Source organism: Nicotiana tomentosiformis, chromosome 10 (assembly GCF_000390325.3).
Source record: "Nicotiana tomentosiformis chromosome 10, ASM39032v3, whole genome shotgun sequence".
NCBI lineage: Eukaryota > Viridiplantae > Streptophyta > Magnoliopsida > Solanales > Solanaceae > Nicotiana > Nicotiana tomentosiformis.
Window position 1 is genome coordinate 55,626,781 of NC_090821.1, and position 72,089 is coordinate 55,698,869.

The following is a 72,089-nucleotide window of genomic DNA, read 5'->3' on the forward strand; positions in this document are numbered from 1 at the left end:
GGTCATCTTATGTTTTAGAACTCGAATTTGCACTCTTAAGTCTTAAAAATCTCATTTTTACCCTCCTCGATTTACGTGCGCAGTACGGGCAGGTTTCCAGAAAGCTTTTATGTTGAAAATTGATGAAAATAAAAATTTATGCCTTAAAAGTTGATTTTAGTTGACTTTGGTCAACATTTTTGTAAACGGTCCCGGATCCGTATTTTGGAGGTCCTGGTAGGTCCGTTTTGAATTATGGGACCTGAGCGTATGCCCGGAATTGAATTCGGAGGTCCGTAGCTTGAGTTATGAATTTTTGATGAAAATTAAAAGTCGGAAAATTATTTATTTTTAAAAATTGATTGAAATTTGGCATTGTTAGTATCGGGTCTGTATTTTGGTTTCGGAGCCTGGTATATGTTCATTATGATATTTAAGACTTGTCTGTGAAATTTGGTGAGAAACGGAGTTAATTTGATGTGATTCGGACGTCCAGTTGAGAAGATATGAATTTTAATGTGTTCACGAGAATTTTATTTGATTTGGTGCTAAATTCATAGTTCTAGGTGTTATTTTAGCGATTTGATCGTATGAGCAAGTTCGTATGATATTTTTAGACTTGCGTGCATATTTGGTTTGGAGCCCAGAGGGCTCGGATGAGTTTTGGGTAGGCTACGGAGTGATTTTGGAACTTAGAAATTTGCTGGTGTAACTGGTGTCGATAGCAGGCCTATGATTTCGCAATTGTGAGATCAGGCTTCGCAAACGCGAACCAAGCAGGTATGGCAATTGCGAGATTTTTATCGCAATTGCGAAGAAAGCCTAGGCCAGCAGTTCTCGCAATTGCGAGTTTATCTTCACAATTGCGAAGGGGGTGTGGGGAAGGGCATGTTCGCAAATGCGAACTTCTACCCGCAATTGCGATGGGCCAATTGTCGCAAATGCGACATACTCTTTGCATTTGCGAAGGCAGCGGAAATGTGAAGGTTCTCGCATTTGCGAGCTTCGCAATTGCGAAGCTCAGGTTGCAAATGCGACATCCGTAGGTGATAACTTTAGACTTATACGGGATTTTTCATTCATTCTTCAATTTTTCAAAACCCTAAACCTTAAGAGGCGATTATCTAAAGACCAAATCTTCCCCAAATCATAGGTAAGTGATTCCTAACTCTTTTCTTTCAATCTTTTACATCTTATAACAAAATTTCAATCTAGAATCTAGAATTTTTATGGTGAAATTAGAATTTTTGGGTAGAACTTAGGAATTTCGAAATTTGAGAATTTAGACCCTAATTTGAGGTCGGATTCCAAAATTAATTACATATTCGGTCTCGGGGGTGAATGGGTAAAAGAATTTTGATCCGAACCTCGGGTTTTGACTAAGTGGGCCCGTGGTCGATTTTTTGACTTTTTGGAGGAAAATTTGGGAAATTTAATTTATGAAATATAATTGATTCCTTTAGCAATATTTGATATTATTGAGTCATTTTTGAATAGATACTAGTGGTTTGGAGGTAAATTCCAAAGGAAAAGCTATGATTGAGAATTAAGTGTCCTTCGGAGCGAGGTAAGTGTTGTGTCTAACCCTGACTTGAGGGAATTAGGAACCTTAAATCACTTGATAAGTGAAATTCATGTGAGTGGCGTATATGGAGGTGACGAGTACTTATGCGCCACCAATTTACTTGTTTTCCATGTTTCTCTATTTTTCTTATATGGTCTCATTCCTGTACCAAATTGCTACGTGTTATACTAGTGTTGTTCAATTTATCATTCTTATTATGTTTACGGATTTTCTGGTGATAATTGAATTTTTATTTCAAAGTTGAGATTGATATTGTGGAACCAAATGTTGAAGTAAGGTTTGTACTTGTTATTCTATCTCCCTGTTGTTAATTATGCATCGCATTATGGTAAGGGAGAGTGTTAATGCACGAAGGGTGATGCCGTGCCATATTGTGAGTGTTAATGCACGAAGGCTGATGCCGTGCCATATTGTGAGTGTTAATGCACGAATGGTGATGTCGTGCCATGATATGAGAGTTAATGCACGAAGGGTGATGTCGTGCCATTTCTATTAATTTTATGGTGAGATTGAGAGTAAAAGCACGAAAGGTGATGCCGTGCATTTTTCCTTACTCTATTCACTATTTCTGTTCATTCCTGGTATATTGACTGCTCCGGTGATCATTCTGTTGTAGTTTTTTATCTTGTATTCCCCTCAGTATGTTTCCCTCCCGACATTTCCTATTTAGTTCTTCATTTCTGTTATTTGCATATACATTGTTAAATTATACAGATTGATTTTTAGGTGCCTTGCCTTAACCTCGTCACTACTTCGTTGAGGTTAGGCTCGACACTTACTAGTACATGGGGTCGGTTGTACTGATACTGCACTCTGCACTTTCTGTGCAGATTTTGATACCGGCGCGGGTTGATCGAGATTTTGCTATTGGTTTGCTGTCCGGAGACTCAAGGTAGATCTGTCGGCGTTCACAGACCTTGAAGTCCCCGTCTATCTTTTATGTTCTATTGTTTCTTTCATTCAGACAGTTGTATTTCTTTCAGACTATTACTTGTAGTAAATTCTAGAATGCTCGTGGATTGTGACTCTAGATTCGGGTGGTAGTAATGAATACAGTTTTTATGATATTCCGCACCTCTTACATTTCATCTTAGCTAATTATTGTTATTTACTGAATGGAAATAAGGAATTGGTTTAACAAATTTCTAATGCTGGCTTGCCTAGCAAGTGAAATGTTAGGCGCCATCACGGTCCCGTCGGTGGAAAATTTCGAATCGTGACACTTTGTTTCAACTGCTTTCAATAAGGACCATCCAGACGCGACTATACCACGAATGGTCCCCTTTGTAATAATATTATTGCTTAACTTTTAATATAATCGTTTCCTTATTAGCAAAACAAAAATGTACTTGATGGCATTGGCTTGTAAGAAAATACACCCTCCCAATTGTCAGTAAGGGGGGAAGATAATGATCATATGAGATGATGAAGATAATTGTCAGTAAGTGGGGGAAGATAATTTAATATTTATTTCTATATTTGTGTTATTCTTATTATTCTGCAAACTAAAACCTTTGTGGTTTTGTGTACTCCCGTTTTGGAGAGTAAAGCCTTCGTGGCGTTTTGTTAGAGATTAAAATCTACGTGATTTTTACTCCAGTTTGAAAACGTTTGTTTGTGTCATTCTTTTACAGAAAAAATGACGACTGAAAGCGAAAACCAAGCTGTTCCGATGGTGACTGCCAACGCATCGACAAGCCGAACACCGGCGTTGGCACCGGCAGAAAAACCCGGAAAATTTTTCGGGATTGATTTCAAGCGCTGGCAGCAGAAGATGTTCTTCTACTTAACTACGTTATGTCTACAGAAGTTCATCGAGGAAGATGTTCCTGATCTGCCAGATAAAACTCCAGAGAATGAACGCTTTGTCGTGATTGAAGCGTGGAAGCATTCTGATTTTTTATGCAAGAATTATATTCTTAGCGGACTAGATGATAATCTGTATAATGTGGCGTGGATATGTCAAAAGAATTGTGGAATGCGCTTGAAAAGAAATATAAAACTGAAGATGCCGGGATGAAGAAATTTGTTGCCGCAAAATTTTTGGACTACAAAATGGTAGATAGCAAGCCTGTTATTAACCAAGTCCAGGAATTGCAAGTGATTATTCATGATCTACTTGCTGAAGGTCTTGTCATCAATGAAGCATTCCAAGTAGCAGCAATGATTGAGAAGTTGCCTCCGTTGTGGAAGGACTTCAAAAATTATTTGAAACACAAACGAAAGGAAATGTCCCTTGAAGATCTCATTGTTCGATTGAGAATCGAAGAGGACAATAAAGCTGTTGAAAGGAGAGGCCGTGGAAATTCAACAATAATGGGAGCAAATATTGTTGAAGATAACAAAAATAGGAAGAAGGCTTCTGTTCCGAAATACAACCCAAGCAAGAAGCGGTTCAGTGAAAACTGCTACAACTGTGGAAAAATCGAATAAAAATCTACGGAGTGTCGTGCTCCGAAGAAAGACAAGAAAAGGGGTCAAGCAAACATGGTAGTAAAGCATGATGATGTTGATAACTTGTGTGCCATACTTTCTGAATGTAACTTGGTGGGAAATCCTAAACAATGGTGGTTTGATTCTGGAGCCACTCGCCATGTTTGTGGAGTTAGAGAAGCTTTTGCTACTTATGCTCCTGCTGGACCCGGAGAGACAGTTTATATGGGAAATGCTTCAACAGCAAAAGTTGAAGGATATGGGAAGATATTTCTGAAAATGACTTCTGGCAAGGTCATGACTTTGAACAATATCCTTCATGTTCCCGAAATGAGAAAGAATTTAGTCTCTACTGGACTTCTTGTTAAGCACGGTTTTAAGTGCATTTTTGTGTCCAACAAGGTTGTCATAAGTAAGAATAAAATATTTGTAGGAAAAGGTTACTTCACCGAGGGCCTTTTCAATCTAAATGTAATGGTTGTGGAAAACAATAATAATATTTCAGCTTCTTCTTACTTACTTGAGTCAAATGATTTATGGCATGTACGTTTGGGTCATGTCAATTATAAAACCTTGCGAAAAATGATTAACTTGGAAGTACGCCTAAGTTTGAATGCAAAAAATCAAAATGTCAAACATGTGTGGAATCTAAGTATGTTAAACATCCTTATAAGTCAGTTGAAAGGAATTCAAATCCTTTAGACTTAATTCACACAGATATTTGTGACATGAAGTCAATACCATCTCGCGGTGGAAAGAAGTATTTCATAACTTTTATTGACGATGGTACTCGATATTGCTATGTTTACTTACTGAATAGTAAAGATGAAGCAATAGACGCATTCAGGCAATACAAAAATGAAGTTGAAACGCAACTTAACAAGAAAGTAAAAATGATAAGAAGTGATAGGGGTGGTGAATATGAATCTCCTTTTGAAGAAATATGTTTAGAATATGGAATTATTCATCAAACAACAGCCCCTTACACGCCCCAATCTAATGGGATTGCGGAAAGAAAGAATCGCACATTAAAGGAGATGATGAACGCGTTGTTGATAAGTTCTGGTTTGCCACAGAACTTGTGGGGGGAAGCCATTCTTACGGCTAATCGAATATTAAATCGAGTACCTCATAGCAAAACACAATCCATTCCATATGAAAAATGAAAAGGAAGGAAGCCCAACTTGAATTATTTTAAAGTGTGGGTGTGTTTGGAAAAAGTGCAAGTTCCTAAACACAAAAGGGTAAAGATAGGACCGAAAACCGTTGATTGTGTTTTCATAGGATATGCGACAAATAGTAAAGCATATCAATTTCTGGTTCATAAATCAGAAAATCCCGACATTCATAATAATACGGTTATAGAATCAGATAATGCTGAGCTCTTTGAAAATATATATCCGTATAAAAAAGAATGTGAGTCGTTTGGTGAAGGATCTAAACGACCTCGGGAAGAAACAAAAGAAAGTATATGTAATCAGGAGGATCCAAGAGGTAGTAAACGTCAAAGAACGTCTACTTCATTTGGACCAGATTTTGTGACTTTCTTATTGGAGAATGAGCCTCAAACATTTAAAGAAGCTATGACTTCTTCCGAATCATTATTTTGGAAAGAGGCAGTCAATAGTGAAATAGAATCCATATTGAACAACCATACATGGGAATTGGTTGATCTTCCTCCTGGAAATAAACCTTTGGGTTCTAAATGGATTTTTAAGAGAAAAATCAAAGATGATGGCACTATTGATAAATTCAAGGCAAGACTCGTAGTCAAAGGGTATAGACAACGAGAAGGTCTAGACTACTTTGATACATACTCTCCAGTTACAAGAATTACGTCCATACGGATGTTAGTAGCATTAGCTGCAGTGTATGGTCTTGAAATTCATCAAATGGATGTTAAGACGGCCTTCTTAAATGGAGAGTTGGAGGAAGAAATTTACATGGAACAACCTGAAGGGTTTGTGGTTCCAGGTAAAGAAAAGAAGGTATGTAGACTTGTTAAGTCTCTTTACGGACTAAAACAAGCACCCAAACAATGGCATGCGAAATTTGACCAAACAATGTTGTCAAATGGTTTTAAGATAAATGAATGTGATAAATGTGTGTACATTAAAAATGTTCCAAATCACATAGTCATTGTTTGCCTATATGTGGATGATATGCTGATAATGAGTAATGACATTGCCAACATAAATGCTACTAAGCGTATGCTCAATAGCAAGTTTGATATGAAAGACTTGGGAGTTGCTGATTTAATTCTGGGAATTAAGATCCATAAGACTCCTCAAGGTCTGGCATTGTCATAATCTCATTATATTAAGACAGTACTTGAAAAATTCAAGAACTTGGGCTTTAAAGTTGCAAAGACTCCAATTGACGTGAATCTTGCATTAGCAAAGAATAAAGGCCAAAGCATATCACAATTGAATTATGCTCGTGTGTTGGGATGCTTAATGTATATCATGAATTGTACACGACCAGATATAGCTTGTGCTATAAGTAAACTGAGTCGATATACGAGCAATCCAGGCCAATCTCATTGGATGGCAATGAAACGAGTTTTGAGATATTTAGAATATACCCAGAACTTTGAGTTGCACTACAGTAAATTCCCTGCGGTGATTGAGGGATACTGTGATGCAAATTGGATCACCGGTTCAACTGATTCTAAGTCCACGAGTGGATATGTATTCACTATTGGTGGAGGAGCGGTATCTTGGAAGTCGTCCAAACAAACATGTATTGCCCGCTCTACAATGGAGGCTGAATTCATAGCCTTAGATAAAGCCGGTGAAGAAGCTGAATGGCTCCGAAATTTCTTGGAAGACATTCCATTTTGGCCCAAACCGTTGGCACCAATATGCATACATTGTGATAGTCAAGCGGCAATTGGAAGGGCTGGGAGCGTTATGTATAACGGTAAATCTCGTCATATACGACGAAGACATAAAACCGTTAGGCAATTACTCTCTAGAGGAATTATCACGATTGACTATGTAAAGTCAAGTGATAATGTGTCGGATCCACTTACAAAAGGCCTAACTAGAGAGGTAGTTGAGAAATCATCAAGGGGAATGGGGCTATGGCCGAGAACAAGTCATTGTGGCGGTAACTCTACCTAGAAGACTGGAGATCCCAAGATCTAGGTTCAAGGAGATCAAACAAAGTCATTAATGACGGTTCAACATTGTCAAATAAAATTTTAGTCTGTTCTCGTGATGAGACAATGTTCAGTACCAAGGATAAAGCATTAAGGCTTTTTAATGATTTCTAAATTTGATACGGGGTATATCAAATAGTGTATCTATAGGATGACACGTTTAGAAATCATCTATGTAAGAGTGAAGTGTTAGCCGCTTCAAGGAGAACTTTGTAAGGCCAGTTCTCTACGCACTTATGAAACCAGGCGGTGTTCATGGCTAAAACGAACACAACAATGAGAACCAAAGACGGTTAAGGGTTGATTGTGTGACTTATATTTGTCTAGGTATACACCAAAGATCGACGGTTCAAAGATATCAAATCTACCGATTGACCGAGTATATCCGACATAAGTTCACTATGGAAAGTTCAAAGGAAAACCTACTTATCCAGATGCGATTAATCCTTGCTTGCAAATCACACAGTTTTTTCATGCATACTTCCGTGATATAGCCATTCCCCATTCATGTGGGGGATTATTGAGGTTTTTGTTATTTAAGATGAAATAGTCTTAAAATGAGGGTGAATGGAAAATGGAGGAAAAAATAAAATTTTTGAGTAAAATTTTAAGTTTTTCCCTCTTGACAATGAGACATTGTCCCATATTGAAAGAGGAAAAGATTTTTGGTGGATATATATATAATTGCTCTTCTTGTAGCTCTTAAAGAGTTAAGAAGAAAGCAAGCCTCGCGCCGTCGTCGTCGTCGCTCGCTCTGCTCGGCTCAGCTTCGGCTTCGGCTTCGAATTCGGATTCAGATTCGGATTTGGATTTGGATTTAGTCAAATGATCGATTGATTGATTAATTTTTTGGACCAAATTTATTTGTTAATAGTAAATATTAATATAAGATTATCCGCATTTGTAACGAATATGTTCCAATCCGTGTATTGACCACCAACTGTAATAGCAGCCGCCTAATGCTCTTCCCACCATGGCCAAGTGCTTGCTCCACAAACAAGCTAGTGCATGCTCCACCATGGAGGGTGGAGGGTCATTCATCTTCAAAGCTGACTGCTATAAATATGTGCAGCAGCTGTTGAAGAAAGATACACCAAACTGAAAATGCTCAACTTTGGCTATACATTGCACTCCTTCCTCTCAGCATTTCCATACGATTTTCTGAGTTTCTACTCCTTTGTTCTGTATTGTTTTAATTTCAAACAAAGCAACTGTAAGTGTGATTTGCTACCGAACTTTGTGTTCGCTGAAACACTGGGGTTTGAAGTACCGCTATACCAGTGTGTGATTCGTTCTATTCTGGGAGGAAATAATCCATAACCTTGGGTACTAGGAGGGGATTAAATTCCTTAAGGAAACACTGTGAATTCAGTGGGCTCGAATTAATTACTGTTTCATTATGATAACTTATATTTTTCAGAATTATTATTTACAAATTCCCGCCTCCGGGCGGGGGTTCCCCGCGGGGCTATTACACGTATTCCCCCCGGGGGTATACAGCAATATTGGCGGTACTAACAACAAGAAATCATTGGTACAATGCGATCATAATGTTCAGAATATACCTGAGGTTTAAATATTGAATCTGGCCTCCATTGTTATCCAAGTGAAGGCTTGCATAAGACACTGTACATGTCCTAACACTAATTAAAGTATGGTCCTCCATTCTTTCTCGCCTTTTTCATCTCTCCCATCATTTTCAAAAGTTTACCAAGAAAAAGTTCAAGTTACATATATTTTTTGTGTAATTAAGGAATTCAATTTTTACATTATCATGTTATTTTCACTTGTGTAAAGATTCATTATACTGACGATGTTATAATTTTTATACGACTAACTTAGAACTCTCTTACAAGGCACAATGTAAACTACTGAGTCATCTAAATCTTCCAATCATATAGTGTAAGATCTTATACGAGACAATCTCATTATAAAAGATCAACTCCATCCATGCAAAAAACAAAAAGGCAGAGAGTTTGGATAAAAATAGTTAAAATATATAAACTTGTCGTGAGTTTCGGTGTGATACTTTAAATTTTTAAAACACATTGACTTAAAAATGTTTGAAAAAATCTTAGTCAAAGAAAAGTTTCTTTACTCTTATTTTCCATTCTTTTGACTCTTAAATAGTAGTAATAAAATTGTCATATAAAGTAGGAGAGAAAGAATACTTCACCTATATGGAGTACAAAATTTTTCTTTTAAAAGTTAAATCATATATAATTATAGGTATCGTAGAGTCATATTATTTGACTCATACTTAATTGTAAAGTCATGCTTTGGCAAGGAATTTCGGATGAAGCTTTCTTTACCTTTATCTTCTTTCTTATATGGAGGTAAAATAAAAGCTTGGGACATGAGATTAAAAATACCAAAGTTATAGTGAAAGACTACCAAGAATATGAAAAATCATAATAGTACTTATAGATGAAAAATGGAGCGGGATATATTGATCATTGTTTGTTAGTCGTCAAGGTGTTATCATCCCTTCCCGTAAAATATAACAGATGTATTATAAGATGATGAGTTCAATAGCACAGAATATTGAGTAATGAGGTAATTTCAGTTAGTTAAATTCAGCTCCTTCAGTTACTTCTACTACTCATGATTAAACGACATTATTTGTTTCGCCTTTAAAATAAAATATAGTCTAAAGTGTTAACTATCAGCATATTACACTATGCATTCATTTTAGCTCTTTTCATATTTTTGAGAAAATATACTTGTGTATAGGTTACTGACACTACAATCACTATTCATTAAAATGGGTCATTGGGTAGTGATTAAATGGGTCTAAAAAGTGGGTAATTAGTGAATTGAATTCTTTAATAATTAGTGTATACAATTTGTGTTTAAAACTGTTTATTATTTGGAAAAAAATGTGGCCGGGTTTATACTTTTCGTTATAAAAAGGTAGAGTTTAGTTTACTATTTCCTAGTTACTATCCATGAAAGTTATGTGACGCCCGCAAAGAAAGGTGAACCGCTGACAACGGGACAAGCAGGATTGGCAAGTTTCTAGAATTTAGGCTGCTAAGTATCAGAAGAAAGGGTACACAGTATATATTACTTAGGCGAATCCCATATCGAAATGAGAGGAAAAAGTAAAGAGCTTTATAAGACACATGGTACACATACTTTTGGGCTCGATGATGGCGTAGCCCACAAGACAAATTTGTGAGGTCTATCAGGTCAAAGCGAACAATACATATCATGGATCCGATCGTGATAACATGATATTTGAGCCTCATGACTCTCCCTCAATACGATGGTGGGCAAATCTCAGCGAGGACAATGAGTCCCCAGAGGGATGAATGTTGTCACGACCCAAAATTTCGCCACAGGCGTCGTGATGTCACTTAGTCTCTAAGACTAAGTAAGCCGATTATAATTACAATTCAAGCCAATTTATTTTTATATATATAAACCAACAGCGAAAATAATTACAAATATAATAACCTCCCAAGACTGGTAATACTGAGTCAGGAACTCTAACTAAATACATGGAATGATCTCAAGGATTGAATACTCAATACTGTTCGAATAATAATTAACAGTACAATAAAATAGAAAGACTCCAAGGAACTGCGACGACCAAGCCGCTCTATCTTGAATCCTTACGATCATACTTTAACTCTGTCCGAGTCCGATATCTCCAACACCTGGCTCTGCACAAAGATGTGCAGAAGTATAGTATGAGTACACCACAGTCGGTACCCAGTAACTATCAAGACTAACCTCAGTAGAGTAGTGACGAGGTACAGTCAAGACACTCACTAGTCTAATAACCTGTGCAATATAGCATACAAAAATAATAGAAAGCAAATAGCAGTGATAGCAATACCAATCAACTAGTGATTTAAACAGCAAGGCAGCAAGAACACCATAAATATTGCTCAAACGAATAATAAACACAAGTACAACCAGTTAATCAGGTCCTTCAAAATATACATCTTCTATCTATAAGTTTTTCAAATAAAAATCTTTAGAATGTAATCCGTACAATTAAGTTTATCCCGAATATACTTCATTCAAATAAATATCTTACGAATATAATTCTTTCAAATAAATATCTTTCAAATATAATTCTTTCGAGTAAATATCTTTCGAATATAATTCTTTCAAGTAAATACCTTTCGAATATAATTCTTTCAAGTAAAGTCACTATGTGACACCTTATTTAAATTTCCTGGTGTGAGAAATATATTAAACATATCACGTCAAGTGGCACGGCAATACCTTCGTGCACTTGTCTCATTCTCACCCAATATACATATGTAGATCAAATCAATTGGCACGGCAATACCCTTCATGCATTTTATCTCTTTCTCACCGAGCATACATATAACAATACCAACTAGGGGGGAGAAATACCAATAACAATAAAAGAAATAAAGTGGGAGGCACATAGGAAGCAACAATGACTACAAGTCACATAGAAAACATAGGTGCACAATAACATCCCATGATAAAGGCATGAATGTATACAAAATGAAAAGATATCACAATATAATGTATGTCTCTTGTCCTCGCCTGCACGGAAATACCCTTCGTTCCATGAACATATGATAATATAAAAATAATGGCACGACATCACCCTTCGTGCTTTTACTCTCATCCTCACGTGATAATATAATTGTAATGGCACGGCATCACCCTTCGTGCTTTACACTCTCAAATGACATGGCATCACCCTTCGTGCTTTACACTCTCAAATGGTACGGTATCACCCTTCGTGCTTTACACTCTCCCTCACATGATAATGTATATGAAATGGCACGACATCACCCTTCGTGCTTTACACTCTTCCTTACCAAGCACATATATATCATTAACAAGTAAGGTAGAAATCATAAATAACATCAAGGAAAGTGTTTAGACGACAACACAATATAACAATTCATATCACAATTTGCCCACCGACCACAACCAACTCCAAAGATACAATAAAAATCAATTAATTTCACAGAAAATAGTCCAAGTCTCCACACAACGTATATAAAACCTCAAAAATAACAAAAGAGATGGAAAAGTAACTAATCATAGTATAACACCTTCTTTAATCCAAATTTTTGATAAATATATAAACGCCTCTTTTTAAGCTTATTTAATTAATTATTTGCAAATGAAAAAATTCATAATGAAATTAAATTCCAAGAAATATCAAATCATCAAACTCACGGAATTCACATAAATATACAAGTAATAATCACATCAAATTGTCATATAAAAATAAATTCAACAAATGCAAATTGAGGAATGGCAAATAGATGATTTAATAAATGCTAAACGGTTATCCAATTTACTTTACAATATGCCTAAAACTTTAACCCAATATATTTTGCACATATAAGCCCAAGTACGTACTCGTCACCTCGCTTACACGGCTTTTCACATTTCACAAATGGCACATAAGACTCGATGCCTAAGGGGTAATTTCCCCACTCAAGGTTAGGCAAGATACTTACTTTTTTTGAATTTAGGTCGATATTCCAAAATAGTCTTGTTGCTTGAATTGACCTCCGGACAACTCAAATCTATCCAAATTAATTGTATAACTTCATTAAAATTCATCGAAAATAATTTCAGATAATAAAATACCAACTTAAAATTTTATTCTAAAAAGATAGCGCGGGGCCAGCCCCTCGAAACCCGACAAAATTTTTACGAAATCCGAACACCTATTTCGATACAAGTTCAACCATACTAAAATTATCAAATTATGATAACAGATCGCCCTTCAAATCATAAATTAAAGTCTAGAGGATTTCTACCATTTTAAAACCAGTTCACTAATTTAGTGATAAAAACAACAATAGATTCATGTAATTTAATCAAAATCAAGTTAGGAATTCTTACCCCCAATGTTTTTCTTTAAAAACTCTCGAAAAATCGCATCACCCGAGCTTCCTTGGTCCAAAATTAGAAGAATGAGACGAATTTGGACTTTATTCTGTTGCTCAGGGGTTTGTTCTTCGCGTTCGTGACACTCCCCTCGCGTTCGCGATGAACAAATTCTTCAATAGCCATTTTCAAACTCTTCTCAGACAGTCTCTAGTATAATGGTCATAACGTTTTGTACAAATCTCCAAATGATTAATGGTTTGACTTTATTAAAACTAGACTCCAAGAACTATAACTTTAATTTGTTTCTCATCTCCTAATTCCTTATAGATTGCTAGATATAAGCTTCCAAAGTCAGCCCTGTGCAACAGAGATTTTTAAACTCTTCCCAAATAGTCTATAGTATATCCATCATAACTTTTCGTACACAACTCCAAATGACAAACGTTTTACCTTTCTGAAAACTAGACACAAAGGCTACAACTTTTATTTTTGGATCATCTCCAAATTCCTTATAGATTGCGAGATTTGAGCCTCCGAAATCAGACGACGGACAATAAAATTTCCTTATTCGCGAACGCGAGAACCTCTTCATGAACGCGAGAACCTCTTCGCGAATGCGAAGAACAAAGTCCCAACAGCAAAATCCTTCTTCGCGAATACGATAGGCTCCACGCGAATGCGAAGAACAATACCAGAACCAGCCACCCGCAACATCAAAACACCCAAACTTGGTCCGAAACTACCCCGAATCAAACCCGAGGCCCCCGGGACCCCGTCCAATCGTACCAACCAGTGCCAATACATAATACGAACCGGCTCGAGGCCTCAAATCAAACCAAACAACATCAAAACCACGAATCATACCCCAATTCAAGCCTAATGAAACTAAGAAATTCCAACTTCTACATTCGATCCCGAAACCTATCAAATCAAGTCCGATTGACCTCAAATTTTGCACACAAGTCATAAATGGCATAACGGAGCTATTCTAATTTCCAGAATTGAATTTCGATCCCGATATCAAAAAGTCAACTCCCCGATCAAACTTCTAAACTTAACTTCCTATTTTCTTCATTTCAAGCCCAATCAGTTACGGACTTCCAAATAAATATCCGGACACACTCTTAAGTGCAAAATCACCATACGAAACTATTGACAACATCAAAATTCCATTCCGGAATCGTTTGCTCAAAAGTCAAACTCCGGTCAAACATTAGAAATTCAAGCTTTATAAAATTAGACCTTTTATTTCATTTTAGTTTTTCAAAACCTAACGGAAAACGTGCCTACGCACCTCGGAATAACTTCAAATTTTGTACATAAGTCATAAATATTGTTACGAAGCTGATCGAACTCTCGAAATCTAAATCGGGACCCGGTATCAATAAAAATCTAATTATGGCCAAATTTAAGAATTCTTTAAATCTTTAAATTTCTAGTTTCCGTCAAATGACGATAATTCCAGCTAGGGACTTCCAAATTTGATTTCGGGAATACGCCCAAGTCCCAAATCACGATACGGACCCACCGAAACCGTCCAAATACTGATTCAGATCTGTTTGCTCAAGACATTGACCGAAGTCAACTCAAATGAGTTTTAAAGGCAAAATTTCACATTTTCTTTATTTTTTCACATAAAATTTTCCGAAAAAAGATATGGATTGCGCACGCAAATCGAAAAAGGCTGAATGGAGCTATTCGAGGTCTCTTAATACATCAATGAATGTTAAAATTAAAAATGACCTATCGGATCATCACAAATGCGATGATGATGTAAACCATATAATAAATCTGTGAGATCGGTTGGGTCAAAGCGGATAATACATACAATTGATTGGGTCGTGATAATTTACCCTACGCTTAAAGTATGAAAATTTGTTACACTATCATATTTACTAAAAGGCAATACTTAGTTGTCTGACAAATAAGGCAAGTAACCATCATTTTCTGCTACATCATTATTTATCCATAATTATTTTATTTGTCTTGTAATTGTTTTTTTAGTCTTTACTAATTAATTTTTATACTCAGCATCATCCCGCCGCTAGCTCCAACCAACGCTTACTTACTTATAAGCAAAAAAACGTTTTCTAATAAGAAAACCCTTTGAATAAACGACGTTTCTGTGATAGAAAAATTTACATGCAACAACATTTCTAATTTCATGTATCCAGTTAAGGTTAAATTGAACTAATAGCGAAAATTAAAATTTCATCATAGTACTACCGGTGGATATAAGTTAAATGTATTTTCCGATGCCCTCTTTATTCAAGTATTTAGTTTTCCAAACATAGTCAAACGTGAGATTTACTCAAGATATATGGCCTTAGAAATTGCAAGTTTCAAATGAGAGAGAAAAATCGTATGGAAATGAATGGCTACAGCGTGTGCACTTAATTCAATTTGTTTTTTAGGATTTTACCAACTTTAGCTTCGAAAGTTTATGTATCAAGAGAAAAAAAGAAGACTAATAAATTGCTCTTAGGAACTTGACTAGTAATTATACTGACATCTAAAGACGATTCTTCTATATGTAAAACATTGTTTCGTTAAATAAAACTGAAAAAGAATTTCAATGCACATAACACTAGTATGGCCGTTAACCCAAAAACTTGACTTTCTTGACATTCTAGTGCTACAATATATTTTTGAGTAAAGTAATCAGTTTAACTGAAAATTGACTAAATTCCACTTGTTTATACTATGAGTATCAGTATACGGATAACAAGAGGTTATATCTCCAATTTAGTTGTTACAACTTCATTGTATAACCCAAAATGGTGTAGCGACCAATCTCATCAAAGGCATTTTTCACTTTTTGCCTCCTCTTCCCATTATTCACGAGTATAAAATATCATGAATTGGCTAGTTTTGTGCGGACTGATATAGCCTACCGCACGACATTCAAAAAATAGAATAGAAAAAGAAAGTAGTATAACTTAGTGGCATGTATATCCTAACCCATGATAATTCTACTTATCAACTATAGTAATCTATTCTACGTTGTTATGAAACTAGATATGACAAAGACATTTGACAGAGTAGACTGGAAGTATCTATGTCAAGTGTTGAGGCAGTTTGGTTTTTCAGAACTCTGGATAAACATGATTTGGAGGTTATTGGCTAACAACTGGTATTCTATAAATATCAATGGTGGCAGGCATGGGTTCTTCAAATCTGGAAGAGGCATTAAGCAGCGAGATCCTCTTTCCCCTTCACTATTGATTATTGGAGCAGAACTTTTGGCCAGATTAATGGAGCAGCTAAAGGAGTGTGGTTTCATTCCATACTCAGTTGACAAGAATTGTCCCATTATCACACATTTAAGTTATGCGGATGACACTATTCTCTTTTCTTCAGGGGATCCCTTGTCCCTCATTGCTATGATGAATAAGTTGTCAACTTATAAAAAATGTTCAGGTCAATTAGTTAACAAGAGCAAATCTTGCTTCTTAGTTGCACCTAGTACATCTCAGTCTGTGATTGATGATATCCAACAAGTTACTGGTTTCAACCATTCTAAATTTTCTTTTTCATATCTAGGGTGTCTTATTTATGTTGGAAGAAAGAAAGTGGTATATTTTGGGGATCTTGTTGACAAATTCTCCAAAAGGCTACAGGGCTGGCAAGGAAAAATGCTATCTTTTGGTGGCAGAGCAGTTTTAATCAAAGTTGTGCTCTTTACCTCTCCATGTTTTATCTGTGACTCAGATACCAAAAACTACCATTTCACAGATTGAAAAACTTATAGCTAATTTCTTTTGGAGTGAACTGGAGGGTAAAAGAAAGTTCCAATGGATTTCCTGGAAAAAACTTTATTTTCCTACAGATGAATGTGGTGCAGGGTTCAGATCTCTTCATGATGCTGGGAATGCTTTAAGTGCTAAAGTTTGGTGGAACTTTAGAACAAAGGATACATTGTGGAGACGATTTTTAGAAGGAAATTACTGCCCAAGGTCTCACCCTGTTTCCAAAAAATAGGTTGCAGGACAATCTCATACTTGGAAGAGAATTTTGGGGGTCAGAAAAGAATGTGAACAGTTTATTGTCTGGAAAATTGTTGCTGGAGATCTATCCTTTTGGTGGGACAATTGGGTGGGACTAGGCCCCCTAGCTCAATTCTTTCCTCATTCCTATAAATTCAAGAAAGTTAGAGTGGCTGAATTTATGGAGGATAGAACATGGAATTTGGCCAAACTACACGATCATCTTCCTGATCATCTAGTGTCAAAAATTCAAGGGATCACAATTCATGAAGAGTCAAACGACTTTCCAGTTTGGACACCTGACAAGCAAGGGCTTTTTTCTTGTAAATCAGCGTGGAAAACTTTGAGGAGGACCAAGAATGTCACTCTTTCTGCAACCAAAATATGGCATCACAAAGTTCCTTTCAAAGTTTTCTTTTTATGCTCAGATTATTATCCTATAAATTGCCTACTGATGATGTTTTGCTAAGGTTTAAAATCATTGGACCTTCTAAATGTCTTTGTTGTATGAATGGACATACAGAGAGTATTGATCATTTATTCAATAATGGGGACCTAGCCATTGCAATTTGGAAATTTTTCTTTGGAACTTGTGGGGTTAGCTTAAATCAAAGAAGCATTAGATCAACTCTGATGAAGTAGTGGCTCATGAAACCAAAAAATAAGGTACACTCTTTTTCTACTCCAATGCTTGCCTTCTGTCACGACCCGAAATTCTCACCTTCGGACCGTGATGGCGCCTAATATTTCACTTGCTAGGCAAGCCAACGTTAGAATAATATTAACCAATTTTTAAATAATTTTTAAATTTATTAATAACAAAGAACGATTGCGGAAGTAAAGTCTGAAAGATATTGAATAATTCATAAAAACAACGGTGTCTAAATACCATCCCAGAATTTAGTGTCACAAGTGCACGAGCTTCTAGAATAATACATATAAGAGCCCGAATAAAATAAAGTTGTCTGGAAATAAACACACAGCTAAAATAAAGTAGACAGGGACTTCAGAACTGCAGCAGTTATACCTCAAGTCTCCTCTGAGTAGCTGAAATCCGAGCAAGTATATGGTACACCGCTGGGACCAACTCCAAAATCTACACAAGAAGTGCAGAGTGTAGTATCAGTACAACCGACCACATGTACTGGTAAGTGCTGAGCCTAATCTCGACGAAGTAGTGACGAGGCTAGGGCGGGTCACTTACATTACTTGTACGCAATATTAGTACACAACAACAATAATAAAAATAAATCAGGTAACTCCTTTACAATAATTGAAGCCAATTCAACAATCATAACCAATTATTATTTCCATCAATTCTGTTGCAGCGTGCAACCCGCTTTCACAATACATTCACATTCAATTCTGTTGCAGCGTGCAACCCGCTCTCACAATATATTCATTTTTAATCCTCTCATATAATTATTTTTAATCAAGTATATATATTGACTTTTAAATATGTCTATTGCGGCGTGCAATCCGATCCCCCAAAAATTGACTTTTAATAAGTCTGTTGCGGCGTGCAACCCGATCCTCTAATATGGACTTTTTAATAAGTCTGTTGTGGCATGCAACCCGATCCTCCAATATATCCATTTCAATCAATTCTGTTGCGGCGTGCAACCCGATCCTCCAATATATCTATTTACCAATTCTTATAGAAGAAATTTCCCCAATAAATGCAACAATTAATATAAAATTTTAAGACAACAAGTATACAATAATTATGATTTAATTATGAAACAAACAATGACAAATAAAAAATTATTATGGAAATCGGGGAGAAAATAAGCAGTTTAATATTTAATATGCTAAAAGTCAAATAATAATTAAGACACATAATTCAAATAGCATGTAACAATTAATGCACGAATTCAAGAATTAATATTTGACAAAGAATATGAGAGAAATAATTATTATAATAATTAATTCATGATTTAAAATGATTTATGATTTTTCAAGTAATTATGCAAACAATTAATTTGACGACGTATAGATACTCGTCACCTCGCCTATACGTCGTTCACATGCATTTCACATAACAAATAGTTTAAGGGTTCTATTCCCTCAAGTCAAGGTTAACCATGACACTTACCTCGCGTTGCAAATTCCAATCAATTACTCGACCACGGCTTTTCCTTTTAAATTTTTCTCCAAAAGCTTCAAATCTATTCACAAACAATTCGATATACTTAATACGAATCATAAGAATTAATCCCATATGAATTTAATAATTTTCCGGATAAAAATTTGAAATTCATTAAAATATTCGACAATGGGACCCACGTCTCAAATATCGAAAAAAATTACGAAATCCGAACACCCGTTCCGATATGAGTCCAACCATTCAAAAATTATCAATTTCCGATGTCAAATGGACCATCAAATCGTAAATTTTCGTTTTTGGAAAATTTTATAAAAATCTGATTTTTCTTCCATAAATTCACGGATTCATGATATAAATGAGTATGAAATCATGAAATATAATCAATATAGGATAAGGAACACTTACCCCAATATTTTTTCGTGAAAATCGCCCAAGAATCGCCGTACCCGAGCTCAAAAATGAAAAAGAGTTGAAAATGAGTCGAAACCCCATTTCAAGAACTTACGTTCTGTTTCTGGGATTTTTACTCATCGCGATCGCGAAAATTCGTTCGCGATCGCGTAGAACAACTTTTGCCCAGGTTCATTTTACTATTCGCGATCGCGGGAATGGCTTCGCGATCGCGAAGCACATTTTGGCGGCCCAGACTTTTAACTCTACGCGATCGCGTAAATGCTCATGCGATCGCAGAGTACATTTTTCGAGCCTTACGCGATCGCGTACATACTTGTGCGATTGCGTAGCACAATTGACGTGCCTAGCCTCTGCCTTCCTTCCTTCCTTCTACGCGATCGCAGTTGGTCCCTTGCGTTCGCAGTGCACTGGGAGTTTACCTTCCGCGATCGCGTTCCTATCTTCGCGAACACGAAAGGTAAAACTCACTACTTACAATTTCCTCTTCGCGATCGCAGGAATGGCTTCGCGATCGCGAAGCACAATGCACCAGATGACAGCAGAAGCTTAAAAACTAGATTTTCTAAGTTCAAAATCATCCCGTAGCCTATCCGAAACTCACCCGAGCCTTCGGGGCTCCAAACCAAACATGCACACAAGTCCTAAAATATCATACGAACTTGCTCGCGTGATCAAATCGCCAAAATAACACCTAGAACTACGAATCGGACACTAAATCAAAGAAATTTTTCAAGAAAACTTTAAAACTTATATTTTTACAACCAGACATCCGAATCACGTCAAATCAACCCCGATTCTCATCAAATTCGGCAGACATGTCATAAATATTATAGTGGACCTATACCGGGCTCCGAAATCAAAATACGGACCCGAGGCCAATAAATCCAACATCAGTAATTTCTTAAAAATCATTAAGCTTTCAAGCTTTTAATTTTTCATCAAAATTCTATATCTCGGGCTAGGGACCTCGAAATTCAATTCCGGGCATACGCCCAAGTCCCAAATCACGATACGGACTTACGAAAATTGTCAAAACACTGATCCGGGTCCATCTGCTCAAAATGTTGACCAAAGTCAACCCAGTTGAGTTTTAAAACTCTATTTTATATTTTAATCCATTTTCCATATAAAACTTTCCGGAAAATTGTACGGACTATGCACGCAAGTTGAGGAATGATAAATGATATTTTTCGAGGTCTTAGAACACAGAATTACTTACTAAATTTAAAGATGACATTTTGGGTCATCACCCCTTCAGTCATGTGCTGGGAGTTGTGGAAAGCAAGGTGTAGCTCCAAATATGAGTATAGTCGATGTAACCGAGGAAGAATTATAAATCAAGTTATCTACTTAATGAAATTAATGATTTCTTCCTAATTTCCTTCACTTGTATTGGATGAGCAATGGCATGTTGCATGTGATCAAGTTGAAAAACTAAAGCCTAAGCTTGATATCCAGTGTTTGAAATGGATCAAACCCGATCCTCTGATGTATAAATTAAACACGGATGCGTGCAGTAAAGGCAACCCAGGCAGAGCAGGAGGTGGTGGTATTCTGAGAGATGATAAGGGTCAGCTAGTCATGGCATATGCAAATTATTTTGGGGTATGTTCCAACAATATGGCAGAGGCTCAAGCAGTGCTTATGGGAGTTCAATGGAGTATTAACATGGGTTACTTGAATGTTATAGTTGAATCTGACTCTCTATTCATTATTAGAATGATTAACGGGACACATGCTATACCATGGCAAGTCAAACATATCATCAGGAAGATTTTAGAGCTAAAAGTGCAAGGTAATTTTGTTTTCTAGCATTGTTACAGGGAAGTGAACTGTATAGCTGATTTTTTTAGCTAACTTTGGAGAGCACGCAATGCAAAGTTCATTCTTCACATATGATTTAACTCTCCCTTTGAAGGCTAAAAACTATTTGAAGAATGACATAAACGGCATACCAGTCCTTCGGATCAAGGCGCAAAGAAGAAACTACACTTTTGATTATGGGTAGTTACAATAATATATTTTTACGATTTTTAACCAACTTTTACCTAGAGTACAAAGTTCATAGTGTAAAGGAGGAGAGTTCCTTTACTTTGTTGTATTGTGAACACTTATGTACAAGAATGTTTAAAAACATTCTTCATTTTGTATTGAAGGCTAGGGTCTACATCCTCCTTCATGTACTCTTTTTATGTTATAATCCACAGGTCGGGGTGTCTGCCTAAACCCCCCCCCCCCCCCCCACCACCACCACCACAATGGTGGCTTTTGTTATTAAAAAAAAAGATCTTTATGATCCGATTTCTTAAAATTTAGCTAGATTCATATTTAATACTTTGATAACTAATTAAGAGTAGTTAGTTAAAATAAGGCAACAAATTAAAAATGAGACATAATAAAGCAACAAATTTTATAGTAAGTAGTTGTTAGGCCACATTACAACCATATATGAATTATAAGTGGAAGTTAGGCCAAAATACTATATATAGTACGTCTAATAGATGGATTTATCACTACAATTGAACAAAAAAAGGTTTAGAACTATAGTAGTGTCTAAAACCATAATGCAGGTTTATGTTTACCAAAACCCCAGATTTGGTTACCAACTTGAAAAACCCAGTCGCAGACCTGGTTTTGTCAATTCTTCTTTTGCACCAAAATTCATTCAAATCAACTTCTTTTGCACAACCTATCATAATTGGAACGTGAATCTAAGGCTACCACCAGACCCTGCAATGGTAGTAAAAAGCCCAAAAATCTCAACCAGTATGACCCTGGAAACCCATGATTTTGCTAACAAAGAAGAGACACGTGAAACCATTTTCAAGGTGCTAAAGATTTTTTATAAATTTTCCCTTTGGTTCAAAATGTATATACTCCGATCCCTATGATTTCATTTTATGTAGCACTATTTACTTATTAGTCCCTTTCATAAAGAATGCTATTTTTAAAATTTACAAATAATTTAATTTGAAATTCACGTTTTACAAGTAATATGTTTTTATAGCTATAGAAATCTCTCAGTATATTTTACACAAGTGTCAAAATTAATTCTGTTTTTCTTTCTTAATATAACTTTTTGCCTAATCAAACTATACCAGATACTAATAATACATAGATTTAGGGATAGTTAAGTCTAGTAATCTTTATACCTTATGACTCTTGTATAAATTATAGTACGTCACTACACAAAGGAAGGGAGGGATTTCAAAAAATGAAATATCGTGATTATATAATTAGCTAATATGTTCATATTTGCAGGTGCTAAAGAATTGGCATGCCTCAGATATTAACTGCAAAAAGATCTTCGATGAACTGAATGCGATGGCACAAAATTCTAGGGATTGCTTGGTGTTGGTCGATGGTCGACCTGTACTGCAATTAACTGTTAAAGTTATATTGCTTTATCGATACGCTCTGATGAAAAATAATAGCAATGGCGTTATCATATCAACTAATTCTAGTGAAGGGAATTGCTTGCTTTGCAAAAATGAGCTCGTTGGTAATTTGAAAGTTACAAGGATGTCATGTTCTCATATGTTTCATATCAATTGCATTAGAACGTGGCTTATGGAAAATAATGGTTGCCCATCTTGTTTTGCCAATGTTGATGGTCTAGCTGATTCCATGATATCCAGCATGCAATTTTAAAGTTTGGTGTATTAAACCTAGATTTTAGTAGTATTCATTGGAAGAACTACCGAATTGCTGAATAAAACTGAAAAAGTTAATTTGATATCCTTTTCTGGATTTATGTTTTCTTTTTATGTTATCCTTTTCTGGATTTATGTTCTTTTATGTTATCCTTTCCTGGATTATTATGTACTAGACTTTAAGGGACAAATTTCACCCTAGAAATGTCCCGAGTTGTATTGTGATCAGTAATATAGTAAAAGTTACTACTCTTTTGTAGCCAAAAAAAGAAGTGTTTCTTCTGCTTTTACGTAGTTTCGTGTTTATTAATTTCCAATTATAACTTTGTTATATTGTCGATCCAATTTCCACGGGCGGTTTCTTGGATAGAATTGGTCTTTCACATTTTGAACTTTATTTGGGTCATACCATTGTTTTAATCTTTAATTTAGATTTAGATAAACGAATGCTAGAAGAAAAGAAAAACTGAATATTTACACAGAGAAATAAATTTGTGTTTATACAAGTCATTAAGGTTTAAACACACACACAAAAAAAAAAAAAAAAATCCGTAATGTGGCTATCAACATGTAGTAAATAGTGGTGTGGAGACATGCGCAATGCTCAAAAGAAAGCTGAAATTTATCCTTGAATGCGACTAAGGTCTTGCCGAAAAATAAAAAGATAAATTACTGTACTTTGCTGCATTCTGATTTATGTGTTATGCTTTCGAAGGTAAAGGTTATCAACAATTATTCCTTCGCTTCTTCAATAACTCTATGATTGTCATCTATATATTACTTAGTAGCAGAGGCAGACGCACATGAAGAGTTGATGGGTCACCGGCACCCGGAAATTTCTATGACTTCCTAGGTGAATCTCATATCGAAAAAATACGGGAGACATGCTGGGTATATAAGTAAACAAACCTTAGACCCTAGTGACACATTTTTAAGTTGTGCGGGCCTAATCCTAAAGCGGACAATATCACTAATGGGTTAGACTGTTAAAACTTCGGCAAAAAGTCCATATATATTTGAAATGTCATCGAAAAACAGTCAGATATTAGTATAGGCCCTCGTACCAATCTTTATGAGCAGTGATAAATTTATATTGAATGTCATGGTGCACCAGCGACAGCAGAATCCTGGATCTGCCTCTGCTTTGTAGTATTTTGGTTCATCCCGGACCCTGCATCGGGCTGTATTTCTTCTTCTTTTTTCTTCTTCTTTTTTTAATTTCTTGGTTCATGTTTTCATTTTCCTTAACACAATAGCGAGCCTAGTTCCAGTTTCACTAATCATTAATTTTGGGATTCGATAATGGCTATCCTAGAATTTTAGCGCTTGACATCACGAGAAAAAGCCTTATCATAACTATATGGATACGTCAACCCATGTTAATTTGTTATTCGCAAATAATATATTAATGAGGTAAGCATACATAATAATTTATCATTGTTATAATACTTTACGTTTAAAAATGGTTCCTAAAATATTTACCCATATGCATTTATGGTATGCAATGGTAAGTTTTATATACTGATTATTACACCATCAGTGTAATTTTTTATTTTTTATTTTTATTTTTGGTAAGCTACTAAAGTTTATTCCATTAACCTCTTTTTCTTTGGAGGAAATGATAAAGATAATGACAGTAACAACAAAGATGTCAAACGTGTCCAAATCATGTTTTATTTAACAGAGAAAAGGCCCTCTTCTTCTTTCTTTTTTTCGGGATTTGTTTGACATAAATAAATATGCAACATACATCACAGGAGGATTTCTCCTGTTACAATTGAAAGCTTTCAAAAATAAGGGCTAAGTTCAATGCTTAGTACCACCAAAAGAACTCATTCAGCCGGGGTCGAATATGAAGGTGTTCTTTCGCACCCGAATTCTAAAGTTTGGACGACTCCTTGCATCATTCTCCAATATGGCTATAATCTTCCTTGGTAAGCTTATAGCATCATTGAAGAAAGCACTGATCTAATCATGTTCAGCAAGATTGGCTAGAAGGTCAGCTGGAATATTTTTTTCCCTGAATATGTGACTAAATTGGAAGGAACCATCAACTAACATAGAATGAATATCATCAATAACATCCTTGATCTCCCAGGAGGCGCATATGTCCCTTTTTATCATTTTGATCAAAATCAAAGAGTCAGATTCAATTTCTAGAGTATTTAAGCCATGATCGATGCACCATCTCAATCCCGTTTTAATAGCTTGTGCCTCTGCATAATTGTTGGTGGTAACACCTAGATAAGAAGAGAAAGCCATGATCAATTGGCTGAGGTGATCTCTTAGAATTCCCCCACACCCAGCACTACCGGGATTTCCTTTGGAACAACCATCCACATTGAGCTTGAAAACCCTATCAATTGGCTTATCCCAATGTATTAGAGTGATGACCAATTGAGGTTTGAGTCTTTCCACCAGATAATAAATACTAGGAAATGAAGAGCAAAAGTTTAGTGAAGGAAATTGGGTGGAGAGAATCAACTGCATTAGGTAGGTAATTTGATGAATGATGCTATTGGGAGATCTTCTGAAGCCTTCAAATTTATAGGTGCATCTATATTTTCAAATTTCCCAGCATATCACAGAAGGAAGACACCGCATGATCAGTTCATGAGCCTTGTTTGAAGATTTAAGAAGCCACCACCTCATGAGTTTTGTTCTGATATTGTCTGCATTAGGCATTGACAGTCCACGGGCATCTTGAAAATACTTTCATACTAACCCAATAGCTTGCCCTTGACTGAATAAGTGGTTAACATCTTCCTCTTTAGAATTATAGCAACAATAGCATTTTGATGGACCATGCACCCCAAATCTAGTTAGAGAATCATCTGTAGCCAGCTTGCCATTTAATAGTCTGAGCATGTGAAAAGACACTTTGAATGGTAATTTTTTGTGCCAAATCTTAGACAGTGTCATTGATGAGCCTTTGAATTTCCTGAGAGTACTCCAAGCTAACTTGGAAGAAAAAACTCTCGTGTGATCAGGAGTCCAAACAGGTTGGTCTTGCTTATCAGTAGAAAACTTAATGGAAAGAATGTGTGGAATCAGATTTACAGGCAGATTAGCATGTAGCTTATCCAAGTTTCACTGGCTATTAGAAAAGAATTCAAATACTCTTACTTTCTTAGACTTGTTCCTTTGATGAAGCATATTCGCTAAGGCACCTTTATTAGACCAGTTATCCCACCAAAAGGACAAGTTACCCTTTCCAACTTTCCATAAGATATGTTGTTCACATTCGTTTTTGGCATCCATAAGTCTTCTCCAAATGTGCGATTGATTGTAATTTTTCTTTTTTCGCAACTGAGTGAACTCTTTTACAATACTTAGCTTCCAAAAATACGTAGAGGAGAGACTTCTAGGTTCTAAAATTTTATCATGCTTTAGCAGCGAATGTAGTGCAAATGTCATGCAATGATCTAAACCCAACACCCCCTCATTTTTAGGAAAGCAAAGATTTTTCCAAGAAAACCAGTGATATTGCCTCTTGCCATCAGATGAACCCCAGAAGAAACTAGCAAGAGCTTTATCAATATGATTAAGAATAGTCTTAGGGAGATAGACCACAGAGACGATATGCAAAGGCATAGAATGCAAGACATACCTAATGAGAATAGTTTTTCCACCTACTGACAATAATTTTCCTAACTATCCCGAGTTCTATTGACTATCTTAGAAACCATGGAACCAAAATAACGCACTTTCTTTCTCCCAAGGAATATAGGACACCCTAACTACTTGAAGGGAAATAAGGAATGGGAAAAACCAGTGAGTGTTTTGATATCCTCAACAACATGAACATGAGTTTTAGTAGAAACCAAAAAGGTTGATTTCTTCTTGTTGACCACTTGACCAGAGTCTTGTTCATAAGTATCCAAGTTTTTCATCATCATAGCAATTGAGAGGAGATCTCCAGATGAAAAAAGAATAGTGTCATCGGCAAATGTGAGGTGATTAATAAGAGGACTTCCCATATGCATGGAATAAGGAATGAAATTATCCTGAAATAACTAGTCCATTAAGTTGGATAGTAATTCAGCCCCTATAACAAATAAGTAAGGTGACAAAGGGTCACCTTGCTTTATCCCCCCAGAGGATTTGAAAAAGTCGTGCCTAACTCCATTTATAATAATGAAATACCAGTTGTTGGAGACCACTCTAGCAATCATATCAATCCAAATCTCACAGAATCTCAATTGTCTCATAACCTGGCAAAGAAAGTTCCAAGGTACCCTGTCAAAGGCCTTGGCCATATCCAGTTTGAAGACCATATTGCCATTCACATTAGGCATGTTAATATCGTGAACCATCTCCTGAGTGAGCATAACATTGTCTGAAATAGATCTACCCTTGAGAAATCTCGTTTGATTAGGAGAAATAATCTTGTTCATGATAAGAGCTAACCAGTATTTTAAAAGGCGTGGGCGTAAGGCGGGGTGTTTTACATATGCCTCAGCGGGGCGTAAACCCCATAGGTATTTAATTTTTAATATTTTATAAAATAATATAATGACAATTAATATTTATAAACAGGTAAAATTGCATAAATATTGAAGAAAACTATATATATGTGTGCTTCATCAATTACATAAAAATTGAAGAAAAACTATATATATATGTGCTCCATCCCCACAAAAAACTAATCAAAACAATCTATTATACGTTACTTACAAGCACAAGTAATTTGAGTCTAAAAGAATAAAGTTTTCTATATGGAGGAACAAAAAGGATGATTAACCTGTAATTTGAACTTTGAATTTGCTGCTATGAAGAAAAATGTAGTTCTCTTTGTATTTGTAAAAAAAATGTAATATTCGTTTGCTTTTGGGAGATATTAGCAGACTAGCGGACAAGATACAAATTTAGAAAAACCATGAATTAGGGCTTAAATCAATAAAAAGGTCTTTACTTTTAAATTTAATACTTTTGTGTTCCTTTTTATACCTTTTGAGTAATTACCAAACTCACTTTTGAGAATTTGGGTATTATATGAAGGACTAATTAAATAAATTTTGTTTTAATTTGAAAAAGTCTCTGGGGTTTACTCCTTATTAAAACCACGCGCCCCGAACGCCCGGGCGTACGCCTCTTGAGATTTTCACCCCACACCATCGCCCCGGGATATTTTTCGTACGCCTCGCCCCGGGGCTCACCCCAAAAATATTTTTTAAAACATAGGAGCTAACCTACTATTAAGCAACTTAGAAACAATTTTCAATGTGAAATTGCTTAAACTAATAGGTCTAAAATCTGTGAATTCCTGTGGGTTGTCTATTTTGGGGATCAAGACTAGATTGGTGTGTGTAAAAGACCTAGGGAGCTGATTACCAGAAAAGAAATCCAGAATAACCATGTAAAGGCCAGATGAGATTATGTTCCAACACTGGTAAAAAAGCTTTCCAGATATACCATCTGGACCGGGGAAACTAGTACTACTCATGGAGAATACAATATGTTTGAGCTCCTCCATAGTAGGTATATCTCCTAGCATCCTGTTATCTTCCTCGTCAACCAATCTAGAAAGTCTTCTAAGAATTGAGAAATCCCTGCAAGTGATTTCTTAGGAGAACCGATGCTGAAAGAACTGTATAGCTTCAGTAGTTATATCCTCACTATTCTCCAGCCATGAGTCATCTTGCTTTCTAATTCTTTTAAATTGGAGTTTCTTCCTTCTGGAGTTAATTACTGAGTAGAAGAACTTGGTGTTGTTGTCTCCATCTGTGTACCACTTCAATCCGGCCTTTTGTCTCCGAAAAGATTCCTCATTGTTGATGTGCCTAATTAGCTAGGCATTCATTTTGTTATATTCCATTCTGTTAGACTCCGAGTTGTCAATCAAGCAATTTTGTTCTAACTCCTCAAGCTTAGACTGTAGCTCTTTGGTATTGTCAAAAATATTGCCAATAGTATTTTTAGACCAATAAGAGAGACTTTTGCAAATACTTTTAAGTTTGTGGGGAAATTTCCACATGGGACCTCCCTCCACTTGAATTTCCCAAGCATCTTCAACTACTTGCATGAATCCCTATTGTTCAGTCCAAAAATCCAGAAATCTGAAGTATTTTTTAGGTTCAGTTTGAGGATTAGAGGTGGAAATAAGCAATGGCGAATGGTCAGAGCCAATTCTAACAAGATGTTCAACAGAGGTCTATGCAAAATTTTGGATCCATTCAGAGTTGGCAAGAGCTCTGTCTAGTCTTGCCCAAATTCTCCTTCTAGGAGCCCATCCATTACACCATGTTAAAGGAGAGCCAGAATAGCCCAAATCAATTAGTCCACTGTCCAAGATGCAGTTGATAAATGTCATACTCTTGGATATGTTATGAGCAACACCTCCTTTTTTCTCCTCTGGGTCAGTAATGGAATTAAAATCCTCTACTACCATCCAAGGAGAGGTGTTCCCTTCAGCAAAGTTCTTAATACTATCCCATAACTCTTCCCTTAAATGAACGTGGCACTTAGCGTATATTATTGTAATGTACATGTTGTCCCCATTATTGTTGATTGAGCAAGTAACATGTTGATCCAGATCTTCAATAACAGTGCAATTAATAGCCATATCACTAAAGAGCCAGATTTTGTTATTAGAGTTGGCATGAGCAAAATCGAAACCCAACCTTCTTCTAAACTTGTCCAACTTAAATCTTCTACAAAAAGGTTCCATAACTGCAATGAAGCTGAGGTTGTGAGCTCTTTTGAGTTGCATTAATCTGTCAAAGGAACCATGTGATTTGATGCCTCTAATATTCCATATTAGCGACTTAATCATTAAAAAGTTGGTGATAATTCATCATTGTTCTGTGAATACTTCACAGAAGGAATACCTTTGCCTTTTCTTCCTCTTATGTCACCTCTAGTTGATAGTCCACCTCTCCTAGATTCGAGGCCCCTAGGAGACAAATTATGCTTGTCAAAGATATCCCCAATTGCTTGATCTATTTCATTCGTGGTTGTGTGTTGAGAAGTAAAACCTTTAGCTGGTTTGGTGACATTGTAATCACTATAGACTGAAATTTTATCTGAGCAATTATCACTAGATAGCGCTTGATCTTCAATGCTTTCATAGTCATCTTCAGTATCACTGACCATTTCATTCTCATATTCACCAATTCCTGATTCTTCACGGGATGCAACAAATTGAGAATCAACAACGATTTCACTTTCGTAGTCTATTTCATCATTGGCATCCGTAAAAGGTTGTCCAACTTCTGGATTATTAGGTTATGGTCCGGTGGAGGATCTTTTGGTTCTTGGGATGGATGATTCTCCTTAGAGACTTCAACGCATAGAGGTTGAGTGTTGTCTAGTTGAGGAGGTGTATGTTGAGCATATTTTGGGAATTTAGCAATTGTGGTGGATTGGATTTGGTTTTTGATAGGGCTGGGGATAACTGTTATGTTTATTATTGATTGAGGAGCTTTGTTATGATCAGAAAGGCGATCAATGTATTTACGGATAGATGATTGAGGCTGTGAGTTTGTAGTTTGTGGGAATCGTGACTTTGGAATAGACTCTAGTTGACTGACATTTCCTTATGGAGCCTGTTTTGGTTCATTGAGTTGGGTATTGGAAGAACTGGGTTGGGATGAATTCTGATGAGCTCTCCACTGGACTTTCTTCTTCTTTCCTCTCTTTTGATTTAGCATCTGTTGTGTTTGAGCCACATGTTCAAACTATTTAACTTTACTCTGATGTTGTGTTAACAAGTTGTTAGTTTGCTGGTGAGTATGCATGTTTTCAGTATGTATAGCATGATTATCTTGTCCTCTTTCCAGTTGTTCTGTTAGAATATTGCTTTGGAGGTTGCCATTTTGATCCTTTTATAGAGATTTCCCATTGCAAGCACTCCTATTAGTAGCATGCTGACCATTTCTTCTAGCGCGCGATCTAAAGTTTCTTTGAACTTTCCATTCATCGTTATCCACTTCTTTGTTGGAGATATCGTGAGCCTTAAATTCTTCATCTCTCTTTTTGTTTCTACAAGAATTTTGATCATGTCCTTGCATAGAACAATATAGGCAGTATGAAGGAGCTCTTTCATATTCAATATCTAGCCAATAACCATCCTCAGGATTAATGACTAGCCTATTAAATCCCACCCAAATTTGATCTTGCTTAGGTTTTAGCAAATCAATTTCGACTTTCAGCTTTGCCACATTACCTCTAGACTTCGAATAAGTAGCCATGTCTGGAGCCATAGCAGTTTCGACGGAGCTAACCATCCTAGACAATATATCCCATCTGAACAAATACCGTGGTAGTTAATGAATCAAAATCCAAACATGAGCTATGGTTGTTTCATTTTCAGGGACAAAATGAGAAGTCCACATAATTATCTTCATAATATAAGGACCAAGGGTAATGAAGGGCTTGAAATAAATATGATAGAAATCAGCTTCATTAGAAAAATTGATGTACACATGGGTGGGGCCGTAATAGGCAATCTTGACAGTACCTTTCAAAGGTACATGACTGATGAATAATTTCCTAACTTCCTCTATGTTTGGCTTTCCTTTAAGAAACTTCCCAACAATAGTAAGCTTACAATCCTCATCTAGATTAACAAAGTAATCCTCAGCAGTAAAATAAACCGTTGGCTTACCCATGTGAGTTCCATGCTTAATATCAACAGGTTGTTTCCCCACGGAGCTGCTAGCAAGAGTCGCAGAGATAGAAGAGGCAAATGATGGTTTGGAAACAGAGGCAGGTGGCCATGATGGAGCCTTTTGATTGATTGTGGCTGTGGGGCGTGGGTTATTGTTTAGAGTGTTCTGCTCAGTCTGGTAAAGATTAGAATTAGCATTTTGCATGACATTGTTAGCACGACTAGCATTATGAGGTGGGTCAAAATTAGAAGAAACTTTTATAGGCGGGGGTAGCGATGTGGCGCTCTGAACCGGAAGAGATGCCCTTTGGTCTTGTAAAATGCAAAGATCCGTTGGGAGATTTGTCTGTGTTAGAGCATTGGAAATTCCAGTGTGATTCTCCTTATTTTTGAGATCTATGGTAATACTATGATGTTGAGATACAGAAGATAGGTGATTATTGGCCTAATTTTGGGTGTTGATCGGTGGTGGAGTGTTAAGGGGAGAAGTAGCTCTTATGCTTGATGGGGTGGATTGAGTGGTTGTCAAGTGCTCGTTGGTTTATTGTGGTGGTGGATCTGGTGGTGCAGGAGGTGGGGGTTGTGGGACCACTGGTGGTCCATTGGGATCTCTTGAATGCATTTAGAGAGAGGCGAGAGAGAACTTTTAGAGAGAGAATTAACGGCTAACTACATGTCACTTCCAAATTATGTTTATCATCAGTGTAATTTAATATGTCATTTCAAATTATCAATCAATGCAATTAAATAGAGTCAATTATAATTACCTTTTAAGAGATATGCTTGTGTAAATATTTTATTTTATCTTCCGTGTATAGAACTTGAAATCTAAAAAGAAAAATTACTATGTGATTTTAAAACACTATTACAAGAATCCAGCGTAACCAATTGCATTAAGCATAATTCTAAATGTAAAAAACAAATTGTTACTCTTTATTCAAAACCATGAATGTACCGTTATTCCAAACATTTTTTAAAAAACAAATTCCACTCCTTACTTTGATATTCACACAGCCAATAAATCTGCCTCTTGTGCTCTTATACATTTCATGTCGATTGCATCAAAAAGTGGCTAGGGAAAACAATGTTTATGTAATTTCAAATTTATTTTCCACTGTTCTTTCTCTTCCATTCTTGTGAAATTTCCCTTGGTCTTTTCGAACATTATCCTTGGACTTCGATATAATTGAATGTTAAAAGGGATACAAAAATATATATCCAAATAGAAAAATAAAATTGTATGTTATTCACATAATCTTCAATATATTCCCATGGTGGAAACCTTTGACTAAAAAGAATTAGTATGCAGACAACAAAAGGCTCATCCAATTAAATGTAACACATAAATAACAACCATCATATAATAAAAACAATTCATTTATTCTGCAAAAAGGATGGTTAATTTCCTACACTGAGAGCTAGTAGATAGAAAAACTAAACCTCCTTCCTCCAACTACTTACTCCTAACCATAACATAAAAACCAAATGAGCATTCTAAGTACATATTTATTTTCTCTTCTTAGCAGGTGGCAGGTCCTCATCTTCCTCATCCTCTTCATAATCATAGTCGTCGTCATCGTCGCTCTCATCGTCGCTCTCATCATCATCCCCATCATTACTATCATCATCATCGTCATCATCATCATCATCGCCATCATTCCCTTCGTTGGGAGGCATAAAATCGTCCCCGGAATCTCCATCATCGTCACTTTCTGATTCATCAGATAAATCTCTATCATCGCGTGAATCATCATTTTCCTCGTACATATAACCATCATAGTTATCGTCATCATCTTTATCGTCATCATCGTCCCCATCTGTATCATTACTATCGTTATTATTCTTATGTCCAATTTTATTCTTTTTCGTAAGCTCATTAAACGAAAACATTTTTTCGGGGCTTATTAACATAATAGTAATTAGCAGCTCATTAGCCAAAAGGATTTTTGAAAAAACAAATTCCACTATAAAAGTAGCTATTATATCAAAACTAAGGCCATTTGCTTTCATTTCTAGTCCTAAAAAGGAAAAATAACTCAAGAAAGAGACAAGACCTAGAGTACCAAAAACCATTGAGCTTTTAGCAGATTAAAAAAAGGAAAAAACAAAGATTGGAAAAACTGCAATTTTTGTTCGCACGGACATATTGTTGGTGACCATGTTCTAATTTATAGGAAAATATCTGTGTGATATTATATGTAACATTATTACAAGAATCCAGTGGTAACTAACTGCTATTAATACGTATCCAAAACAAAATAAAGTAACTTGTTTGTAATTTTGTAATGTCTTTCCAAAAAAAGGTGGCAACAAATCTATTACTGCTCATCACTGCTTACGCATCATCATATGCTATCAAACATTTTCATGACCTTTATTCCTCTTAGATTTCAAAAAGAATATTCATTTGATTCCAAAATTGAATTGTTTAATTAATTTTATTTTAAAACAAGGAGGTAACAAATTAAAACTCATCATTGGCTATGGATCTATTCTATAATAATCGATTCTAAACATTTTCAACATCTATATCCCCTAAAATTTTGATCAAACACCTAATTAATTATTTAAAAAAATTAAGAACTAAGCATTTATAATTCATCAAAACACTGTCTAAACATGCTATAAATATATAAGAGAAGCTGAAACCAGCAGAGGGAAAAACTTTAAGTGGGACTTACAGTGTGTACCTTTTTTTCTTTTTTTAATAAAGCTACCTAGATGCAGAGTCTAGGTTATGTTATATTCATAAAAAAGTACACTAGGGGGCTTAGCGGAGTCCGGAACCAAAATGTGATTCTTTTGGACTCAAAGAACTAAAATGTGTGGAAAAAAAATTTGGTGACCATTTTATATATAACGCCATTTTAAAGGGTGCTATACCTTAACGGCCGTTTACCCAGTTTAGTATAGCGCCCTTTTAAAAGGCGTTATATATATAAAGCTTTTTTGAAAAGTGTTATATGTATAAAGCCTTTTTGAAGGCTCTATATATATTATGTGAGCCCACAAATAATTCTTCTGTGCTTAACTGACTAGTTTAATTACTAACATTTTTATGATGTTTTTATTTCATGTATAATATTATTTTTTCATCAATGTTAGTATTTATTTCTTTTTGATTTTTAAAATAAATATTTTTTTCATTTTACATGGTACTTGCTATACGACATGTATAATATTATTTTTTTCATCAATGTTAGTATTTATTTCTTTTTTATTTTTAAAATAAAGATTTTTTTTATTTTACATGGTACTTGCTATATGACATGCATTTATTATTTTTGTTATCATTAGTTATATACATACATGGATTACGTTAAACAATATTTCATTACTAAGGGAATTTTTTCAAATGAATTAATAATATTAAACATAATAAAAATACATTAGCTCAAATCATTTTTTATATACTAATTGACATTGCAATAATGATTCATATGTATAAGAAATACTAAAAATGTATTTACAAACTTAATTATTTATGTGTCACCATTAATGCTTAATTGAATAGTATTATCAAAACAAATAACTTTTCAAATTTATATTATTCACAATTTTATCTCCAGCACCATTTTATATTAATAATAATACATAAAAATATAATTCTCACAGTAAATATTTTATGCTACATGCTTTGTCTGACCTTGTAAGTATTTATTTATTGTCAGGCTCTACATCTATGCATAATTATACGTACTACATCTTTCATGCGATTAACTTATGTACAGTTTTATGAACTATTGTGCGGTGAACGTGGATTAGGTATTTGATGTTAATAGTAAAATAAATTATAGATAGCGAAAAAAAAAAAAAAAACATAATATGATGTTTTAAATATTTATAAAGTTGTATTTATCAGATGTTATTGTGAAAACAGTGTCTCCAGTGATGTTAAGTAATATAATTTATTATCACTTCATTTCAAATACCTAGTGTTATGTATGTGTATTTTATGTAAAAATTAATTCTTATTATTTATTATATCAAAAAACATAATATATTAATATACTATTAATTATATTATTTTAACGAATAGATATAAAATACTTTATTGCTATTCACAGAAATTTTGTTTAATATGAAACTTTATTAAAATCTTTCATTAATTGTTATGCAATACGATTCAAAAAAAAATCAAACTATTTCTTATGTCTGTATAATAATGTTTGCTTAATATAAATAAATACTATGGTAATTAGTAATAGTATATTAAAATTTGCAATAGTATATCATTGAATCATTTATAACGTTGACCTTTTTTTCACCATTTCATCTTTAAATATGGCAAATATCTTTTATGATCAACGAAATATGTTAACAAAATATGTATGAAACAACAAAATGCAAAACAACTTAACAAATAAATATTTCAGAAAACTTGAGAATATTTATGAATGGATTCTTACAAAATTCTTAACCTCTTTAAATAAGGCAAAAACCAGTCCGGGGGTATAATTATTTGAGGTATAACGCCTTAAATAAGGGCGATATACCCAGTTGAACTATTGTTATGTCAGTTAAGCCCAGAAGAATTATTTGTGGGCCCACATAATATATATATATATATATATATATATATATATATATATATATATATATATATATATATATATATATATATAGCTTTTCAAAAAGGCTTTATACATATAGCGCCTTTCAAAAAAACTTTATACATATAGCGCCCTTTAAAAGGGCGTTACATATAAAATGGTCACCAAGTTTTTTTTTCCACACATTTTAGTTCTTTGAGTCCAAAAGAATCACATTTTGGTTCTTGGCTCGGCTTAGCCGTACCTCGAAATAAATACAATAGGGTTAGACAAGATACTTACTTGAGTCGGTTGTACTCATACTATACTTCTGCACCTTGCATGCAGATCTTAGAGCGGAGCTGCGGTGGATGACGAGAGTCGACTCTGAAGATGTTCGTGCCTTACGGATGTGGCTACCACTTGTCCCGGAGTAGTTTTAGAGTTGAATTCTGTTTATGTGCATTTCAAACAAAAGTTGTATTTATTTCATATCAGTTTTTGTAATAATCCAGTCTTAGTAGCTCATGACTTGTACTACCAGTCCTTGGGATATTGAATGGAATCCAGATATATCATTTGTGGATCACCTTTATTTTATTATAATTGTGTTAATGTTAATTGGCTGACCTAACAGGTTGGGTTAGGTGTCATCACAACTAGTGAATTTTGGGGTCATGACAAGTTGGTATCAGAGCACTAGGTTTGTAGGTTCTACGAGTCATGAGCAAGTTTCTAGTAGAGTCTTGCGGATCAGTGTGATGATGTACATACCTATCTTCGAGAGACTGCATGGCATTTAGGAAAATTTCCCTTCTTTCTTTCCTTATTGTATAGCCATGTTTCAGCTTGAAACCTACGATTTTGATTCTTCATATTTATTCATACGCGATGTTGTCGCACTCAGTATTCGCTATGCGCTGACGGTTTGTGATGTTGCAGATGGATTACGAATGGCTATGGATGTTTGATTACCATCGCGATGTGTTGTCTGGTCTTGGGAGCGGATGCAGTGATAGATATTTCAGTCGCTCCTTGTGGTACGAGGCGAATTCTTATATTTGGTTGGTAAGCAGGGACTTGGGAAGACTGGCTGGTGGCCTAGTTGTTATGATTATGGTAGGTTCATGTTAAGGTGTCAATTTGAGTACAACCGGTGAGTTATCTCCTGTGTGATGAGTTTGGATCGTATGTTTCGTATGAGGTTTCCATTCGGTGGAATGCATTTATTATCATTTCAGAGAATTTGGAGAACTTTGCTTGACTATTGAAAGGATAGGTAAACTCTTGGCAGAGTCTTCAGAGTGTTCTATGACCAATATTGCATGAGTTTTTAAAGTATTCAGCTAAATAGTCATGCAGGATCGGGGCAGCCATGAAGATATAGTACTTTGGATTACCGATGATATGTTCCATGGCTTCGAGCTAAGTGGGGGCGTCTGCTGTTGATGATCGGATTGTAGGATCATGCGTTGTGTCAGCTTCCGAGCTGAGGGGTTGCTCAGTTATTTCTTTGAATAGTTATGTGATGGTGAAGCACGAGTTGCTCGGTGTGTATTAGTTATGTATTGAAGATCAGAGTAAGGTGTGTGGTTATCGAGAAGGTTCTGACGAGTTCCAGATCATATATAGCATTTAAGGACTTCTGAATTGTTGAATGTATAGGCATTGAGATTGGTGGAGAATGATAATCGGATCTGCTGTATTTCTATGTCAAGAATTATTCTACATTGCAATATTGGAGATATGCAAGAAATGACTATGTATTCACAGAAGGTTCCTTCAGAAGAGCATATCAGATTGAGTTACTTTCGGGTTGGCAGTCTGTGTGACTCAGTTGAGTTAGAAGAGGTCGGTTTTGATGACTCAATTATGTGTTAATGAGTTCAGAAGGATTCACCATGGCTATGTCCACGACCGGAGTTGATGTTTTCTACAAGTATGGCCAGAACTAGAGTTGATGTTTTCTATAGGTATATAAGCTATATTGCATGTGGTGATGTTCTCCTGGATTGAGTTAAATGAAAGGTTCTCGGTTGATGAGATGTTCAACTTACTGGTGGTTCAGAATGGATTACGAGATTTTCATATTTTTACGAGTTAGAATGTTAGTGGCGGTGCACTGTGTGGGGTTGAAAGTTATGAGTTCAAGGTTGCTGTTTAGTTTTGAAGGAAAGGATATGAGTTCTTGAAGACACAAACGATTTCAGATGTTTAAGAGAATGCTGGCACTATTTAATGTCGTTGGAGGAGAGTGCGCATGTTGGCAGGTGCATTGTGTTTTGACTTGTGGGTATTTTTCTGTAAGATGATGGAGTATGAGTGACATATCAGCCATTTGAGTAGCGGTGTTGAGATCAGATATGGAGATTCTAGTATTCATAAGGTTCAGAGACTGGATGTTCTCGTTGGCAGACTATTCCTTGATTGCGAATAAATGTTGAGGATTGGATGACTGATGGTATGTGTTATGGAAAGGTTGCTATGGACTTTTGGAAGGTTATTTACCTATTTGGGAATGATTGGAATTTGGTTTGGGGATTATTTATGAGCCTAATGAAAATGTGTATTCTGTATCGGATCAGATTTGCTTGCTCTTGCGCAGCTGTTACCACATGTATATCATTGGGCGGAATGGATGTTATTCGCGCCTTGGTCTATGTTATGTGTTTCTCCCTTATTCTATAAATGGTTGTGAGGGTTATGTGATTATTTGCACGTATATTGTAATTATGTTGTGGCTTTATGACATTATGGGCGAGATGGCCCTCGGGATATTGATTTTCTCATGGCACCATAGTTGTGCTTGTCTTTCTCAGTATTGTTCATGCCTAATCATCTTCCCACAGTTATATTTTGTGCACTCTATCATGCTTGATATTGATGCACGTGTGATCAGTGAGACGAGCATTATGGATCGATGCTAATCCCTATATGGAATGATATGATTGGATCGGGTTGCGCGCCGCAACGGTAATGTGATGAGATGTAACTCCTTATGCTTATTTCGTGTATTTGTCTTTCACTTTGTTGAATATAATTCATAGGGAAATGTTAAAATTACCCTGCCTTCTTAACTTGCTTAGTAGTCTTCTTATTCCACTTTCTTACTATTATCTGTCATGTCTGAATTATTACTTGTTTGGTATACGGACCGCGTTGCGTGGGACTCCATATGGCTTCTGGTGTGACTTGTCGCTTGGGCTGCTTGTATTGGCGGATATGAAATTTCTAGACCTGAGATTTGCACTATCGTATTGGGATAAGGAATGTTTTGAAGAATGATACCATATTTCCGCTAAGGATTTGGGCAATGGCCCTGGTCGGACGAGTGAGCTTTTTGGATTATTGATTAGATGAGTGGTTAAGATATTATGCATAGTTCATTCATCATCAGCAACGTATGAAGGTTTTGAATGAGGTTTTATTTGATATGAGGTTTACTACCGTTACTGGATTTGCTTTGGGCAGCTATGATAGTCAGCAGTTATTGCTTTGAGTACTTGAGTGATATGCTATATCACGTGATTACATTTTAGGTTATGGTTATGGCTTGATAAAGCTTGTTCAGACTTATATAGTGTATAGATACGAGATTTGGGACTTGTAATGAATTTTGGATGTTGGAAATTGGGTTCTAAGGTTTACGGACTAGCTTGAAGTCAGGATATCCAGTTATATTATGTTGGCGGACTTATATGGAGCGGGGTTACGTGGGATCACCCCCCGTTATGTGCATGGTAAGGTTACACCGTGATTTGATGGCCTTGGAACGACTCTTGGCACGTTCAAGGATGAACGTATGTTTAAGTGGGGGGTGTAACGATCCTACTGGTCGTTTTGAGCATTTATATTCCCTTCGGCTATTTGAAGTCTTGAGTGGCTTCATTAGCGTATAAAGACTTGTGTGAATCGTTGGTTTTGGTTTTCAGATGATTCGGAATCGATTCGGAAGAAGGATTCTCATGTTAGAAGATTTGAGTTGGAAGAGTTGATTAAGTTTCACTTTTGCGTATTTGACCCTGGATTGGATATTTTATGGTTCCGTTAGGTTTGGATGGTGATTTTGGACTTGGGTGTATGTCCGGATTCGCATTTCGATGTTCTTGAAGGTTTTGGCGTTAATTGGCAAAAGTTGGCAATTTAGAGTTTTGGAATATTCATAAGTTTGACCGGAAGTTGAATTTGATAATATCGAGTTTGGATTTTGGTTTCGAGAGTTGGAATAGGCTCGTTATATCATTTGGGACTTGTGTGCAAAATTTAAGGTCATTCCGAGTTGATTTAATATAGTTCGGCACACATTTTGGAAGTTGAAAGTTCAAAAGTTCATTTAGTTTGATTTGAGGTGCGATTCATGATTTTGATGTTGTTATGTGTGATTTGAGGCCTCGAGTAGGTCCGTATTATGTTTTGTGACTTGTTGGTATGTTCAGATGGGGTCCCGAGGGGCTAGAGTGAATTTCGGGGTGGTTTTGGATCATTCTGGATTGGCTTGGAGTTGCTGGTTTCTGTTGTTTACTGATGTCTCTGTTGTTCTTCGCGATCGCGAAGAAATGGCCGCGATCGCATAGTGATTGATGGAAATGGGATATTTTCCTCATCGCATTCGCGACAGGTCGACTGTGTTCACGTAGAGTTTGGGCAAGTCTTCTCCGCATTCGCGCATGTTGGATCGCGATTGCGTAGTGTGAACTGGGAGCTAGAGCTGGAGGCCTTATTCATTGCGTTCGTGTAGTGGGAGCCGCATTCGCGATGTTCTGAGTCAGTTGTGAGTCGCGTTCACGAGGAATGTGCCGAGAACGCGAAGTGTTATCTGGTGGCAGTCGCATCTGTGCTTCACGATCGCGAAGGGATTCCCACGATCGTGATGAGTATTTCTGTTCAGTGATTATAAGTACTCTATTTTCGTACCTTGATTCATTTTTATCATATTTTGAGTTATGGAGCTCGGATTTAGGAGATTTTGGAGGCGATTTTCACCACATGGATTGGGGTAAGTGTTTTTTACTTTATTTTGATTATATTCCGTGATTCCATCTGTCACGACCCAAAATCCTAACCTGTCATGATGGCGCCTATCTCAATACTAGGCAAGCCGACAACCTCAATAAACCACAATTTTCTTTAAGTTTGAAAACATAATATTTGAATCAATAGAAAACCTCACAATTTGCAGATACAAAATACTAAGTATATGAGCATCTAAATGATAACAAAGTCTAACTGATAAAAACACTGTCTGAAACTATAGAAGAGTACAATAACTGAAAGGAAGAGAGTCAAGGTTAGCGGACGCCAAGCAGCTACTTTAATAGTCTCCAACTGATAATACTCGAGGATCTAACAGTCGCCGTGTTTGGAATTTGACCAAGTCACAATTCCTACGGTGCACGCCCACACGACTGTCACCTAGCATGTGCGTCACCTCAAAACCGATCACGTAACACAAAAAATCTGGGGTTTCACACCCTAAGAGCCAAATTTAGAACTGTTACTTACCTCAAACCGCGTAATTCTTTATTCTTCTATACCTTTGCCTCGCGAATCGGCCTCCAAATACCTCGAATCTAGTCACAAATAATTTGATTCAGTCGGTACAAATTATAGGAATTGATTCCATATGAAAATATTAATTTTCCAACAAAATCCAAAATTGCACCCAAAAATCGTCTGTGGGGCCCACGTCTCGGAACCCGACAAAAATTATAAAATATGAATGCCCATTCAACCACGAGTCCAACCATACCAATTTTACCAAATTCCGGCATCAACTCGACCTCCAAATCTTAAATTCTTATTTTGAAATCCCCAAGTCCAAATCCTCTAATTGCACCTCACAAACACGTAATCTAATCGAAATACTCAATGATAATCCAATATTATTGATTAACAATGATCACAAGTGACTTACCTCAAGTTTTTCCCGTGAATTCTCTCTGAAAATTGCCCCAAAACTATATTGGAAATGTCCAAAATGGCAAAAATGTCGTAACCCCTATGTTCTGTAATCTGTCTAGGGGTTCCGCTTCTGCGGAAAAACTAACCGCATCTGCGTTCCCGCTTTTGCGGACATGCTGCCGCTTCTATGCCTGCTTCACTTCTGCGGACAAGAGTCCGCTTCTTCGAAGGAGTTGTATGCTTCTGCGGTCTTGCCCAGCTCCCCTTGCCTCCACTTTTGCACAACCAAGCTCGCTTCTGCAGCTCGCACATGCGAGCTAAATTTAGCATTACACTAGAAGGCTAAAATTTTCAACAGTTGTTTAAGTCCAAATTTCAATCCGTTAACCATCCGAAACTCACCCGAGGCCCCGGGGACCTCAACTAAATACACCAATAAGTCCTAAAACATTATACGAACTTAGTCGAAGCCTCAAATCATATCAAACAATGCTAAAAACACGAATCATACCCCAATTCAAGCTTAATGAAACTAAGAAATTCTAACTTCTACATTCAATGCCGAAACCTATCAATTCAAGTCCGATTGACCTCAAATTTTGTACACAAGTCATAAATGACATAACGGACCTATTCCAATTTCCATGATCGGTTTCCGACCCCGATATCAAAAAGTCAACTCCCCGGTTAAACTTCCAAGCTTAAATTTCTGTTTTAGCCATTTCAAGCCTAATTTAACTATAGACTTCCAAATAATTTTCTGGACACGTTCATATTCCAAAATCACCATACAGATATATTTGAATCATCAAAACTCCATTCCGGGTCGTTTACATATAAGTCGACATCCGGTCAACTATTTCAACTTAAGCTTTCATCTTGGAGACTAAATGTCTCAATTCATTTCAAAACCCTAGCGGACCAGAATCAATTATCCCGGCAAGTCATATAACAACTGTAAAGCATAAATTGAGTAGTAAATGGGGGGAATCGGGGCTATAATACTCAAAATGACCAACCGGGTCGTTATATTCTCCCTCTCTTAAATAAACGTTAGTCCTCGAACGGGTTTAGAATCATACCTGGAGCCTCAAATAGGTGTGGATATTTGCTCCGCATCTCCCGCTCAATCTCTTAGGTAGCTTCTGCGATTAGCTGGCCTCTCCACTGTAATTTTACTAAAGCTATGTTCTTCGAACTCAACTTTCGAACCTGCCGGTCTAATATAGCCACCGGCTCCACATCATAAGTCAAATTACCATCCAACTGCACTGTGCTGAAATCCAAAACATAAGACGAATCCCCGACATACTTCCGGAGCATAGATACATGAAATACTGGATGAATACTCGATAGACTAGGCGGCAATGCAAGTTCATAAGCCACCTCTCCAATCTTCTTAAGTATTTCAAAAGGCCCAATATACCGAGGGCTCAACTTGCCCTTCTTCCCTAACCTCAACACACTCTTCATGGGTGAAATCTTGAGCAGAACCTTCTCCCCAACCATGTAAGCAACATCACGGACCTTCCTGTTGGCATAACTCTTCTGTCTAGACTGCGCTGTGCGAAGCTGCTCCTGAATCAATTTAACCTTCTCCAAAGCATCCTGAACCAAATCAGTATCGAATAGCCTAGCCTCAACCGGCTCAAACCAACCCACCGGAGACCGACACCATCTCCCATATAAAGCCTCATACAGAGCCATCTGAATGCTCGACCAGTAACTATTGTTGTAGGCAAACTCCGCGAGTGCCATAAAAGGACCCCAAGAACCTTCAAAATCAATGACACAAGCACGTAGCATATCCTCCAATATCTGAATAGTGCACTCGGACTGTCCGTCCGTCTGAGGGTGAAATGTTGTACTCAACTGAACTTGTGTACCTAATTCTTGCTGCACTGCTCTCCAAAACTGTGATGTAAACTGCGTGCCCCGATCCGAAATGAATGACACTGGCACACCGTGTAGGCGAACGATCTCGCGGTATAAATTTCAGCCAACCGCTCCGAAGAATAATTAGTACCAACTGGAATAAAATGCGCGGACTTGGTCAACCGATCTACAATCATCAAACTTCCTCAAAGTCCGTAGGAGTCCAACTACGAAGTCCATGATAATACGCTCCCACTTCCACTCCGGAATTTCAAGTCTCTAAAGTAATCCGCCCGGTCTCTGATGCTCGTACTTCACCTGTTGACAATTTAAACACCGAGCTACAAACCCAACTATATCTTTCTTCATTCGCCTCCACCAATAGTGCTGCCTCAAATCTTGATACATCTTCGCGGCACCTGTATGAATGGAGTACTGCCAACTGTGAGCCTCTTGGAGAATCAACTCATGCAAACCATCTACATTGGGCACACATAGCCTGCCCTGTATCCGTAATACACCGTCATTCCCAATAGTGACCTCCTTGGCATCATCGTGTTGAACCGTGTCCTTAAGGACAAACAGATGGGGTCATCATATTGATGTTCTCTGATACAATAATAAAGAGAAGACTGAGAAATCACACAAGCCAAAACTCGGCTCGGTTCGGAAATATCCAATCTGACAAACTGGTTGGCCAAGGCCTGAACATCTAAGGTTAAAGGCCTCTCTGCTACCGGTAAGTATGCTAAGCTGCCCAAACTCTCTGTATTACGACTCAATGCATCGGCCACCACATTGTCCTTTCTGGGATGATAGAGAATGCTGATATCATAATCCTTAAGCAACTCTAACCACCTCCACTACCGCAAATTAAGATCCTTCTGTTTAAACAGATGTTGTAGACTCCGGTGATCGGTATAAACCTCACAATGGACACCGTACAAATAATGTCGCCAAATCTTCAAGGCATGAACAATAGCTGATAACTCAAGGTCGTGGACCAGACAATTCTTCTCATGTACCTTTAAATGCCTGGACGCATAGGCAATCACCCTACCTATTGCATCAGCACTGCGCCGAGACCAATACGCGATGCATCACGATACACAGTATAAGATCCTGAACCTGTAGGCAACATTAATACTGGGGTTGTAGTCAAAGTTATCTTGAGCTTCTGAAAGCTTTCTTCAAACTTATCTGACCACCTGAACGGAGCACCTTTTTGGTTAAACTTAGTCAAAGGCGATGCAATAGACAAGAAACCCTCCACAAAGCGACGATAATAACCGGCCAAGCCGAGAAAACTCCGAATCTTAATAGTTGAAGATGGCCTAGGCCAACTCTGAACTGCCTCTATTTTCTTCGGATACACCTTATTTCCTTCACTGGGCATTATATGTCCCAAGAATGCCACCGAACTAAGACAGAACTCACACTTAGAGAATTTGGCATACAATCTCTCCTCTCTCAGCCTCTATAATACAATACCCAAGTGCTGAGCATGCTGCTTTTGGCTACGTGAGTACACTAGGATATCATCAATAAATACTACGACAAATGAATCAAGATATGGTTGGAATACACTATTTATCAAGTGCATAAATGATGTTGGGGCGTTGGTCAGCCCAAAAGACATCACGAGAAATTCATAGTGACCATAACGGATCCTGAATGCCGACTTTAGAATATTCGAATCCCGAATTTTCATCTGGTGATACCCGAATCCCAAATCACTTTTGGAGAATACCCTCGCTCCCTGAAGCTGGTCAAATAGATCATCAATACGTGGCAACGGATACTTGTTCTTGATCGTAACTTTGTTCAACTGCCTGTAGTCGATTTACATCCGCATAGTACCATCTTTCTTTTTCACAAACAGAATTGGTGCACTGTAAGCCGACACATTAGGCCTAATAAACCTTTTATCAAGAAGTTCCTGAAGTTGCTCTTTCAATTCTTTCAACTCAACTGGTGCCATACGATACGGAGGAATAGAAATGGGCTGAGTGCCCGGCACCAAGTCAATACCGAAATTAATATCTCTGTCAGGTAGCATACCCGGCAGGTCTGCAGGATATACATCTGGAAAATCTCGCACCACCGGTACTGAATCAATAGTAGGAGTGTCTGCATCAACATCTCTCACAAAGGTTAAATATGACAAACACCCATTCCCAACCATACGTTGGGCCTTCAAATAAAAAATTCCCATGTTGGGAATATAATCTAGAGAACCTCTCCATTCGACATTCGACAACCCCGGCATCGCCAATGTCACGGTTTTTGCATGACATGGAGATAACCAATCTATACCCAAGATCACATCAAGATCAACCATACTAAGCAATAAGAGATTAACTCTTTTCTCTAGTCCTCCAATAGTTACCACACATGACCGATACACATGGTCCACAATAATAGTATCACCCACCGGCATAGATACACGAACAGGTGAAACTAAGGACTCACGGGGCATATCCAGATAATGAGTAAAGTACGATGATATATATGAATAAGTGGAACCAGGGTCAAATAATATAGAAGATTCCCTATGGCACACTGAGACAATACATATGATCACTGCATCTGAAGCAACGTCAGGTAGCCTGGGAGAAAAAGCATAGAATCGGGCATGACAGCCACCTGATCGGCCTCTCCCTCTTGGACGACCCCTAACTGGCTGAGCCCCTCCCTCCCCCCCCGAGCTGGGTGGGTGGGTGGCATAACTGCTAGCGCTAGTCCCGTCAGTCGAGAACTCTACTGTGGAGCCCTACTCAATAACCTAGGACAATCTCTCTTGATATGCCCAAATTCTCCGCACTCGAAACAGCCCCTCCTCTGATGGAACTGTTGCTCTTGATAACAAGAGGAATTACCTATAGAAGCTTGAGCGGACAAGGCATGGTGAGCAATATGTGCTGGTAGTGCACTGAATGAAGACTGGCATGAGTGACCACTGTAAGCACCGTGGCCAGCTGATGCACCACGATGAGCTGGACGAGTCGTCTGAGCGGGCCTATAAGGACGACCCCTGCTGTGGTGGGACTGTCCCCCAGAAGGTACCCCACCGAAACTGTCCGAACCTCGAGGCCTTTGGCCTCCCTCTCACCACGCTCCTGGCTACGGACCACCTCTATCTGCTGACCAATGTCAACCACCTCATCAAAAGTGGCACCAGATACCCTCTCCCTAGTCATAAGCAACTGCGGCTGATATGTGAGGCCATCAATGAACCTCCTAATCCTCTCCCTATTAGTGGGAACCAACCATACTGCGTGACGAGCTAACTCAGAAAACCTCATCTTATACTGGGTCACAGACATGCTATCCTGCCGAAGCTTCTCGAACTGTCTGCACAACTCCTCCCTATGAGACTGCGGCACGAACTTCTCCAAAATGATAATGGAGAATTCCTGCCATGTAAGTGGTACTGCACCAACCGGCCTGCACCTCTCATAAGCCTCCCATCATCTGAAGGCAGCCCCAGAAAACTGAAAAGTAGTGAACGAGATCCTACTGGTCTCCAGAATACCTGTTGTCCGAAGCATTCGCTGGCACTTATCCAGAAAATCTTGAGCATCTTCTAACTCAGCACCACTAAATGATGGAGGTAGAAGCCTCCCAAATATCTCTAAGTCTCCTTTGATCATCGTCTGCCATAACGGGGACTATTGGGGCCTGAACAGCTGTAACCGGTTGGGCTGGGAGTGCCCCCGGTATCTGAAGTCCCTGCACTACCTGCTCTGGAGTATGGGAAACAGGGGTATGAGTACCTCCCCCGGCCTGAGAAATGGCTAGTGCGGCCTAAGCCGAAACCACCTAAGCAAGGCTAGTGCAAACTATCAATATCTGGGCTAAAAGCCTCCTGAAGGCCTGAAATCACAATGGGCACAACTGGTGCCTGAGCTGGTCCTGTCGGCTCAGCTATATCTGGAATCTTCTCCTGAGTTGGAGCAACTGGTGGTGCTACAGGTGCTGCTCCAACTGTTGTACGAGCTACACCTCGACCTCTACCTCGGCCCCGACCTCTACCACGGGCCCGACCTCTCGCGGCCCTAACTGGTCGCACTGGTGGTTGACCGTTCGATCCGGTAGTACGTGTCCTCACCATCTGTGAGAGAATAGAATAATAGAAATTTAGTTTTTGGAATCAACAATTTCGCACGACAGAATACAAGAAAGTGAAATTTTCCTAAGGGTTTGATAGCCTCTCGAAGATAAGTACAGACGTCTCCGTACCCATACGCAAGACTCTACTAAACCTGCTCATGACTCGTGAGACTTATGTAATCTGGCTCTAATACTAACTTGTCACGACCCAAAATCCTAACATATCATGATGGCGCCTATCTCAATACTAGGCGAGCCGACAACCTCAATAAACCACAATTTCTTTTAAGTTTGAAAACATAATATTTGAATTCAATAGAAAACCTCACAATTTCAAATACAAAACACTCCCAAAACCCGGTGTCATAGAGTACATGAGCATCTAAATAATAACAAAGTCTAACTGATAAAAACACTGTCTAAAACTATAGAACAATACAATAACTGAAAGGAAGAGAGTCAAGGTCAGCGGACGCCAAGCAGCTACCTTGATAGTCTCAAACTGATAATACTCTAGGATCTAATAGTCGCCGTATCCGGAAGCACCTGGATGTGCACAAGAGGTGCAGGGTGTAGTATGAGTACAACTAACTCAGCAAGTAACAATACTAAATAAAGAACTGAAAGTAGTGACGAGCTTCACAACTGAGTCTAATTACAGTAATTTCCAACATAAGAAGGTAGGCATTCTTTCAAGTTCAACATTTAAGGCCAAAACAGAAATTTCATGTCAAGTTAAACTCAAACATAGATAATATCTCTCAGAAATTTTCCAATTAGTGATATATGACAACTATAGTACAACAATAATGAAATCAATGCATCCTCTCAGAGGAATAGTCATTCAGTCCTTCCACTCGCTCAGCACTCGGCACTCGCACTCAATAGGTACCTGGGCTCACTAGGGGTGTACAGACTCCGGAGGGGCTCCTTCAGCCCAAGCGCTATAATCCGCACGGACAACTCATGTGTTACACGGATAACTCACGTGCTATAGTATAGTATCTAGATCCACACGGACAACTCACGTGTTGCACAGACAACTCACGTGCTATAGTATAATATCTGGATCCGCACGGATAACTCACGTGCTGCACGGACAACTCACATGCTATAGTATAATATCTCACAATCAGGCCCTCGGCCTCACTCAATCATAAATCTCTCCACTCTCTCAGGCTCTCAGTAATCATGAAAATCAGCCCTAATAGAAATGATATAATGTATCAACAAGGAACAATCAAGACTAAGATAAAATAAACAAGTAAACTGTGACTTAGTACGAAACAACAATTTAGTAGATAATTCAACATGTACACGACCTCTGTGGGTCCCTACAGTGCCAACACATAATCTAAACATGATTTATGGTACAATTTCTCTACTACATGAAGAATGTACAGATAACAACAGATTATTCAACTACACAATTCTATGGAATTTGACCAAGTCAAAATTCCTACGGTACACACCCACACACTCGTCACCTAGCATGTGCATCACCTCAAAAATGATCACGTAACACAAAAATCCGGGGTTTCATACCCTCAAAGCCAAATTTAGAACTGTTACTTACCTTAAACCGTGTAATTTTTTATTCTGCTATGCCTTTGTCTCGCGAATCGGTCTCCAAACGCCTCAAATCTAGTCACAAATAATTCGATTCAGTCGATACAAATTATAGGAATTGATTCCATATGAAAATATTAATTTTCCAACAAAATTCGAAATTGAACCCAAAATTCGCTCGTGGGGCCCACATCTCAGAACCCGACAGAAGTTACAAAATATGAATGCACATTCAACCACGAGTCCAACCATACCAATTTTACTAAATTCCGACATCAACTCAACCTCTAAATATTAAATTCTTATTTTGAAATCACTAAGCCCAAATCCTCTAATTTCACATCAAAAATACGTAATCTAGTCGAAATACTCAATGATAATCCAATATTATTGACTAACAATGATCACAAGTGACTTACCTCAAGTTTTTCCCGTGAATTCTCTCTGAAAATCTCCCCACAACCGTGTTAGAATTGTCCAAAATGACAAAAATGTCGGAACCCCTCTATTTTGTAACTATCCAGGTATTTCGCTTCTGTGGAAAACTAACCACATCTGTGGTCCCGCTTTTGCGGACATGCTGCCGCTTCTACGCCTCCTTCGCTTCTACGAAGGAGTTGTTCGCTTCTGCGGTCTTGCCCAGCACCCTTTGCCTCCGCTTCTGTGTAACCAAGCTCGCGTCTGCGAGCTAAATTCCGCAGGTGCGGTTACACCAGAAGGCCAAAATTTCCAGCTGTTGTTTAAGTCCAAATTTCAATCCGTTAACCATCCAAAACTCACCCGAGGCCCCCGGGACCTCAACCAAATGCACCAACAAGACCTAAAATATTATATGAACTTAGTCAAAACCTCAAATCATATCAAACAATGCTAAAAACACGAATCATACCCCAATTCAAGCTTAATGAAACTACGAAATTCTAGCTTCTACATTCAATGCCGAAACTTATCAAATCAAGTCCGTTTGACGTCAGATTGTGCACACAAGTCATAAATGACACAACAGACCTATTTCAATTTCCAGAATCGGATTCCCCGATATCAAAAAGTCAATTCCCCGGTCAAACTTCCAAGCTTAAATTTTCGTTTTAGCCATTTCAAGCTTAATTTAACTACAGACTTCCAAATAATTTTTCGGACATGCTCTTATGTCCAAAATCACCATACTGAGCTATTAGAATCATTAAAACTCCATTCTGGGGTCGTTTACACATAAGTCGACATCCGATCAACTATTTATACTTAAGCTTTCATCTTGAAGACTAAATATCTCAATTCATTTCAAAACCTCATCAGACCAGAATCAATTACCCCGGCAAGTTATATAACAACTGTAAAGCATAAATTGAGCAGTAAATGGGGGGAACAGTACTGTAATACACCATCTTTATTTTTGGCATTTGATTGATGATTTCAAAAGAGAAATTTGGGATTTTTGTCTAAACTTTCCTAAAGTGATATTTTAGTTTTGAACATCAACTCGGAGTCGGAATTGAGTAAAATTAGTATGGTTGAACTCGTAATTGAACGAGTTGTCGAATTTTGTAAGTTTTGTCGAGTTCTAAGAGCGGGCCCGGATTTAACTTTTTTGTTGACTTTGAGTAAATGTGTAAAGATTTAACCTTTATCAATTGGGTTTGCTTCCTACGGTATTATTTGATGATTTTTGAGTTGCTTGTGACTAGTTTCGAGTCGTTCGGAGAATTATTTGAGCGGGATAGAGCTTCTAGTGCATCGATTCGGCTTGTTTGAGGTAAGTGTCATGCATAACTTTATTGGGGGAATTTTTTCTACTAATTGACATTGTTTACTACATGTGAGAGTGATGCATATATGAGGTGACGAGCGTATATGCATGTGCCATGGTTAATCATGCTCGGGGGTAAATTATACGATTAATGTACCTTGTAGAACTATGTGACCTTCTTGTTTCATGTCTTCCTTGACCTCTAGATTACTAAGAATATGAAATTAAATGCTAGAAACCAAGATTTAGCTTATTATAACTTGATTAAAGTTTGACGGATTTTTGTAAAACAATTGATGTGTTAAATCCAGTCATCACTATGCTTAATCACTAATATATCGTTGTGACCATTATTTTTGAGATATTGGATTCTATACTTGACTTAAATATTATTTTTGAGATTTGTTGAAATACTTGAACAGTAAGGTTCTTGAGGTTTACTAAATTGTTATTGGCTTGGAAATTGTGATTGATGTTCATTTGGAATATTCGCTTAATCACTCTCCTTGATGTTATTCATGCTTCCTACATTGCTTGTTATTGACAAATATGTGCTTGGTGAGGAAGAGTGTAAAGAATGAAGGGTGATGCCGTGTCATTTTATATACATTATCGTGTGAGGAAGAGTGCAAAGCACGAAGGGTGATGTCATGCCATTTCATTTACATTATCATGTGAAGATGGGAGTAAAATCATAAAGGGTGATATCGTGCCATTTTATTTAAATTATCATTTTTTTCATTTACATTATTATGTGAGGATGAGAGTAAAAGCACGAAGGGTGATACCGTGCCATTTCATTTACATTATCATATGAGGATGAGAGTAAAAGCACGAAGGGTGATGTCGTGCCATTTCATTTACACTATCAAATTTTCCTTTACATTATCATATGAGGATGAGAGTAAAAGAACGAAGGGTGATGCCGTGCCATTTTATTTACATTATTATATTTTTATATTATCATGTATTCATGGCACGAATATTGTTTCCGTGCAGGTAAGGACGAGAGACATGCATTATGTTATGATATCTTTTCCTTGTGTATATATTCATGCCTTTATCTTGAGTTGTTACTGTTGCACCTATCTTTTCCATGTGACTTGTTGTTGTTGTTGTTTTGTCTACTCTACCTCAATTGTAGTTGTATTATTCATGCCCTCTATCTGTTTAACTTGCAAATATCATGCCTTCCTTCTTGTTTATCATACTTACATCTATGTCATTTCTCATTTGTTGCACTTTTGTATAAGCCTTCTACCATGTTAGTTATTCATGCCTTCTATTTGTTAGCTCATAAAGATCATATTTTCCCGTTTGTTTGTTATATCCACATCTAGGCCTTCTACCATGTTAGTTAGTGAAAATTATGTTCTTCTTTCTTATTGCTGTCATTATTTCTATGCCTTCTACCTAGTTTTTTATCGTTGTCCATATGTACAACCTTGTTCGTTATTGCAACCTGTATAATTTCCACCTTGTCATTATTGTTATTGGTATTTCTTTCACCTGGTTGGTACTGTTATACATATATTTGGTGAGGATGAGATAAATGCACGAATGTGTTGCCGTGCCACTTGATTTGATATCTTGAGTACTTTTCTCCCACTATGAAAGTAATGGGTTTACTACCGTGATTTGTTGGTTATCGCTCTAAGGAAAGGATTGGTCGTGATATCGAGGAATATTAATCGCGATTTCTTCTGGTAATCATTTACTACTTTGCATATTTGTTTATTGTACTATTTTATGTTATTTTCTAGTATTGTTCTATTGCTAGTCTACTGCACGGGTTATATCAGTGAGTATCTTTTAACTAAAAAGTATCGTCACTACTTCATCGAGGTTAGTCAAGATATTTATTGAGTACATGGAGTCAGTTGTACTCATACTACACTTCTGCACCTTGCGTGCAGATCTTGGAGCAGAGCTGCAGTGGATGACGGGAGCCGACTCTGAAGATGTCCGTGCCTTCCGGATGTGGCTACCACTTGTCCTGGGGTAATTTTAGAGTTGAATTCTATTTATGTATATTTCAAACAGAAGTTGTATTTAGTTCATATTAGTTTTTGCAGTAATCCAGTCTTAGTAGCTCATAACTTATACGACCAATCCTTGGGATATTGAATGGAATCCAGATATATCATGTGTGGATCACCTTTATTTTATTAGAATTGTGTTAACTGTTAATTGGCTAACCTAACGGGTTGGGTTAGGTTCCATCACGACTAGTAGATTTTGAAGTGGTGACAAACAATTTTAGTGCCAAAGTTACTAATATTAGCATCAAAAGGTAGTTTCTTTTAACAAGTGTTATTGCAAGGTTAAATTCCAATGAAGTCTTTTAAGTTTATCCTTTATTCAAATTGATTTTTTCTGTTTGTTAACGAACTAAGAGAGCTAACTTTTACTTAAAGAGATTTTTACCTCCCTATACTATATATGAAACTTAATTACCCTCCCTAATCAAGTTTTCACTTAATTACATGGTCATATACAATTTATCAATTATATACAAATTAGTTTTAAATGAGTATTCCTTGATTGTAATCTTTTAATTTAGTAAATCACTAAAAATCTTCATAATTCCTTAATTACCCATACAAACCCCAATCTTTCAAAAGGATTTTCTTCTTTCTCTCTTGAAATCAACCGTCTTTCTACACCGATTTTTACAAGGTATTTTTTCTAAAACTCATAATTTTATCTAACAATGGCGAAGAAAGGGATTATTTTTTTATCGATTTGAATTTCGCCATGGCTGGAGTTTGGAGCTTTTCTGGGCTTCCCCTTTTCTTGTTGGTGTTCCGCTGGCGGTCTAGCAATAGATGTATATTAATTATTTGGTTGTATTATTTAAATTGAAATTGTCAATCAATAAATTTTGAAGGTGTTTGACTCTCCACCATTGACAACCATTAAAAAGTTTTGAAACTTTGAATTTGAATTCGGATCTTCAAAAAATATTATTTGTTTGGATTGGGTGTTATTGCAAATCATTGAGAATATTTTATGGAGTTCATATCTTGATTTTGAGGGTATTTGGTGAAAATTAGATTTGATTTGGCTGGATTTTCAGATTAAAATTCGAAGAAGAAGCAGAAGAACACACCACATACAAAATATATACAAAAGACATATTGCATAAATTTTGTATAAAAATTATATTTAAGTTGTATGATATTGTAGTTGTATTTAATTGGGTAAGAATGATGTATGAAAGTTGTAGATAAGTTGTATACTGTATAATTAGTTGTTTGAAATTTATTTTTAGTATGTATGTAGTTGTAGCTATATCAAATTTTATATTAAATTTGTATAAAATTTATTTTTATTTTGTATGATGTTGTACCATACATTATTCTTTTCTTAAAATAGGCAATTATGGCAAAGAGAGAGAAGAGTTGCGCTAATTATCGCTTAAAATAGGTAACACACAACTGGAAGGAGTCTTATTAAGATGGAAAGACAATTTGAACTTCGTTCCCTTCAGTTACGCCATTTTTCAAGCAAAAAATCTCCTAATTTAAGGCACTAATAATGGATTGTATATAAATTATAAGAAAAACTTGTTTAGGGCGGGTAATATATAAACTTGGACAATTTTAGTGAATAAGCTTCAAATATTATATAGGAAGGAAAAAATCCATTTACTTAATTATGTGTTCAATACGCTCCTTACGTGTGGGGCTAATTATTTTGTAAGGGCCAAAGACATGAACTATTTTTATAGTGATTGGCGGTGAGACTCGAACTTATGACATATGTCTTTTCTAATATCATGTTAAAGTATATAATAAATTGACTATCTCATTTGAAAGTTTAAATTGTTGATAAATTTATATTTTTATTTACTTAATTAATTACTCCTTATGTTAACACACAAAAAAATAATATTAGCTACTACGCACCGCCTATTGACAGGATGTTTACCTTTTTAGACTTCGACAACATAAAAGTAAAACAGATGGGTCAACTAGAAATTGAGATTATATTTGCATTAAAATTAATGGTCAAGTCCATTCTCTAATATCTATTGAGAAAGTAGAATCGTCCATGTCTCCTTTTCATGTCACTCTTTGGTTTCCTTTTTGTATATATGACACCATATTTTCTTCTTAATTCATTCAATAAAGAATGGCATTTTATTCTTAATTAATGACATGATTTTATAGACGCACAAATATCATGGCACGATTAAGACCACTATATATGTTTCAAATGCTACCAAAACAAATTAACAACAGACAAATTTAATAGGTAAACAGCAAATATCCAGTCACTAGGTAGGATTCAGCAACTGATTATTAAAAATAACTTATTTAGCGATAGATAATTCCTTCTTTTTTCTTTTTGTAACGGGATGTCTTTCTTTCTTTAAATCCAAGTTGATAAGTCGAATAGGTCTAAGGAAGTAATATTTTTTAGCATGATACAGCCATGGGTGCCTAACCCCGTACGATATAATATTTAGAAAAGAAAAAAAGAATAAGAAGAATAGATAAACCAGTTAAACAAATTATATCATGATAGTAATATGATATTGCAGAATAGTGGTAAAACACAACCGATTAAACTTGTTAGAACTTCATAATATAAGTAAATATATTATATGAAATTGCTAGGTGGTAACATTCAAATAATCAAAAAGACTGCAAACAAATCAAACTAAACCTAGCTAGGGTTACACAGACATCACAGTACTTAGAACTCTAGTGGATATGTCACTATTGGTACAAGTTGGGCAACCAATGTTCCTCTCTAACCATTTTTTCATGCAGTTGAAGTGAAACATATGTTTGCACGGCATCTTAATTACTGCGGATCCTCCAAAAATGCATTCTTCACATATTTTGCAATTCTTAGTAGGAAGAGTTCTTGACATTGCATTCCTATCATTCTTATTTATTTGCTGGTACATATGAGACATATCAAACTTAACACCAAGTTTCAACACGTAACGATCATTAACGAGCACTAAACGATTGCAATGTTCGCGTGCCAGTTCAATCAATTCATCGACGATTACTTTGCATTCAAAGAGTGGAAACTGGCAATTTTTTAGCTGGTCGTGTATGACACGACGAGTCTTTTCTGGGTTCTTGAAATCTTGAGATTCCATTGTAATACATGTTGAGATTTGTGGACGTTCGGTTTTCTTCTTTTTACCAGAAAGATCATGCCAAAGATGTTCCATTTTGAAAATCAGCTGAATTTCAACTAATTCAAAGGCAGGATTGGAATTTCTGGGTTTGTTTTTAGGCCAACCAAATTTGTAATGCAATTTCGACTCTTCATAAGCGAATATCTCCATGTCGAATTAACCTAACAAAAGATTGTTAGATGGGTCAGAATAATTTATAGATATTCCAATTCTAAACCTTCTCTAAGAATGATTTAAATGTTTTACTTCGTTTAAGCCTAATTGAACTTGGTTTAATATTCTACTCCGAGTTAACAAAGGATAATTGATATCTGACTTGGTGTTCTATTTAACAAACTTAAGGTTATTTAATGCTAAAAGGGGAAGCAGAATTAAGCCACGTGCAGATATATATACTATGACTTGGTTTAATATTTTATGGTTAAAAAAGAGTGTAGTAGAACGTTTTAGAAAACCCATTCGGACTTGATTTTAGGTTTAACAAAGTTAGACTACTAACCCGTCCAACTTAAATAATTAATGATATAATGTTTTTGCATTGATAGCATAAAGAATAATTATCGTATCAATATAAATAATATATTGTAACAGGTTGTTTATCTTCTTTTTTTTCAAGTAACTAATTTCACACTGTATTTGGCACTTATTTGTTGTTATTTTTTAGATTTTGTTTTTCCAGTTAATTACGCATGGGGATATAAATGACTCCCATGAAGATCTACCACTATACTAGTCATAGCATGGAGATACATCAGAATATACCAGCTACTCTAGCTTGATCCAAATACAAAAAATGCAGCTATATTACTGATTACCCATTGAAAAAGTGGCTTCTCCCATTTAACAGCTATACAGACAATTCTAGGAACTAGATTAAGCATTTGTTGGCGGATATCTTTGTTTACCCCGTATAACAATAAAATTTGCAAGTGATTTTAAGGATACGTGAGTTAATTCAATAAAAACGATAAATTGTGTTAGATTAAACAGGTAAAGGACGTAATAAATTGTCAAATCAATCAAGAGGAGTGATCCCGGACTTAGTAACAGCTTAATGAAACGCCTGCATTCGATCCCGGGCTCACGTTAGTGATGATTTGATGAACAAAAGTAAAAATTTTGAATAACAGAGAAAATAAGAGCATATTGCCTTGATGTGCGTATTACAATGTCCCTAATGAATAATCAGACCTCCCTTTATATAGTAGGGGAGTTTTACCCTAAGTACAATTCCATAAAAGGTAAAAATCTTCTATTTATCTAATCACCGATTCTCTGCTGATACGTACCAAGATTCACGCAGTGATATCCGGGTGGTCACGGATATCACGGTCTTTTGTTGGTCGTGTTCGATTATCTGGTAATGATCTCCGAGGCTTTGGGATTCGAACCTAGGGGTTATGGTCCCAATACTCCCGAGGGCAAGCGTTTTGCCCGGACCCCGACTCGAGGGGCTCTTTTCTTCGACTCCGGTTCCTTACCGTCACGTCTCTCGCTCTTTTTACTTCATCGAAAATCGAGGCGTCCCATGGGTCCGGTTTCGCCCATATACAGATAGTCCCCTCGTTTCTCGGAGAGTAATTTTACGAAAACGATGAGAAACGACATGTGCACTTCGATCCTTCTTCAACACGCTGTGACAAAAATGACAAAGAATTCGGAACATCCCGTCAGTCGTGTCATAATAACTTCAAACGCGTGTCAGCCATCGGCAGGCCATCTCTGGACGCGAAACGGCACGAAGCCTCTATAAATACTCCCCTCCTTCGTTCATTTTTTACCTTTTGACCAAGCTTCTACCTTCGAATATTCAGGATATTATTGCCATTCTTCATACTCCAGCTTTTTTACCTCCGCTCTTCAAGATTTCTCAATAAATTGCAAGCTTTTACTTATTTTCTACCCAAACCAACGCACTTGATTTTCTTAGCAAAGCTTTTACCTTTTATCTCCTAACCTTTCTTCATATTTTTCAGACTTTTTCCAGATAATAATGGCAAAAACTTTCAAAACCGTTCCCCAAAAAGTTGTTTCTTCTTCTTTGCAGCCGACCACCGAAGTCAAGGAGACCATACCTGATGTGGTCGTCCTCGAGAGAACCACTCCGGGCATGGCTACCGATGAACCGGCTCCTGAGCCTCCCTTGAAAATGTTCATCCCTGGGGGCTACTCGATCACGGATGATTTTAAGGTCGAAAAGCCCTCGTTAGTGCAAGGCCGATGTGAGGCGGTATCCAGGTATATTTGCTCCATCACCGAAGAAGTCATTCATGCGGTTCGAAAAGACTGCGGCTGGGCGGATAAGGACATAGTAATCCCCGGGACCGAGAAAGCCATTACTACCCATGTGGAGGGGTATCTGAGTGTTTACACTTATCCCTTCACACTGGGCCCGGTGAATCCGCTCATTCTAGACTTCTGTAGGAGGTTTGAAGTATGCCTTGGTTAGATCCACTTGTCATTGTGGAGGATCGTAATCCTCCTTCGATACTTTATGAACAAAATCGACTCATATCGGTTAACCATCGATCATCTACTCCGCCTGTACAGTCCCCAAATATTCCGAGGGGGATGATAAAGCTCGTACGCTAGGCTATATCAAGCATCGATGAGGACCGGGACCGCGGCTGGCAGGGATGCTTCGTTCGGGTGAGGACCAAATACTTAATCCCTGACGAATTTAGGCCATTCCCCGAGAAGTGGAATGTATCACGTAAGCACAACTTTCCTTTAAATGTCGATTTTACGTTCATCTCCTTTTTCCTTACCAGTATTTGCGGTGGTGCAGCTGTTGCTCGAGTCCCAAACGCCATTCCTCGACTCAAGGAGTGAATCGAGGGTATTTGTTCGCAGATGCCTTATTCGGAGCACTCATGGAGTGAACTCTCGAAGGGTCGTTGGGAGGCTTGTTCTCACGGTAAGATCTCTTTCCCAGATAAGTAACATTAGGCTCCCCTTTTAGCACCATATTCTCATTTTCGTTTTGTTCTTTTCGCACGCTTGACTAAGACCATTGAGCTTAGGCCTCCAGTAGGGGATGAGGACTTGTCCGTTGATCCCTATGCCTCGGGACAGCTCGGGTCTGCTGCACAAGATAAGAAAAAAAGAAAGGCTCCGAGTTCCCCGAGCTCGGAGAAGAAGAAGCCAAGGAGAAGATTGGCCCGCAATCCAAAGGAGAGTTCTGGCTCTCGAGCACCCGACTCTGACTTGCTTTTTCGGCCCAGGACTTAGCCCGAGGAGGGTGATATTCTTATGGACCGTAAACCGATCTCCCCCGAAGAGCGAGTGGTTGTTGAACGGGAGATTCATGAGGCCGATCTCTCTCATATTAGGGAGGTAGATGAGGAGACCGAGGCCAAGACTTCTCGGAATGTCGGCCATGCACCGAAAGAGGCACCGATGTAATAGATATTTTAGGGTCGTCTTCTTATACTGAGTCCATGCTCGAAGAGGCTCAAACGGTGAAGGAGCGATACAACGAAGGGGATCATGGTAAGGACGATCCCCTTCATTCTTTTTTCAAGGGTGTAGACTCGGCCACTTTGGAAGATTTCACCGGGTTGGGTGACCTGGAGGTGCCAAAGAATCAACCGTCTTCAAAATCCGACGGGCTGAATTTGAGCCCAAAGTTGATCAACCAGTTCCCCACCCCGAGCATGGATCTCGTCCGTAAGAGGTCAATAATTATCATCGTCACAAAGGATGCCCAGGTTCTTTCTGCCCTCGTTAGATTGGCGTGCTACCTCTAGTGCTTGGTAACGAAAGAAGACCATGCGAAAATGAGTGAGGTGGATATGTCGTACTTGTTCAACGAAGCACAACAAGCACTGAATTGGGTAAGGCATCGTTACGTTCTTCCATCTTCTGACATAGTTTTTGATATTTCTCACGTCTTCTCTCTTTTATCTTTATGCAGGCTTCAATACTCCATCATGAAATGTTTATCTGGTATCGGGCTGAGGTTAACCAAGTCGAGGCTGAGGCCAGGGAGCTTGCCGAGAAGAGCGACACGTATAAGCTTCTCAGCGAGTAACACGAGGGTGTCGCCAAGAGTCTTCGGGCAAAGTTGGATGCGGCTCAGGAGGAGCATGCCGAATTGGTGGAACGGGTAAAGATTTTCAAAGTTAGCAATGACGACTTAGCCATGGAGACTAATGACCAAACCTTTTAGGTCCAGCAGAAGATTGATCGGATCGTCCACCTCCGGGCTGAAATGAACGATGTTCAGGCCTTGGCCGATGTATGGAAAGGAAAATGGATCGACTGGCTTCGGAAACGAAGACCGCTCGGGAGCAGCTTGCATCAGTAGAGGTCCAACTCCGAGTGGAAAAAGAGAAGGTCGATACACGGGCTCAGTGAATCGAGGACCTCCAAGCTCAACAGGGCTCGACCATTTGCTGAACGGGATGCCCTTGGTAAGGAGCTCTAAATAACGAGGTCAGAATCGGAAATATCCAGGGTTGATGCTAAAGAAATGGTGGCCCAGTATAGGACTGATGCTGAGGCGGCTAAGGCCCGCCTGAAAGTTACCATTGAGTACGTGAAGGGATGTCTCAAAGGGAGACCCTCGAGGAGATTCATGCCCGAGGTTTTGACCTGTCGGCCGAGATCGAAGAGACGAAGAGGTAGATGCCAAGAATTCAACCGAGCCTGAGGGTGAAGAAGGCTTTGAGGGTTCCGGTGAATTCGAAGATGGAGAAGTCCCCGACGGCTCTAATGACGAGGTGGGTTCCGGTGGAGATCAGGCATAGGTGCCTTAGGAATTTTTTCCTTTGTTTTGCATTTTGTATTTTTATTTTGTTGAGGCCGTTTTCATTGGACTTTGTAAAGACATTTTGGAATGTGTATATACAAGGTTCGTTTTCCTTTTGGCAATTTTCAAGTCTATTACCTTCAGCATTCTTTTTACAATTGTAAAAATTTCAAATTCCTTAGCACGGGATAAAATGCAGTAATAAGTTATTGTTTAAAGGTCCGAACAAGACTTGTTTTCGATGTAAGTTTATTTAGATGTTTTTAGACTTTAATTTTGCCAAGGATAACCTTTGAATTAGTTTAGAATTTTTAAGGCCTTATGTTTTGATTACTGGTTTCGGATGTCTCTGAGCCATTTCTAGAGTGATCATAGCCTTTTTAAGTTCAGGTATTGCCTAATAGGCTTTGTACCTCGGGACTTTGATAACCCGAGCCATCCGAGCTTGCCTTGGACGACAATCCCTGAGTGGGGGTGGTCATAGCCTTTTAAGTTTAGGCACTACCTAATAGACTTTCATGCCTTTGGGCTTCGATAGTCCGAGCCGTTTGAGCTTGCCTTGGCCGACAGTCCCCGAGTAGGGGTAATCTATTGGATCTGGATAGAGGCGGCCCTTGGGCTCGATATCCTTAAAGAACAAAATATAATAGTCTTAAGGGACAAAATATGTATCTAGCTACAAGGTAGAAACTTTCTCTCATTCCTGTGCGTAATATACAAGATTGTAAGTGTGTACAAGCTTCGTGTTATGGCTTAGGTGATCTACGTAGGCACGGTTCATTTGAACATTTGGCCCTTACAATAAATCATATCCACGAAGCTCGGATTATTCAAGCACAAAGTTTCCTTCCTTGCTAAAACTCATTACCCGAGGGTGATGGCCCTCGGTATTTGAGGTCGATCGTTGAGAGGGCTCGGATATTGTTGATGTGACCATCGACTTCGGTTCATAACCGGCCTTTGATTCTAAGTTAGCACAACCCATTATTGCCTCATTAAAAACCTTGCTAGAAAAACTGTTTGGGACAAAATCGGTTCAAGGAAAAAAGAGTGCAACGCGCGCTTTCAGGCCTAACAACTACACCTACCTTTGGCTATTACCTGCAAGTGTTAGTCCAATTCGCAATATAAGTAATAATAAAAAATGAATGAATGGGGTCGTACCTTAGCAGTAGTATCGTTTTAGGTGGGTTCTGTTCCAGTTGTTCGGTAGCTTCTCACCGTTCCCTGTTTCGAGTTTGTATGAACCTTTACCGGTAATCTCTATAATTCAATATGGACCTTCCCAATTCGGTCCTAGCTTCCCTTCATTTGGGTTCTGGGTATTCAGTGTCACTTTTCTTAACACCAAATTCCCGATATTGAAGTGTCGAAGGTTGGCTCTCCGGTTGTAATACCTTTCGATATGTTATTGCTGGGTGGGCAACTGGACGAGGGTGGCCTCGTGCCTTTCATCCAATAGTTCCAAGCTCGTGCTCATGACCTCACTTCACTTTGGGGACATTTTCTCTTAGCGAAGAGCTTGACTCTATTATTGTGGAGCTCTGCCTCCGCTACCAGGTATATTTGGCACAGGTGAGTCCCTCCAAGTGGAGGACGATTTCTTGTCTTCGGTGCTTGTTCCAAGAAATGGGAGAGGACCTAACCTTAGCTCACGTGATGAATCTTTATTCCCCCAAGATCTTCCGTGGGGGGATGATTAAATTCAGCAAGTGAGACCACTATGCACTGCTATCTAGCATGGACGAAGATAACAACCGTGGGTGGATGTAACGGTTCATTTTAGTTGCCTCCGGTGACATCATCCTTGCCTCGGTTCCATCTTTCTTGAAATTGTGGAACCGTGCTCGTAAGTATATAGTTTGCTTCTGCTTCTGCTAAAGATCATTTCTCGTCATTATTGATTGTTCCTCCTTTACCTATCTCAGCGACTCGATGGGTTCTCCCTAAGGTTCAGGGTTTGGACCAATGGGTTTAGAAAATTTTGGACGTTACTATGCCCGAAACCCGCTTGTGGAAAGACTTGTCCCTGAAATATGGGTGGAAGGCCAAAAATCATGGTAAGTTGAACTCATATTGTTTTTACCTATTCTTTTAAGAAAGTTGTCTGATTCTTCTCTCTTGTCGAATATAGGTCTACCCTCGGGCTCGGTTGTCGTCCCCGAGGAGGATGTTTTGGCCGATCCTACTGATGCGACGAGACTGCTGTAGAAGACTTTTTCACAGACAGGCGTCTCCGGCCGGAGAACAAGCAACCAAAAAGAAAGTGTTCCTCCGCGGCCGAGGAAAAGAATAAGAGGGCGAAGAATGCTGCCCCCAAGTCATCTCCGGAAGTCGTGGTGACAAGCTCTCTGCCTGGACCGGTCATAAATACCGTGATGATTGACGATGATGGAGAAGCTAGCGAGGAGAGAGATTCTCTACATAGAAGACGATGACCTTCCTCAACTCAACAGACTGCTCAATCTGTTGAGTTAGTTATACCAATCGAGGACGATGCCTCGACGCTCTAAGGGAAGTTTGAAATGGTGAAAACTGCCAACTCCAGTTTTCGGATCCAAGTCGCTTCGCCCGGTATTGTAGGGCTGCGTACTGGGTCCCTGTCATTTTTGGTTGACGAGCAACCAACAAACATCACTGTGTTTGCCGCAACTACTTATCATCCTTCAACACCATCAACTGCATCTCCTTCTTCACTAACTCTTCCACCAGCAACTGCTACATCATCTCTATCGGCCGTATCTATCCGAGAAGAGGATGTTTCTCTCCCCTAGTTTCCAGTTCATGGGAATTTGGGGCAAAAATATGCTGCCCTCAAAAGATCCACAAAGAAGAAAGAGCGTTACTCTCTCTGTCTCTAATGGATGCAACTTGTTGTCCCGGCTGGTGGAACTTGCTAACTATCTGAAGCCTTTGGCTTTATAAAATAATTGGGAAAAAATATAGGCTTTCTCGGGAGAGTTCTTGTTGAACAATGTTATGCACAATGCCGCAGCGGTACACTCTTCATTTTCTTTGTCATTTCTCCTATCTTTGCTTTAGTAATATCTTGAGTTCTCCTTTATTGTTTCGCATGCCAATTTCCTTGCTTTTGAGGGCCTTCAAAGATTGATTCGGGGAAAAAAGAACTTACCTCCGGCCGGATCAACTTTTGGCCGAGCGAGACCAAATTGTTTCTCACCTCTCAGAATTGGAAGCCAAAGTTATTGAGGCCGTTGTGTTGGAGGCTTGTTTGCAGCAAAGTGATCAAGAAGTGTAAACCCTTAGGCAAGAGATCGCCCCGCTGAGGGTTCAATTTGAAGAGGCCAATGCTAAATGGGCTGAAGTCCATAGTGTCGTTCTTGTTGCATCCGATCGCGAGGCTGCCTCCGCTGAGAGATTGACCAACTTGGAGGCAGCCTTAAACTCCAAAACTGAAGAGCTTGCTACTGCGGGGGTGAAATATGCCCAATTGGAGGAGAAGTATAAGAAGACCATTGAGCATAATAGAATTTTCAGCTCTACTATCCGCAAACTCGAGGTTAACCAACTTAAAAAAGAGCTCAAGCGTCGAGCGGCTTCCCTCATTGTTGAAAAAATATATGCTATGTATAGCATAAGGAGAAAAACCTTGGAAGATGCTAAAGTAGGTATCATTGACTTTGATGCCTGAAATCGCTTAAGCCCGTGAGCTAGAGTTAGCTGCTAAAAGGAATCTCCCGGCAGGGCCTGATGCTTCCAGTTCTTCTGCTTATCCTCGGGAACTGAAGAGGAATCGGAGGGCGAAGATGTTGAAGGCCAAACTGATGAGGGTCAAGATATTAAGCCATCGACAGATCTACCCATTTTCCCTGGGGTCGCGGACGCTTCTCTTCCTCCGGGTTCCGGAGATGAAGCAGTTTAGCTTTTCCTTTATTTCCCCAATTTTTGTACCTGTACCGTTTTGGCACATTTATTGTGAATAAAAACATCTTTTGCTCAAGCTTTATGCGTTCTTTTGTTTGAACATTTAAGCAAGTTTTAATCTTTGTGTTCTTTCCTGATTTAGTATTTTGCACAAGTTTTACTGTTTGTGTCTGATTATGTAAGGCTTTGGGTATATTTTCTCCCGAAAGCATTTGAATTTCGGCCACAAGCTCTTCCGCCATCAACACTTTATCGTGAGGGTTTTATAAGAGAGGGCCCTCTTATTTTTACGGTGCTCTTGAAGAGGACGTCTCCTGTTCATTACGGCACTAGCATTTGACGTAATTGTTTAACTTTTAAATGACAAAATCAATTCATCGTTCAGACATGAAACAAGATAGAATAAAAGGACTTTAATTTATTACTTCCATTTTCAAAAAGTACACAAACATTCATTATGCTAAAAAGAAATTGACATTTCTTATGGCTAACTTGTACAACTTGTTTCTACGGGACTGGCTGTGCAATCTCTGGTCCCGATAATATAACTATGTTTCTGGTTTTCGTATTCTGGTCGACGTGGCAGTCCTTGTTGTCGTATCCTTATATCATTCCCACCCCCTCCCTCCCGTGTTCGAATGCGAATTGGAATACTGGAAGTTTTGCACCTTCGAGGATTCCACTATTGAATTGCTAGATTGTCTTTAATTCACTAACAAACGTCACTTCCCCTTAGGAATTTATGCTATCGAGCCAAAGACTAACAATCCCCTATTGGTTTGCACTTGTGAACGATCGGGTAACCTTTGCTTAATAGCAAACTTAATTTTTCGGTGGGAATTTTGCTATCGAGCCAAAGATTATCTAACCGCTCCGGAGTGGTTCTTCGCTTGTATGCCTTGCTATTAAAAGGTCTTATTGTTGCTATTGAAACCTTCTTCATATTATGGTTTTCGTTGCTGCCTCGTTAAAAACTTTGCCATAAAAACCCAATTGGGACAAAAACTAGACGAAGGAAAAAAAAGTGCAGCACATACTTTCAGTACAGGTGATGTTCATCAGCAATAATATCTCTTGAGGTGTGCCACATTCTAGTTGCTTGGCAACTTTTCTCCATCCTGATTCTCCAACTCGTATGAACCTTTCTCGGTGACAGCTGAAACCCGATAGGGGCCTTCCCATGTTGGACCTAACTTCCTTGCGTTGAGTTCCCAGGTGTTTTGAGTTACTTTCCTTAGAAACAAGTCTCCTACTTTGAAATAACGGAAGTTTGCTCTTCGATTAAAATATCTTTCTATTCTCTGCTTTTGGGCTGCCATTCTTATATGTGCCAAGTCCCTGCGCTCATCGAGTAGCTCCAAGTTGACTAACATTGCTTCGTTGTTTGTCTCTTCACTTTCCTGGAAATATCTCAAGGTAGGCTTCCCTACTTCCACCGGGATTAAGGCTTCTGCTCCGTACACAAGGGAGAGAGGAGTTTCTCCTGTGCTCAATTTAGTCATTATTCAATACGCCCATAGCACTCCAGGTAGTTCCTCAAGCCATCTACCCTTAGCTGCTTCCAACCTCTTTTTGAGATTTTGTATAATCATTTTGTTCGTTGATTCTGCTTGACCATTTGCGCTCGGATGATAGGGCAAAGATGTGATTCTTTTGATTTTCAAGTCTTCAAGGAACTTTGTGATTTTTGCGCCTATAAATTATGGCTCGTTATCGCAGGCTTTCTCTTTTGGTATTCCAAATCTGCAAATTATGTTCTCCCACAAGATATCCACCATTTCACGTTCGCCAATCTTCTGATAAGGACCTGCTTCAATCCACTTAGAAAAATAGTTAATCAAAATCAAATAAAATCGTACCTTACCAGGGGTCGGAGGTAGTGGTCCGACGATATCCATTCCCTACTTCATGAACGGCCATGGAGATAGAACTGAGTGCAATGGTTCTGCTGGTTGATGTACTAGTGGTGCGTAGCATTGATATTTATCGCATTTTAGCATGAAAGTTTTGGCGTCTTGTTCCATTCAGGGACAGTAGTATCCTACCCTTACCAATTTAAGTACCAAGGAGTTTGCGCCCAAATGATTTTCACATATCCCTTCATGGACTTCTCGCATAACATAATTAGCTTTGGAAGCTCCCAAGCATCGGGCCAGCGGGCCTTGGAAAGATTTCCTGTATAGTTGACCTCCTTTGAAGTTATATCGTGCTGCTTTGGTTTGCAGTGCCCGGGATGCTTTGGGGTCTTCGGGCAACTTCCTTGTTCGAGATAATCAATTATCTCATTCCCCAGTCCCAGACCAAATTTGTTGTATTCACTTCATAGTAGTTATCTGCGTCTAGAACCAAATGCATGAGTTATACTACCATCCTGGAATCTGATCCCTTCATTTCCGTTAAAGAATTGAGGTTAGCTAATACATCCGCTTCTACATTTTCTTCCCTCGGGATATGCGTGATTGACCACTCCCAGAACCGAACAAGCAGAGTCTGAACCTTCACTACGTATTGTTGCATGCGCTTCTCTTTGGTTTCGAAGATCCCGTAGACCTTATTTACCACCATCTGGGAGTCGCATTAGATTTCTATGACCTCGGAATCTAGTCCTCGGGCCAATTCGACACCTGCAATCAAAGCTTCATACTCTGCTTCGTTGTTAGTCAAAGGGACCGTTCTTATGGCCTGCCTTAGGCTTTCTCCCGTAGGTGTGGTTAATACTATGCCAAGCCCGGACTCCTTTATGTTGGAAGCTACGTCCGTACATAAGGTCCAAACTCCCAATGTCGATTCTGACACCATCACTGCTTCTTTGGTTGCCAGAGGCAGCAATCCCGAACTGAAATCGGCCACAAAGTCGGCCAAAGCTTGTGACTTAATCACAGTCCTAGGCTTATATTCTATGTCAAATTCACTCATTTCGACTGCCCATTTGGCCAACCTACTCGAGAGTTCAGGTTTATGAAGGATATTCGGCAAGGAAAAGGTGGTCACCGCTGCTATCGGGTAACATTGGAAGTAAGGCCTCAGCTTCTGAGCGGCGACTACGAGAGTTAATGCCAACTTCTCCAAATACGGGTAACGCATTTCTGCACCCATTAAAATTCTACTAACGTAATATATGGGAGACTGCGTACCTTCATCCTCATGGACTAAAACGGCTTTTACCGATACTTCTGAGACTGCTAGGTAGATTAATAATTTTTCACCTTCCTATGGCTTTGATAATAGTAGAGGGCTTGATAAGTACCTTTTCAAATCCCTCAAAGCTTTCTGGCATTCTGGGATCCATTCGAAGTTGTTCTTCTTTTTGAGCAGTGTGAAGAAATGGTGGCACTTCTCTGATGACCTGGAAATGAACCTACTCCAAGCGGCCAATCTCCCTGTGAGCCTTTGAACCACTTTTACGCTTGATAGCTGGTCCGGGATGTCCTCGATGGCTTTGATCTTATCGGGGTTTACCTCAATTCCCCTCTGTGACACTAGAATTCCTAGGAACTTGCCGGAGCTGACCCCGAACATGCACTTCTCGGGGTTAAGCTTTATGTTATGATTCCTCAGGATGTCAAAAGTTTCTTACAAATGCTTAAGATAATCACTTGCGTTCAAAGACTTAACAAGCATATCGTCTATATAAACTTGCATGGTTTTCCTTATCTGTTTTTCAAATATCTTGTTTACGAGTCGTTGGTAAGTGGCTTCAACGTTCTTTAGCCCGAAGGGCATTATATTATCGCAATATGTGCCGAAATTCATTATGAACGAAGTTTTTTCCTAATCCTCTGAGTTCATCTTAATTTTGGTTGTACCCGGAATAAGCATTGAGGAAACTCATTAGCTCGTGCTCGGCCATTGCATCAATCATTTGATCGATGTTTGGCAATGGGAACAAGTCCTTTGGGCACGCCTTATTCAAGTCCTTATAGTCTATGCATATGCGAAATTTATTGTTCTTCTTAGGAACTACTACTACGTTAGCTAGCCAGTCTGGATACTTTACCTCTCGGATCAAATCGATATCGGGTAAGCGAGTTACCTCTCCCTTGACGAATTTATTTATAGCCTCGGCAATAGGGCGTTTCTTTTGTATTATTGGAGGAATGTTGGGATCCAAGCTTAGCTTGTGCATGGCCACTTCCGTCAGGATACCTGTCATATCCGCATGCGACCACGCAAAATAATCGGCATTAAACTTAAGAAATTTAATAAATCCAGACCTGAGCTCGGGGTGCAGTCCTGTCCCCAAGTGAAATTTCCTCTTCAAGAAATTTTCAAACAATGCGACTTGTTGCTCAAGATCTTCCGTTGTGGACTTCATTGCGTCTGTCTCTTGTGGTGCCTGGAAATATCTTGGTACCTGATAAGATTCTAATGCTTCTTCCCCTGGTTAACTTCACTTGATTCGGGAGCAGGCATCGGTTCCTGTAATTGCTATGTCGTGTGCTCCTTCCTCTTGCTACTGGAGACCGAAATTGTATTCATCTCCCTTACCGCCGGTTGGTAGCCCTTTATCTGTTTAATCCCCTTGGGAGTTAGGAATTTTAGCAACTGATGATACGTTGATGACATAGCGTTCATCTCGTGCAACCACGGTCCTCCCAGAATAATGTTATAACTCATATCACCATCTACAACCTAGAAAAGAGTTGTCTTTATCACCCCCTTGGCATTTGTGGGCAGCAGAATCTCTCCTAGGGTCGTTACGCTTGCGAGGTTGAACCCGGCAAGGATTTTTGTGGCCGGAATGATGCTTCCGGTAATCTTGGCTTGCTCCAATACCCTCCATTATATGATATTGGCCGAACTTCTTGGATCCACCAGAACACGTTGTCACACCCCTTTTCTACCCCAAATGATATATGTGTTATTGATTGTGGATGGTGGGTTAAAGAGTTTCTTCAATTAAAGTGACAAACTTGAATAGAGATTATTTTATTTACAGAGTCGCCACTTGGAATTGATCTTTTGGGTGTTCCAAGTCACCTTTTGTTTGAATCTCTAGTCAAAGGAAGATTTAACTCTTTTTATTATTGGTCTACAAAAATAAAGTCCGGGTAAGAAATTCTGTTGACCGGGGAGAAGGTGTAGGGCATTCCTCGAGTCCCGTGGTTCTAGCACGGTCGCTCTATTGACTACAACTTAGCTTAAATTAATTTTGGATAAACTGTGATTTATATATATTTTGAATGTTTTTTTTTTAATATCTGCTTTTATTTCTTGATTATTGGAATATTAAAGAAATACTTAGATAATATTATGTTGTCATAACCACACTACACAAGCGAATGCATGATCGAAATGAAATTTACTAATTTTGTCATAACAACACTACGCAAGCGAATCCGCAGTCATGACAAAGGGATGGACCAGCCATCTTTGTTGAAATTGGGCTGCAAAAATTCGGATTTTTATTTGCCCCGTATGACTATTTTTTTTTATATTAAAAAAAAAAAAAAAAAAAAAAAAAAAAGAGGACCAGCTAACATGCTTAACATCAAATGGGCCTAGCAGAAAATATTTACAAAGAATAGGCAAGCTGAACTATTGTTTTCATGGGCTTGGCGAATTTGATTTCACTTGGCCCAAATAATCTGAAGTTCGAATTTACTAAGACAGCCCAACAAAATTAGTTATGTACAAATTTGTGTAGCCTATTTACTCAAATCCAACTTCTCTTTTATTACTTTCAAAAGTCTTACCTCTATTAAGTATTACCACATTATCTAATGCTCACTTAAACGAGAACTTAAAAAAAATTAACTAAAACTTACACATCTTTAATAGCCAATTTCAGTTAAGTGAGGCGAAACTAACACATTCATCATGCCAAACTCTCCAAACTTCAAATTACTTTATTTCACTAAATATTTATTTTTCTCTTTTTAGCTTCAAACATCCAATGAATTTAAAAGAAATAACAATAACTCTATGTAGTAGTACATTAATAATAAGAATGAAATAGTAAGTCTTTATCAAGACTTTTCATGCTCAGCATATTTATAACCCAAAAAAGATAAAGCAATGCCCCCCGAAACTTTAAAATGACAATACTTGTTTAATATTAAAACTTAACAAGACAAAACAGTCATATTCTCATGTCTTTTAAATTAGAAAAACAAGTCCACAGTGAAGTGATCTTCAATACAACATGATTCTCATTCATTTTTATCACAAGTTACATTGCAAAGCTTAAGAGAAATACCTAGTTTGCAGAATTTCAGTATGCAGCAATAGAGAAAATGAAGCTCAGCAACAAATGGCGGCAGAAAATAGCAATAAACAACAGCAAATCAGCGATTTTCGATCCGAGAAACAACCCGAAAAAGACCCTAAACTTAGCAACTTTTAAAAAAGAAGGATCCAGCCATCAACTTCAACACTCTTATGCTTTTGAAAAGTCTTGCACACAGAGAATTCACTCACAAAAGCTCACCACTTTCAGCTTACTACTAAGTGTTCAGATGTTATTTTTACTCTTAAATTTGTGTTCTTTTTTGTGTATAAAGATAATCTCCCTCAAGTGTGTTAGAGTGTATGTGTCTATATGAGTGAGTTGAGAAAGGCGAGTGTGAGGAGTGTAGGCGGATCGGAGGGAGTGAAGAAGGAGAGGGTGGCGGCTAGGGTTTTTTTTTCTTTTTTTTCTTGCGCCCTCCTCTTGCTGGAATTAATAGAGGGAAGAAGATCCTCTTTTTTTTTCTTGGTCCTGTCCTCCTTTTTTCACGTGAAGAAAGAAAATGGGGATATGTAGGGGGTTGTGTATGGGACAAGCATGGGG

The 72,089-nt window shown here is 37.9% G+C and overlaps 3 protein-coding genes across 3 annotated transcripts; 1 reads left to right on the forward strand and 2 right to left on the reverse strand.

The window, feature by feature from the left end:
* Window positions 1-16,027: 16,027 nt before the first annotated feature.
* LOC138900199 (uncharacterized) lies at window positions 16,028-23,165 on the forward strand. Its single transcript, XM_070186913.1, has 4 exons — window positions 16,028-16,582; window positions 16,719-16,895; window positions 16,989-17,402; window positions 22,776-23,165. The coding sequence occupies exons 1-4, from the start codon at window positions 16,028-16,030 to the stop codon at window positions 23,163-23,165; spliced, it is 1,536 nt and encodes a 511-aa protein (XP_070043014.1).
* Window positions 23,166-29,321: 6,156 nt separating this feature from the next.
* Window positions 29,322-29,942, reverse strand: LOC138900200 (uncharacterized). The gene has a single exon (XM_070186914.1). It carries the CDS (start codon window positions 29,940-29,942, stop codon window positions 29,322-29,324), a length of 621 nt encoding a protein of 206 aa, XP_070043015.1.
* A 3,342-nt stretch (window positions 29,943-33,284) lies between these two features.
* Window positions 33,285-47,739, reverse strand: LOC138900201 (uncharacterized). The gene is made up of 2 exons (XM_070186915.1): window positions 47,622-47,739; window positions 33,285-33,832 (listed from the first exon to the last, which is right to left on the reverse strand). The coding sequence occupies exons 1-2, from the start codon at window positions 47,737-47,739 to the stop codon at window positions 33,285-33,287; spliced, it is 666 nt and encodes a 221-aa protein (XP_070043016.1).
* Between the last annotated feature and the right edge of the window lie 24,350 nt (window positions 47,740-72,089).

What these genes read in the sequence shown, in the direction of transcription:
- LOC138900199 (XM_070186913.1), top strand. Translation starts at nt 16,028, where the DNA reads ATGACAAAGACATTTGACAGAGTAGACTGGAAGTATCTATGTCAAGTG. An exon ending in ATGTTGGAAGAAAGAAAGTG is followed by an intron (nt 16,583 to 16,718) that starts GTATATTTTGGG and finishes TCTGTGACTCAG; the next exon opens with ATACCAAAAACTACCATTTC. An exon ending in GGAATGCTTTAAGTGCTAAA is followed by an intron (nt 16,896 to 16,988) that starts GTTTGGTGGAAC and finishes TCCAAAAAATAG; the next exon opens with GTTGCAGGACAATCTCATAC.
- LOC138900200 (XM_070186914.1), bottom strand. Translation starts at nt 29,942, where the DNA reads ATGATTAAGTCGCTAATATGGAATATTAGAGGCATCAAATCACATGGT.
- LOC138900201 (XM_070186915.1), bottom strand. Translation starts at nt 47,739, where the DNA reads ATGATCAAAGGAGACTTAGAGATATTTGGGAGGCTTCTACCTCCATCA. An exon ending in GCGAATGCTTCGGACAACAG is followed by an intron (nt 33,833 to 47,621) that starts GTATTCTGGAGA and finishes TTGGTACTCTAG; the next exon opens with GTCTTGTCTCTTTCTTGAGT.